General features: G+C 43.2%; 1 protein-coding gene across 1 annotated transcript; it reads right to left on the bottom strand.

Moving 5' to 3' along the window:
- Positions 1–37084: 37084 nt before the first annotated feature.
- On the bottom strand, positions 37085–41395 carry AP1S3 (adaptor-related protein complex 1, sigma 3 subunit). Its single transcript, XM_009709746.1, has 5 exons — positions 41260–41395; positions 40980–41160; positions 39634–39742; positions 38538–38675; positions 37085–37563 (listed from the first exon to the last, which is right to left on the bottom strand). Exons 1-5 carry the CDS (start codon positions 41393–41395, stop codon positions 37528–37530), a joined length of 600 nt encoding a protein of 199 aa, XP_009708048.1. The 3' UTR covers positions 37085–37527.
- Positions 41396–54306: the final 12911 nt, after the last annotated feature.

Raw genomic sequence — 54306 nt, 5'->3', positions numbered from 1 at the left:
GTGGGGCAGGCAGGGGCTGGAGGGGGGTGTGAGCCAACCTGAGAGGAAGACGATGAGCCAAGGCAGCACGGCGCAAAGGTCAGTGTGTGCACATCTGGGTACCCAACTGTGCCCATGCCTTTCGCAGGAGCTGGCCTTTCCACAGCTACAGTCTGCGTGGATTTTTTGGGTTTTGGGGGGTTTTTTGTTGTGTTTTTTTTTCTTTTTTTTAATCCATGGAGCAAGCCACTGTAGCACGGTTCTGGCTTTATGACAGGCTAGCGACAATTCACGGCACCTGTGGGCTCTTCATCAGGCATGGGAGGCCCAGGAGCTCCAGACCAACTAGAGCATCCTGCTGAGGGCTGGGTGCTCCCAGGGCAGGGGTGGTGGGGGGAAGCGGGGAACGACACCCCTCAATTGTATGCCTGAGATATAGATGGAAAAACTGAAGCACATTGGGGAAAGAAGGCAGAAGGATTCCCCCCATGGTGGCTCCTTGCCCTGGGCTCACGGGCAGTGGCGCAGGAGGGGGCAAGCACCCCACTACCCCACTCCTGCGGGGCTCTGCCTCTGCGGTGTCTGAGGCGTGGGACCGGAGCCAGGCTGCTGTGTTCCCGGCTTCGACCCTGCTCCCCTGGGTGTGGATGCAGACAGACAGGGACTACCCACCTGTGGCACCACTGCCAGGCACTGCTGGCAATGCCCTTGCACTTCTAACTCCATTCTCAGCACTCGCTGTGCAAAAAGGCCAGCGCTTGCCCACCCAGCTCACTAGGGTGAGTAAAGACCACTGTGCCGTAAATCAGAAAGCATGAAATGTAACACGTTGCTTCAGCTGCTGCTCTGGGTTTTAGCTCATTCATTCTGCTTCCTTTCTAGTCCAGAAAGGTTGTTTTACTTTGGCTCTTAAATAAGGATTCATTTTCCCCAAAAATAAATCTTTCCTGACAATTTTGACCTTTTACAGCACAAAATGCAAAAAACTAGGATGAATGTACCTTCCCAACCAACAAATGCTACAAAATTAAATTGTTCTAACAGCAGCAAGGTAGAAATAATTGCAGCCATGAACACAGACAAAAGGACTATCCTTGCTGCATTTGGTGTAGTTGAAATGGAGACCTGGAAGCCTCTCGTTTCACCTCACATAGAGTTAGGAGTAAAATATAGGACCGTACTCAAACTCTTCAGCGGCCGCTTTATTCAGGCCCCAGATACCATCCAAAATGCTCACTTTCATCACTGGACCCAGGAAGAAAAGAGCCAAAAGAAAGGTTATGTTAGGACCCATGATAGCATCCCCGAAGAAGGAAAACATCTGCTGCAGTAAGCAGAAGGCAAGGTCCAGGTTCCCCTGGAGCAGCTGAACACCACATCCCCCTTCAGCAAGGCTCTGAGCGCCCACAAAACATAGAGCCGCAGACACTGTTATCGCTAATACACCTCAGTCCATGCAGAAAATAGTCATCGTGATCAAAACAAAAAACAACAACAACAACAACAAAAAAACAGGAAGAAAAATGCTCAATTCAGATTTTTCAGGAATTTTCTTGTGCCTCTGCAGGTATTTCCAACACACTCTTGTGCATTCTGCCACCAAACGCCTAACATTTATCTAGCAAATTCTTTCCCATGAAATCATCCTGCTGCCCGCCATCCATCTATCCCTGATCTATGCTATCTATCCACAGCATCACTGCGTGTTTCAGACAGCCCAGATTAATTGGCACATCAGCACGATTCCTTCCTCTGCTCCTTAACCACTCACTTGAGATTTACAGCGTGTGAAGTCAGGCAGACACTTGGCTTAGGTCTCTGCCGTGCCTATTTTGGGTTCAGTGGATAAAATTTACCAAAGGGTATCCACAATTCAGCTGTCAATTTTACTCCACATCAAAAAGCGTTGCTTGGACTTTGTGCTTATGATTGATTGCATCCGCACAGACCTGTAGGGAGGGACTTAGTGAATGTACTTTTTTTTTTTTGTCATATTGAGTGTATGGCATTCTTTTCCTCAGAATGAGTCATGCAACAGAAAATTTGATCTGTTCTGTCATTAGAAGTTCCATGGCATTTTATACAAGAGTAAGATCACATCACAGCATCTCTGAATTTTAGGAAATTGCATTAGAACTAGCTCAATATCAACTGTTTAACCAGAGGAGCTTAGTAATCTTGTTTTTCTGAGCGTGTTTTGACCATGCTGCATCCTTTCGTGGATCCTGGGAACAGAGCAGCAATAAATGAATGCAATGGTTTCTCTGAACAGCTTGCCCTGTCACATGCTCTACCTTACATAGTTATGCATCATGAGAAGCTAAAAGTTAATCAATCAACCCTGCATCTTGTACGCTATCTTAAGAGTAAGTAAAGCTTCAAAGAGATTTTATTTCGTTTCATACAAGAAAGAGGGCATGGGGGTGGGTGGGGGAACTTCACTGCAGCAAACAGAGGCAAGAGGACTCCAGCCCACTGTGTTGTGTCATACCCAGCTAGAAGATCATCATCCCTAAAGTTAATGGAGAAAGGTCAGACAACTTGCCTTCAGGAGGCAGCAAGGTCTGACATGGGGCTTGGTGTCGTTGCGCCCAGTCCCCAGGACAGCACCAGCACTGGTGGGGTGATGGTGGCAAGAACCACCAACATTGACAGAGTGCCGTCTCCTGGTGAGACCTGCCTCCCACCACACGTGCCCAGCTCATGTGAGAGGATGAAACCATGATCTTGATGGTACCAATCCCAGCAGTAATGCGGAGCAGCAGGCAGCACATTTGGCTGTTGCGGCTCTTTTCTAAACACCAAAATAGTTTGCAGTTTGTGCAGTTCACGTCAGCTCTAGCTCTCTCCTCCTCTAATTGATGTCACCAAAGATCAGTACTGCTTAAAAATAAAGCGGGGTTGTGTCAATATTGATTATTTCCTCCCCCCCTTCCTCTGTTTCCAGTGGCAACTAAAAATAATTTACAATTCATTACAGACATGGCATTTCTTGCAGAATAAGTGCCATTGTCACATTTAAAATTCAGTCCATATCTGACTTGAATATCTGCATTTATTCTGTAAGTAATGAGAAGGGGGAGGTTTTCTTTCCTCAGAAAAAGTTCATCTGCCATCATAGATACAGAGTCTTTTAAATTATTTTAATTTTAAAGTACTTGAACTCTGCTTGTGTCCAACATTAGACTTGTTATTTTGTGCTCATTTTGCATGCTTGAAAGATCAAACATATTTGTATGCAAATATTCTTGGCCTCCCTAAATTTAGTACATAATAAATGGCTCAAATTTCATTACCAAAGCTGTAAGGGAAGGGAAAAATACACCATTGTAAGGAAAAGTAAGGGCTTTGCAGTTTGTAACCACAGTCCTTTAAAAGCATGGATGTCAAGGCAAGCGTCTGGTGGCTGTAGATCACTGGGCTTTATTCCTCACTGCGATGAGATTAAGTAGGTTCAATGCCAGCCTGACTAACACATCTCCCTGAAGGTTTGCCACTTGCTCCTTTGGGATGTTTCAAGAATAGGTATTGCTAACAACAACAATAAAAACCACCAAATCCTGACTTCTACCCAACATTTACACATTCAGGATTTCAGGCTGCCTGCATGTACAAAAAATTGACTAGAAAGAGGAGCCTTAGGGCACGACTTGACTGCTACCTTTGCAACACGGACATACCAACAGCCTTGCAAGTGTCGCTATTTCAGCGCAAGCCTGTCGTGCCACGGGTGGGCTTTCCCTTACCCACCCTGCGCCGCCAGAGACCCGGGCCCTCCATAGGCCTGAGGCTTCCTTGACGGCGGGAAGGCACCCGGCCTGAGGAGGTGGCCAAGATGGCTTGGCAGCCTCGCTGAGGGCACCTCACAGGCTCTCCCTCCATGCACGGCCACCAGCTCGCCTACAGGAGCCACCCTGGCCCAGCTGCCCAGCCAGCGGCACAGCCGCTTACGGCGAACTAGAACGGGTCGTGGTTTGTAATGGAAAACATTGCTCTGTGCCTACAGCGGCTCAGCAGCTCAGCCTTCCCGCGCCAGGGCTGGGGGTACCCTGAGGCTCAGCTGTGCCATGCCATGCCTGCTTGCGAGTCCTGCCCCAGGGCTTTGTCACCCCTGGAAGTGCCTCTGGCTGGAGGAGCCCAGACCTGCTGCCTCGCTGTTCCTCCCCACCCGATGACCTACACCTACCATAGGATGCCTCAAGCTTGGGTTGATCGAGGTCCACCACATCACACAGACCCTCTGCTCATGGCAGGTGGATGGGTGCCATCAGCTCAGCTAGGGCTGGAGAGGAGGAGAGAAGCTTCCCCTTTAAGGACCGTGGAAAAACAGCAGATGAATCAATTTAAAGAGTTTACTGTTTTCCTTGTTCCAGCGCAGCCTCCAGTTTGAGTGCCATGAACAGGAATAGCAAAACACCAACAGATTAAGGAATATAATTCTTCTCATATAACCACCAAATTATTTTTATCTCCGGGCCTCCCCCACATACATACTCACATATTTTCTTCTGTGGAATTTCAAGGCTCTTCACAAGCCTGTGACATTTGCTTACCAACATTTTGTGTAAAAATATCAATATCTGCTCTGCATAGCTGTTCTGAATGCTACATTTACCAGTCAGTAAAGATCAAGAGCCTCCTGGGAGCTGGCTGGATCAAACTGTCATGATTTCAGCAGTGCTTTGCGTCAGACGGCAGAATTTAAAGTCTAAACACAAATAGTTTAGGGAGGAAGACAATGCAAAGCCCTGAGTCATTCCCTGCTGAGGGTGAGGAGAACAGATTAATAGACAGCAAACATGAATGAAACCGAACGGCTCATTTTAGTCATGCGGCTGCTTCTGAAACCCAAAATAGGATTTATTTTTAGTTGTTGAGCGTGAAAAGAGGGTTTCTTTGCACCTTGCCAAGGAGAAGTCGAGAAAAGAGTTTTAATTAGCATGGGGCAGGCTCCCCTTTCCTTGACACCCAGAGGAGCTCAGCAGCGGGGCTCGCTGTGCCAGGGAAGTTGGGCTGCTCACAAGCTGCTTTAATGATGCGTCATACACGAGACTTCGCACGGCCCGGCAACTTTTAGCGTCATTCAGATACAGAAGATGCAGCCCATCCTCCAGTCCCAGCCAACTCCCCTTTGCCAAAGCTAAGTGAAAAAAAAAAAAATTAATGATGACTGCTTATAACCAGGTCGTATCTTTTTGAGGAGCTGCGCTGCTCCCCGCTGCTGGCTCATGGGCAAAGGAGACACAGCAACCATGGCTTGGCAGTTGGAGAAACTGCACAGGTTCACCTAAAACCATTGGAGATTACTTAACCAAAACCTCCAAGCCCTTGGAGAAGCTGTGGCAACCACCAGCAAGAGCAGACAGGAAAACCGGTTTGCCTCTTCTTTCCTGGGTGAGTGCTGCCTGCCCGTCTCAAGCTCCTTGGCTGGTGTGAAGGTCCAGCCCGGGGTATTGGCCACCTTGGGGTATTTGGGTCAGCCAAGATTGACCTTCAGGGATTATTTTTTTTCATGAAAGAACACAAAGGTTTTACTCGGGAGTGAAAAAAAAGTTGGCACAACAGCAATCTGTACACACATTTATGTAATTTTTCATTTTAAATAAACAGATAGAAGTGATTTCACAGCTGTGCATAAGGTTAGTTACATTATTTAGTCCTCTGCTAAATCATTTCAGCCATTCTGCTCTGCAGAAACTTCATGATCTTGGGGCTAAGCCATTTCTATCCCTTACTTACATTAAAGCCTCATTAATTTTCACATTAATCACTCATAAACATGAAAAAGCTCAGTGATTCTGGATCTCCCTGTCTCTGGCAGAAAACCTCCATTTTGTTATCTGCTCCCTTGTCTGACAACACAGGATAGGACTCAGAGTAACAAAATTGCCACTCCAAAATTAACGCTCCTGTTCTTAATCTTGTTTTTTTGGAGAATCCAATCATTCTCAAAGCATGAACTAGCATGCTTGCATTACTTCATGTGGGCAAATGTTCTTCCATCCTCAAGCCATTAGGGCAACGGGTGCTTTAGCAATGCAGCATGGGAGAATCCATCTGCTAGAGCTAGCAGGGCAAGAAGCCACGCTCTGTTTCCTTCCCATATAACTTTATCACAATTTTCTCTTGTATTGTCTTTGCCAGTGTCATTAGTTTCAGTGGTGCCATTACGGCCTTTTTTGTGGCCATAGGTTTGTCCTTCTTTGCTTAGTAAGTATGTGCCTACACAGGTTCCAACCCTATTGTTACAGTAATTTATGATCTGGGTCAAAACTAAATTTAGCGTTTAGTCACGAATGTGACAAATAGAGAAAAAAAGAGACTCAGTGGAAGGCAAGGCACAGAGCCAATGTTACAGAATTTCTTCCTGGAGACAACTTCTACCCAGAAGGCGGCAAACAGTTTGGTTTGGTAGCTCGTGTGGACAAGGCAGGTCCACTTCATGTCATGCCCTTTTCTTAAAATGTATACTAAACTAAAAGTTAATTCAACATAAACATGAGCAATTGCAGCAAAAACAAGAGCACAAATTCATATTGTCCCATGTGGTTACAGCTATTAACATTTGCCACATCAGTGTTAAAGCAGAGTGCTTATATTTTTAGGGTTGAACTGTACTGACTTTGAATTTCAAGATATACAGCCAGGGAGAGTTGGCTGGCTTCAACGGCAGCTTTGCTAGTTTAGTGACTGTAGGATCAAGGCAAGTCCAGAACCTCAGTGCAAAAGGCAGGAGAGATACAGGGTTAATCATTTACCCCCCAGCCTTGCATCAGCCTCGCTGCCTCAAGCAGCCTGGCCGTGGTCAGAGCTGCCCGGCAGCTGGTACAGCTGAGCAGAGCTCCAGCGCAGCCCATTCATTGACTGGCAGAGTCACTCCCCAGACGGTGGGGGTTTAATGCCATCGCCCAGGTGTGCAGGAGGCATATTCTGAATAGCAAGGGAGAGAGGGAAACCAAGCCAGGCGGTCTGGGAGCAGCAAGCTGCCACCCTGCACAGGTGCACATGGACAAGCCACCGCGCCCCATCCAACGTGGGATGGGGTGGGAGCCTGCAGGTGGGTACAGGTGGGGACATGGCACAACGTGTCCATCCACTGAAAAGATTATGAGCGCTGTTGACATCCGTAATTTGCTTTTTCTTATCACTCAAGCCTGAAAACGTCTCTTGGACTAGGAAAAAAGTGCTAGGCAGGCTGCTCCCTTCTCTAGCAAAAGTCAAAATGCAAGCAGTGACATTGTTTCCCCAAACAGGCAGCAATCTACGTGACAACTAGTAACACCTCTGCAAGCTGAGAAGACCCTTTGCTTGGACCTCCAAACTGTTTTAGATAGCAGTCTTGCATCTCTCTCAGCTATGAGATCCTTGACTGGCAAGTAAAATTCATACAATCAGGAGAAAATGCTGCGATTTTCCCCTAAGGCAAATACTTTCTGTCTGATACACCTTGCTCTAAGTGCCTGAGAAAGGCTGAGTGCCCTTCCCCACCCCGAGGCTCCTGCTTGGCATGATAAACTTTCCACCAGACTTGTACCTCAACTTTATTTTGAGGCAGCCCTGCTGCTGCAAACCATCACCCCGCGGCCAGCCCACCAGCACCAGGTCTGCACATACAGAAAAGCTCAGCCCAGGAGCTGCTCACAAATGCAAGCTGCATCCCCCAAGGACTCAGTGGCCATCTTCCAAAAAATGACAGGTTATCCTGTCATCTGTATCTACTGCATTCGGTGTGATGCTGGATCCCATAGAAGTGTCCTGGTTCGCACAAAATAAATTCTTTGGAATTCAAGGCAAAAGCAATTCATTGCAGCTGTTTAAAATCAGGTCGCAAAGTACCGCAATGAATTACTGTCAGCCTTACCTAAAGCACGGCTTGCAGATGCTCCTGCGTAGACATGGGGTCAACAGGGAGTCGTTTGGCTGGCTGTGGGTCTCCACTAGTGTATCTTGAAGCTGAATCATAGGTCCAGATACTACATCTGGCACTGGAGATCTCGTCTGAAGAACTAAATGGATTACTTGTCCATGCAAGGAGGTTTTCACCATCTGTTGCAGATGTAATATTGATGAGGTTCTCAATTTTACATAACAGTTTCATGATATTATTATATGAAAAACAAACAAACAAAACCAAACACAACCCTGCTGGGTTGATGTTGCTTGCTTTTAATCACAAAGTCATGACCGTATATGTTTGTTGAAGTGGTATCTTCTCAGCTTCTCCTGAAGTGCTGTTGCCTGTTGCAGCGGATGTACATTGTGCTCCACACAGCATCCGACTGCTGCTTGGCATCTCTCAGACTACAGCTGCAGAAACCGTCCCAGCTCAGTGGCTGTTTGTACAGGCTTCCACCAGCTGGTTTTCACCCTGGCACACAAAGGTCCTTTTTTGCTCCTCATCTTCTCTTCTGCAAGGACCCAGCAGTGGCTGGTGGGTACAAGGCTTGGTCCTGTGTAGATGCAGCCCTCCCTGAGCTCCTGTGGAAGGATTTCCCTTCTCACTGCTAGGCACTGTGAAGGACGTCAGTTCCCGACTTACTGTATTTTTTGTAGAATGGAGGTATTCTGTACAGAACAGGAAGAAATGGGAAGGAAGAACTGTAACAGGTGAGGAGGCACAGCAAAAATTGGGAAGGGAAAGAAACAGTTCAGTTGTCAGTGCTGCGGCTGCCAGCCCAGCCGAGAAGAGGAATGCTCCTCTGGAGAGCGCGGCCAGAGCCTCGAACTGCGAGGACCAGATGGTGCAGGAGCTGAGGCAGGAATACCGAGTCTTTCTTTCAGGGTCTGTGCCAAAGGGGTGGGACCAAAGGGTAATCAGGCTGATGAACAGGGATAGTAAATGTGTGAAATGAGGCTTACAATATAAGAGAAATCTTAGGAAAAATAAGTTGAAGTGAGAAGCATAACAGAGCAAATCCCAGCACAATTAACCTGCAGGGAAGCAGAAATACAGAACCTGCTCCCAGAAGTAAGCCCATACATGCAACTGCAGTTACGTTCCCTGATTTTTACCCACCAAGTACATATATGAATTACAGCTATTTATTTGCTTTAAAAAAGCAGTAAAACAAGAGAATTTGAAGTATATACTTCAGTTGTAATAAGACCAAATAACTACAGTATATGCACAAAATTAAAGACATACCTAAGTGCTTGGTGCAGCAGTCAGTGTTTGCTGAATGAGAGCCCTTAACCACGATTTTTAATTACTATTGACAATTCTTAATTCTAAGTTTATGTTGTTACTTCTCACAGCTGCTCAAGCAGCCAGGGCTCAGAGACCATGTATTGATGGTCAGCAGCACCCAGACAGCGTTAACTTGGAAACTCAAAAGAACTGCAGAGGCTTTTCTGTGTCAGTGGCATCAGACAAAACCAAACCAAACCCCCCTTTTATAATCATTACAACCAAGTCCAACCACTCCTTTTACCAAGCAATGACACTTTAAGAGAGAAGATCCCAAGAAACAAACAAACAATGATTTTCAGGCAAACAGGTCATAAAACAAGCCTGCAAAATTGATTGCTACATTGATCATTGAAAGCAATATCTACAAAGGTGCCCATAATCCACTGATAAATGCAGTATCTTCCCATGGCTATATTGCCTATTATCTGAAGGCTACTCTGACCTACGAAGTAGCTGTTGAATTCATACTTTGCATTGTGCTGATCTAAGTCCTAAATTCATAAAGCAACATGAATTTTAATAATGCTGAGCAAGTCTTGCCTGACATATCAGCTGCATTAGCTTAAAAAAGATGGATCATCAAATACCATAGTATATACCCACATGTGCAGAAAATTGTAACACACCCCAAAGGGGTTGTTTTATCAGTTTTTTTTAGACAGAAAAGCAAAGCAAAGCAAAGCAATTCAGCTATGTAGTTTTCTAAAGTCCCTGAATCCTTGGATAGTGCAGACGAACGTTCTGAGATGACTCTGTCTCTCAGTGAGATCTCAAAGTACCTCTAGTGTTGGAAATCATTCCTCTCCAAAACTTATTTTCAAGTGTCTTGTGAATGTAGAGCTGTCTTGCAAAGTAGTTGCCATTCCTACACATTCCTTTCTGCTTTATTTAGAGGCTACCAACAGCCCTTAAAAAATCTGGAACAGCTGTGTTATAAAATCAAATCCAGTTCTAAAATAGCATCCTAGAAAGAACCAGGAGTCCTTGTTTTGCTTGGTTATAGCAAGTATATCAATTCCATTGTGCAGATAGAGTAGGGAGACATGACTGTAATTAGGAACAAGTACAGCAAAACTGGGTGTTAAAACAGGGTGTTAAATTAACATTTCACAGTCCACCTTAATGCTGATGCTTCCTAACATATGTTTTCTCTGCAATCTTAACTCTCCATCATGTTTTTGTAGTATTTTCTACTGTGTCTAACAGAATGAAACCCTGGTTGGGACCAGCAGAATCTGCTGTGAATTATTTATATTCCAGTATTGCTGTTTGCACAAGGATTAAGCTATTACACTAGTCTGTGGGAACATACATCGTCCTTTAGTCTCATTTTCTTCTGACTTGGTTCAGATTAAAGAATAGAACCTATATATGTAAATAGGAATCTGTCCCACGGTTTCTTTCATCCTGATTCGCAGCACTTAACAGCATCCTACTACAATATGGCATAAGTCTTCCTACAGAACAACTTGCGGAGAAGAAAGGAGAAGAGTGGCTTTCATTGCACTTTTCTTACCAACCTTTCCATGACTTTCCTGTAGACTTTCTTGTGAGCAGCCCAGGGAATAAGTCAAACTCTTGGTGGCCTAGCTGCTGATTAACGGTAACTCTGGGACCATCCTATTAATATTATAAGAACAAAAGTTCTGTAAGATATTTTCCAATATATTTTACCTTGAGGCATTTTGAATAGTTGCCTTCACAGAGAAGTCATATCACAGCTAGGAGAAGATTTCCTTGACCGATTGTTTGCTATTCTCTAGTGCAATCCTGAAATATTTTAAGGAGGTTTGCTTATGACTTAAGAAAGGGAAAAATAAGTAAATAAGAAAAAAGGAAAGATCAGAATCAAAGATCTTGGTATTGATGCAGTCAGCTGACATACAGGACCTCTTGCACTATTTTAAAACCTAGACTAAAGGTGTACAAGACAAAGGCAGAAAGACAGCTAACTGGCAAGACTGATGAGTGAAACAGAAGTTTCTAAAACTTAAGTGTTCACTTGTGTACTGACGTATTGGCAGCAGAGCGGCAGTCAGACAGCCAAAGAGTTTTCATCTAGCATAGGTATGTTAGCATGCAGTGCCTGACTACAGTTTGATTTGAAGCTAAGCAAGGCAGGCTCATTCTCTCCAGCAAGTCAGACTGATGCATTCTCCCAAGAATCATGCCTTACAGAAAAATAATCATGAAATATTAATCATTTCCTATTTAGAGCTACAACTGTCACAAATGATGTAGCTCTCTCACGTACAACCTCTTGCTGAAAAACTGCATAGGGAACGCAATGAACATCGACTGCTTCCCAGGCAGAGACAAAGACGGGGCTGTACGAGCGTGGGGGCTGCCCATGGGAGCAGGGACAGTGCCCGAGCCCCCCGGCACAGGTCTGCCGTGGCACCAGCAAACCCATACCTGCTCAGCCATTAACCACTACCACACTGCTTGTCAGTTCAACCCCGTCTTCCTGCACCAGCATGTCCTGCACTCACAATCAAGAAAATGCTGCCAAAAAGTACTTGCAAAGCTTTGTCTGAAGACAAGCAATTGATTGCCCTACAGACTAGGCAACACTCCCATTCCTTGCTGGCAATAGACAAACATCAACAAGAACGCAGTACAGAAGAGGAAAGCACAGCAAATCTGTTTGCATGAGGGTTTACGCTCGGAGCATGCATACAGCCTGATTGAAAGATCATCTTGAAAACTCCATGTGAGTTTGGGAGCTATTCGTTCAGGGATCAGACTCAATGCCCCGTGACTTGCAAGGCCTGTCATTCAGCTGAAATAGCAAATAATGAGAAATAATTTCTCTGAATAGCTGATAGGCAATCCAGAGCATGAAACCTATTTGCATAAAACAGTCATTGTCATTTCGCACACGCAGATCTCCAGCAGCCAAAACCTCACAGTAGATCATTCAGGGACTGAGGGAAAGAAATTAAATCAGTTGTTTGCTACAAATAACTCATCCAGGTGCATCTGACACGGCACTGCCTCATTACTGGATATTGTCAATGCTCCAACCTGTGACCTATAGCCGGGATCCCAGGACATAAAACCCTGTGCAACATCTTAGGATACATGCTTCGCTATTACATGCTGCTGCAAATAGGTCAGGAAAATCAAAACTGTTCACATGGGACAGAAGGGAAAAAGCACTCCCAAACTAAAGGCAATGTTTATCAGATGGAATTAGGTGATCCAGATCACAAGAAGCGCCCTGAATGTCTGTAATTGGGACACTTTTGGTTTCAATGACCATCTTTGCCTACTATCAAATATGCTTCCAGTCATGTATTTCTTGAGTGTCTTCTGATCTTTCTCAATAACAATTATATCTTTTATCTGTGAACAGAATCCCCTTCTCACAATACAGCATTTGTTATATATGTACTTTTGCAGGAACTATGCGATTCTGTAGCACTTTCTCTCTCGATAGTATGGAAACTAGTTTTTAGGCAGAATGAAAACATTCAACTATTACCACTGTTACCATCACCAGGAACTTCTTGGAGACAGAGGGGGAAGCCATTTTAATGGAGCTGGCTTCAGTATCCGTAAAAAGGAACCTAACTTTCAGTTTGAGTAATGGTTGCAAAACACTATCTTCAGCCATTGCATTGCAATACCATCCAAGTTTATTGGGCTGGAAAACCTTGAAATACTTGCTAGGACAACTAGCAGTTGCTCTCTAATGTTTGAGGGCTAAGCATAGAGTTGTTCTCCATCAACACTCACCCATGTCCCAGCCAAGGATGGAGACTTTGAAGAAACTAAGAAGTGGTTATAGTCTTTCTGCCTGTACATAGCGTCTGTGAGTGTAAGGTCCAACAGTCTTGAATATCTACAACCATCCTTCCCCAGTTATCTCCATCTCAGTGGAGAGAAACGCTGCTAAGAGTTGCTTTTGCTAGCTCTCTGCTGACACTTGACAGTCTACAAGAAGAAGAGCTTAGACAGGAAGCAGCTCTTCCTTTGTAACACAAACTACAGCAATACGCTTACGCAGTCACTGCAAATAAAACCGATGATGAAGATTTCCAGACACAATGACTGTTTGCTATTTCCAAAGTGAGATTATGACAGGGCTCCAGGTTCTGCTCCTTGTTTTGCTGGCTGTGAGGGTGCAGCAGCAGCTGCCATGTTACCCGACTGGCTGCAGAGGCTGCGTGGGCACCCAGAGATATCTCCAGCTGGGTGGAAAGCTGGCACCCCGTCACTATTGCACTGTATCTGAAGGCACATCCACCCAAAGTCGCGGATGTAGCAAAGAATTATGCTTCTCTTTGCAGAAATTGTCGCATTTTGCTTGGGCATGGGGTTTGTTCCTAATAAGAGAGAGCTGTGCTTTCAGCATAAGGGATGCTTAACACGTGAGTCCAAATAGCAAGTCTGAGGGCAAGGCTGGCTACGTGGGTTAGCAGGGCAACTGAGAGCTTGTCTTCCCTCATCTGCCATGGATTCCCTGCAGGGACTTCAGCAGCTCACTTCGCCTCTCTGCTCCCGGTTTCTTTCTCTGCAGAACAGACAAGCTTCCCTGCCCATCCCAGCATTAAGCATTTAAGACTTGGAGGCCCCTTTAGTATAAAAAAAGTCATAAAATTTTCAGTATGTTTTGAAGGGGGGTAGGAGGGGAAACAACCCACAGGATAGAAAACTGCTCAAAATAAACCACAAAAAATGAGAAACGTGACAGAATAGCCCCCTGTACTGTGCCTGAAAAGAGTTTTCTATGGTTTTGTACAGAAGTTACCTGCAAAAATTTCTGTGTTCTATAGCATTGTGGAATTAAGGTTCGTCCTAGCTCTGAAGCACAATGAATTTAAAGCAATTTGAAATACGGCAGTTTACAGTCTAACTAAAGAACTTCTGATAATCTCGTATCACAGGCTTTACATTTTAAGCTATACCATTAAACTCAAATGGTGAGAACAAAAAGGGCAGGTTCAGCTGTTCAGAGCAGTGAATCTTTTTCTCCTGATGTGCCACACAGTTAAAGGCATTAACGCTGTAACGAATATTGGGAAATCTGTCACTAGATGTCATCTGGGGGGAAAGAAACTCACTGTTGACAGCACTGAAAGAAACAGCCTCACCTGGAATCACATATTAATTCATCCCGGTGAATGCTTCAGCATGCAGCCCTTCCGCTTCAGACATGGCCGGCAGGCTGCTTTCTGCACTAATTAAAGGATGTTAAAATGAGATCAGCCACTCCTTATTGCCTGTCTCACATGTTGTGTTTGCAACTGCGTTCGAGCACAGCTAGGGGTGGCTAAATATTAACCAAGAACAAGTGAAAAAAAAAAATCAATAATTTCTAGATTAGTTGCCTTTTATTTCCCCATTCTAGTGACTAGAATTTCATGTCTCATTTTTGAATTCACAATTCACATGGCTGAAGCACTCCTAGACCTAATGAATATCTGCACATCTGGATTTTTCCCCTTCATTAAAGAATTTATGGGAAATGGAGAATTTGACCCCTGTGGGCAGGTATGGTTGTGTATTTGCCGAGCAGCAGACCCAGCGCAGTGGTAACGCAGCTCTGTGGATGCTGGACCAGAGCTGCCCCAGGCCCACCCCACCTGGGGTGCACAGACACAGGTCCCAGCACACTCTCAGGTGCTAATATTCTCTTCACTCATCACCAGGGTATTTCAGCTTTCTCTCCTCAGCATTTCTCCTTCCCTGGTGCTGCAGGGAAGGGAGGCAGAGAAGAGGACAGTACTTTACAAATAGCCGTGGCCTCACCGACAGTCTAAGCCCCAGGAACCTGAAGTGCTCAAAGGGGATGTCTGCGGGGGACCCAGAACTGATCCTAGTCTGCCCTAGCCCACAGAAGCATCTTAGCCCCTGGTCCACCCTTCACCCCGAAACCCACGTACCCCCCAAGATGCACCGTTTGCTGTTACGTTTCAGCATCAAAGTAAGTTGCAACCTTTCCAAAGCGCAGATGCTCCTACAGAGACAAAACCACACAGCTCCTCAAAATCACGGGGCCTTCAGCTACACACAAAATCTGAATCAGCAAGGCACTAACAATCCCAAGCATTTCCCCAATGGCAAACAGATTCACCCACGCATATTACTTTGCTGTGGTCCTACTGCCCACAAAAATCCTGACTTAAGGTTGTTTCTCTTAAAAGCATATTATCAAGTTCCAGCATCTCAGTTCTGCAAAAACTCCCCCAGTTGTCCCGTCAGTATGGAGTGATGCCAATGATCCGATTCCCAACTGGAGTGAGCAGGCAAGGAGAATGGAGTGGAGAGGCAGACGTTACCATCTCTCAGCACGGCTCAGCAGAGGGCTTGGGGCACTGGTGCTTGAGCCCTGTCCCTCCTCAGCCCCAGGAACAGCCCTGTACTTGTTTCTCCTCTGGAGCACACAGGGGACTGATGGACTTTTTTGTACATGAGCATTCACGTTACGGGTTCCCAGGCTCGTCTCTGCCCAGAAACGAAACTGGAAGCACAAGCGCAGGATTACTTGCTCATAACCAAACCACCACAACTCACAGGATTAACGCATGCCAGGAGGGGTACAAAGCTGGGCTATAATACATGCTGTCCCCCCTGCGGGACACACCAGCTAGCACAGCGCAAGAGAAGCGGGTATTTCTTCTGATATGCACCAACAGAAATAGTATTTCAGACAAGTCGAATCCATCCATTCTAGTGAAATGCCAAAACACCCCAGTTTGCAAGCTCCATCTCCTTGCTGACAGCAGGGAATGAAAACAGCTCAGATATTGGTGGCACAAGTTTCTTTTTGCTGCTGGTGAGTTAAGAAAGCATGTTCGAAAAGCAGTAAATAATCTGCCTAACGATTCAGAAGTATCTGCATTGGTTTGTGCCTCTGTCACAGTATTAATCTCCCTTGAGATCTTTCAGTGGCATGAAGACTCGTATGAAAAGCAGTAGTGCAAAACACCACGGGACACACAGTCAGCTTGTTTATCACACGGGCTGCTCTCTGGAGCTGAAAGTCTTAAATGCATCAGGAGAAGACATTTGGGAAACAAGATCTCCAGTAGCATCTGTATTTGCCTGATAGGAGCAGACATAATACTACTGAATAAGGACAGATTAAGAAATGCAGGGCCTGCATTCGGGTATGTCGTAGGAAAGGTTGTGTTCACAGCAAGTTGTCATCTGGATTGGTTCTGACGCCTTACAAGTCCCTGTTAAGGTCACAGAGTTAACCCACCTGCAAACAAGAGAACGCAATCTCAACACGACCCAATACAAAATATTTCTAGCTCAGACAGTTTTCTCTGTTGAGGACAGCAGAGACACAAAGATGCTTGGGATGCTGCTGCCGACAGATCCATGTGCATGCAGCAGCTCTCCTCCCCAGCCAGCAGCCCCGACCTACTCCCAAGCTACCAGAACTGAGGGCCAATAGTTACAGAAACTAATTGCTGCTGCTGGAACACTGCGAGGGGGAGAGGTGAAACCCAGAGCGTTTCTTGCTCCAGGGGAATTCTTGCTTTTATTACCAGCTAATTTCACAAAGAGAGGCCATTGCAATTTAAAATCCCCTATCTATGCCTTAACCTCTGTTCCCATGTGAGGTTTTTTTTCCATCGCTGCAACTGAAAACCACGTTGCTCTGTCACTGTTATTAAGCGGCATACTGAAGACTAGAAAGCCACCCTTGTGGAAATAACGCTACACAAGACACCACTAAAACCAGAGGGCTGGGCTCATCTCACCCAGCACTCGCTGTAGGCTGGAGGGCAATGGTCTTTCCAGGCTGCTTGCAAAAGATGGCAAACCAGGGCAGTTCACCCCGCCCAAGGGTACGTTTAAAAGAGCTGTGATGAATGACCCATCAGAATTGCTCCTCTTGCTCTGAATGTGGATGGCTAGACTGACTCCACATCCAATTTTAAGACAGCTCAAGCTGGATGAGGCGAATGCCATCCAAAGTGATTGCATTTGAAAAATATATCAACCCAAGTGCTAGAATATACTAGTAACACCGTATGGAAAATTTCTGCACCGTCGTATCTGCAAAAGGGTGACAGCCAGGTAAAACCAAACACACCCACCACACCCACATATTCCTGCTTATCCTGAATTTCAGACACCTTTCAAAGAAGAAAACTGAAATTTTGCAGCCCGTCAACCTCACAGGTTAATTCTATATTTAATTAAAAGGAGCATTTTTCAGACTGAAATGGCCTTTATTTTCCCATGTTGCACTGGAAGGAGATGAGAGATGAGGAATTTCCCTAATTACCATTGCTACCAAACTCTGCTTTAAGGCACCCTGTGCAAGAGCAATGTCAATACATGGACTCAGTGTTTAAACCTAGCAGAAGTTTTAGAAATACTTGAATTCATATGAAGAAATGTTAGCAGTAACATTAAACACCTTCGCCTCTAAATTATTTTTAATCACTTCTTACTCCATCTTTACTGTAATGGTACCATCCTTCCTTTGCAATAATTGCATGTCATACTATGGAAGGATGACTTTTGATTAAGTGATTTCCTTCAGTAACTAACGGTAAGATTAAGATGGTCCTGCATTTAACATTAATGATGAATAAATCAATACATCTAGTAGCTAAAGATATTAGAGTAGCTTCTTCATATTCAATTATTGTCCACAAAGATGCCTCAGGAGGGCTTCCATACAAATATTGGGCAGTGCTGGGAAAGGGTTAATCATCTTTCACGAGTCGCTAAGCAACGAGATTCTGCTCTTATGGCATGTTTTGCCAGCCAGAGCTGTGGCAGTGATGCAACCTTTCTGCATCTTACCCAGAAAGTTTCTGAAAACTTGTCTGCAAGAACAGCAAACTACGAGGCTGCTCACAGACTTAAATTTAGCTCCTGATAGCTATTAGTTTTCAAATTGCTTTGGTACATTTAATTTTCTGTTCCAAAACATACATTGTATTTTAATATGACCTAAATGGTGGAAAAGAGGACTAACTAAAATGCAGATATAGAACTAAAATCAAACAGAGAAGCCCCAGTATTCAGTGATATCCAATGCCCCACTACTAAATCCTTTCATGAAGTGTTTCAAATGCAACCAATAAAAGCAAACTTAAGAGTGCAGAAATTCAGAAGTCAGGTTCAGACATCAGTGATGGTCCCAGAGGGAAAGGAGAGCTGCAAGGAGGGTACAGACAACTCCAGGCAGCTGCACTGGAGATACAACCCAAAGCACACCAAGACTGCATCAATCATCAGAGGTTACTCATAAGTCAATCTCAGTTATTTGTGCTTATCTGACTGTACATAGCTCATAAACATCTTAATCAGGAGAGAAGGATGCATCCTGTGATGAGCAAAGCCAAACAACAGGGATTGAAATACCCATGAGCTCTGGGGAAATACATTTCTAACCTTTGAAAGTTAATTTTCAGGGACTGGCTTCTGCAAAGACTTGGGAAACACTTGAACTCGCACGTGAACTTCAAGATCGTTTTGGACAGAGCACATGTAAGTCAAGCATATACGCCAGTCCTTGCTCAGCTCCAGCCATTGAGTCTCAGCCAATCTCTATGAAACACCACAAATAAAATCTTTGTGTTGCCAGCATTTTCTAGCAAAAACTACTAATCAGATTTTATGGAGCCAGGTTTTGCTTTGTTTCCCTGTAATTTCTTCAGTGCCTCACATAATGGGCCTACTTATGATAATATTCTGGTCTGCGTGTTTATTACGGGGGGGCTGTATCAACTTACCGGAGTAAACGAAGGTCTCAGCCCGAGCTCCTGGTTGCTGCCACTACAGCTGTGCAGTAGGTCAGGCACGAGCACCAGTACAGGGCTGGGAAGGCAGCCAGCAGCTCTGCAGAGGCTCCAACCCTCTTTTGGTCACTTTGAATGTTCACTAGATCTTAACAAAGTCAAAAAATCCCTATTCTGGACTAACAGTTGGGTTGATGAATGCTGCCAAGTATACAGAAGGGGTCAACAACTCTCATGATTAGGATTGCTTTTACTTGGGAGCAGAAAGGACATCTACGTAGAGCAGGTCTCTGAATAATGAGTTTGCCTTTTGGCAGGTTTCTCCAAGTAGGTTGGGAGGTCTCCTTTGGAACTACTGGAATACAAGTTCTGCATGAGGCAATGATACTACATCACTACGTAATTACCACCTTAGATAACCAAATCACAAGAAAAAGGATGAAAACATATGAATTTCAGGAGTTGGCTAGCCTAAATTTATTGAAAAATAATGATGCATTTAGCTTCACTACAGTCTTGTAATGTTTATGCTAGTATTTGTTCCCTGGGGTTTGTAAAGAGGTTTAAACAAGGCAGCAATTTATATCAGAATATGGGGATTTAGTGTGCTAAATTAGTTTCCATCTCTAAAGAAAAAAATCTAAATTTCTTAAAATGCGATTAATATTGATAAAGATAAAAAAGAAACACTTTGAGTGAAGAAAGGAAAAAAAAAGTCCTTAAAACAAACACAAGTGTTTGTTTCAGAAAATTCTCTATTTTGTAATGAACCGGCTTTGCTTTTAAAACGCCTTGGATCTCTTGCCACATGTGGATTGATTTACATGACGAGAGGCTGAGTGGGTTCAGCCCTAAGATCACATCAGCTTCTGGACTTACAGCTGGACCAGGGAGACTTGTGGGATGTGGTCAGCATGAGCACTTGGAAATATGACAGAAAAGACAAACTCGTGGGGAGCTGGCAGCACTTCTGGAAGCAGAACCAGCAGTTAAAAAGAAGAACACAAAGATACAGTCAGAAGGAAACCTGGGCAGAGGAAAGCTGACGGGTGGAGGTGTTCCAGATGGCTATTCCCCTCCGGCACAGATGCACCAGCACAAAGGCATGTAAACTACAGCTAGGTGCAGCGGGGGGCGGGGGGGGGGGCCCAAGTCAAGGTCCTTGCTTGACTGTACACTTGAACTTGGTACTTGACTTACCAGACTGACGGTACTTAAAATCCAGATCCGAGTTCTGGTCTGCTCTGGAAACAAGCCCAAGCTACGGAAGACAATTTCAGCTCTAGCTCATATGTGAGCCCCTTTTAAGTCCTTGCATTTGTGGTTCAGTCCTTTTCTAGCGAAGACCTACCTGCCAAAGAAAACCTGTACATTTTTAAGCCAGGCTTTCAAATACACTTGCCAAATCTCTATTTCAACATAGTTCGTGGTGTTTTGGAGGGGGCAACAAACTCCCTCCTTCCACATCTAGAGTTAGATAAAACACCAAGTGCCGAGGAATCCATTCTGACTCTTTCAGGTAGTTTTTAGCCATAAGAATGGACAGTGACTCAGTGGCCGCGGAGAGGAAATGAGTCACGAAGCAGCATCTCTCCTTACTGAGCCGGAGCGTCCTGCGCTGAGCCAGGGCCTCTGAACGCCACAGTGATTGGATTATACTTCTGCTGTATTCTCTGAAAAGAGCTCATGGGAGCGAGCTGGAGGGGAGAGCTCCGAATGCCACCCTTGGAAAGGCAGGGCTCTCCGCACACTGCCAGGGCCATGCTTTTGCAAAGGGGTAAATAGCCTGCATCAGTGACGTTCACTGCTGGTGCCAGCTGCTTTCTTAAATGTATAGAAAATAGAACTGGAATGGGCCTCTGGAGGTCATATGGTCCTCCTCTCTCCTGCACAATATTATTTTAAATAATTCATTAATACCATCTAAATTATTTCTTTGGGACCAGAAAAAGCATGCAGATATCCTGAAAACCACAGAAAATCTCAAGTAATGCTGTCTTCCATAAGGTATGTAGGTCACCCCCCTAGCCCCCTGCCCAAGCATGTTGTAATACAGACAGACAAGAATTTGGGGCACAATCATTCCCTATATTCTGAAAAAAATCAAGCAAAACTGACAACAGCATATATTTAGTTGGGAACAGTAAGTTAGTCTTTCTGTGTCCAATTAATCCAGCTGTACTCTCTCTAGCCTCATTACCCATGCTTCACAGTCAATCCCGTGTTTTAGCATCCAGATCAGATCTGGTTTAGTTCACATTTCCACAGAACCCAATAAAACCTCACTCCACTGGCGGAGATAGCTAAGAATATATCAAGCTCTTCTTGTGCAGTTGCTTCCAGTCATCGTCCATGGAAAACCGTCCCCAGGAAGGACCGGGATAAACTGTCACCTGCCAGCTTAGCTTAGTTTAAAGGATGACTGTTGAAGATAAAAAAAAACTAGTAACTTACAGTGTTGACTGATTTTTTTGAAAAAAATTGGTCATTTTTTCAGCAGCTCTAAATTCTCCTAACCCTGTAATTTGCTACTATACTTCTAAATCCACATATAGCTGCATTTGATATTTATGTATAGTCAGGCTCCATTTAGCCAGGGAAATGCCTCTACATGGAAGGAAGCCATCTGTGCCAAAACAATCAGGTTGACCTTGTTTTCCAGTAGGCAGGGATCTAAAAGAAAGGCACGTCTCTGTCTCTCCAAGGAGACAAAGTGCCATGCTCTCAGAATGCAGAACAGCTTCACGGGGACACTCGGAATCCCTGCCACAACACACGGAAGGACAGTGCTCGCAACAGGCAAGATCAGGCTGCCAAAGCAGGGGGTGCAACAGGTATTTCCATCTTTATGAGCATCGACTCAAGCCGTGACCGATTCTGAGGATGCCTGCTAGCCCCTTCTGAGAAGCAGGGCGTAGTTAATAAACTGCACCAAAGGCAGAAGTACTCTTCTGCCTTTGGCACCGTACCTGTGAGAATGGCTTGTAGCTGATGTGTTGGAGTCATCTGATGTGTTGGCTTACACGGGACATAGAGCCCTTTGTACATCATGCGGTGTCGGATCAAGGATGGAAGCGTGAAAAGAAACTTATCCCTGACTTTAGAAGAAAACAAACCTATCCCTCAGGCATGGGAAAAGAGGCATCTCTTTAAAGTTTTAAACTTTTAAAATTTAACTTAGAAACTATTCTTTTTCTTATAAAAGAAACAAAGAACAGAAATCACAATCCAAGCTTTGAGTGCTCTGTCAATAATTAATAATGACACATCTAATGTAATAGGCTATGGCATTACAAGAACTCCCTAATGCTTTGCCGTGTGAGTAAGATATTGACTGCAGCCCTGCAGAGCCGGCAGGTTCGAGGAGTCGAGATGAGCTGTCCTGAGCACAAATCGAGAGGCCAGAAGAGAGGGAAGAAATCTGATTATTTGACCAGCACCCAGATGTACTTTTTCGTACCCCAGAACACTGTGATCGCTAAGGAGCATCAAAGCAGGCAAGCAGAGAGGCTTGTGCTTTGATGGGAGAGCCTGAGGGAGAGAATACCCACCCTTTAATGTCATAGGGCTGGCTTACCCCTGGACGCTGGCCTGAGACCACAATTTATGTCAAAACCCACCAGACAATTTCTGGTTACTGTTGACCTAGGCTGGTGAAAGGTTCCAGAGCTCATTGTTTAATCACAGATGGTTTTGGTCCCTTGTGTTAATCTTTCTCCAATTATTATTTTTCCAGACAAACTCACACTTTTTTGCTGGGTACAGAGAGCAAGAGATTAAATGGCTGGCTGAATCAGTTATTATTACAAAAAAAACCCCTATACTTGCTTTGCAATTAGGAGAAAAAAATGTGGCTGGAGAATAGGGAAAATTTTCAAACTTGTTTTTAAACCTGCCAGCTCTTCCCACAGAGACTGCCACCAGCCATAGAAATGTCAGAGCAAAGGCTGTCAGCGGTCCTCATCCGCGTGGTGAGGACTCCAGGAGAGAGAGATCAGAGGCTCCCAGGTGCTCAGGATTACCTGCAGACTTAGGCTTTGGTGTCCCAGATTTCTTGTTGCTGATTGCTTCTCAGTTTTGTAATACACCTCACATGGCCAATTTCTCCGGGTGGCTTTTAATAACCTCTTCAAGCTTCATTGCTTTCTTGCAGCCAGATCTTTCCAGAAATCCTTTTCTTTTTTAATATGATATTTGACTACACAATGCATCTGATTTCTCAGGGAGCAATGACTCTTCAGTAGGACCCTTTTTAATGAGCAACTGAAAGAAAGCATCTTTTGTAGAATCAACATTTGACATGAGGCCTCAGAAACAGTGTTCTTTTTAGATTTTAACTGCTTTCCCCCTTTTGATTTTGTTTTATTCGCATACTTCGTAAGTTCCTGTTTGACTTCCTCTATTTTCAATAATTCTAAACTTTTCAATAGCAACTTTGCTCTGAAAGATGACCTTCATTGTTATTATATGCCATACAAAACATGCTCCATCTGCAAGCAACGTGATTTGCTTTGCTGATACCTTTTCCCCTGCTAGTATAAATAACCACCCTAAACTGTGATATTCAAACTGGGCGCTATCCCACGTCCCAGACTCAGTAGCATGTGACACTGAAGAATTCCAATCTCACAATATCTGGAGTATTAGTAAAGCTAGGTATACTTATAATGCCATTAATTTATTAGACTCACAGCTTTCAATATTTAAGTTTCTCCAGCCCTTAAAATTAATACGAACTCAAACATAGGAATCCCAAAGGCTGTGAAGGCAGAAGTCAAACAAGAAGAGCTCCAGGAAGGATGTGTCACAAGACCAAAGTTACAAATCAGCCCTCTTTGGGCGTCCTTTTTCTTAGTGAGGAAGAAACAAACTTGGTTCATGATCTCTGATCTCTTGGGCTAGTGTATACATAGAACCTCACACTGTCAACATCTGTAAATCGAGCTCTACCACTGCCAAAATCAATGCAAACCTCATTCCATATGCAAACTTTCCATGGGTTTGCATGGACAACACTACCCTCTACAGCATGGCATTGATCTGAAAACTAGATACAACCCATTCACTTACAATTTCTTCAGTGCTTCTGTTCTGCCATGTAAAGTCCAATTTTCCCTCCCATGTCCCCAGGTAGATACCAAGTCACCCTTGTGAAAAGGGCACAGCATTACTGGTTTTCCCACCCTGCTCTCCTACTTCAGCCCAGTTTGTTCACAGTCTCTCCACAGCTAGTCGCCTGCGCTGTGTGATGACCCAGGTACACCCGCCATCTCTCATTTACTTACAGAAAGCATGCAAACCTTAACAACCCCAAACTCACCACACTGACACATCAGCTATCCTTGTCCCAGCACTTACTACTTCTCAGGCTCACCCCTGGTCCTCTTGGGAAAGAGCCTGTGCAGCCATCCTCTGAATTCCTCAGCAGGGACCTCCTGCCTTTTCCACCAACGCCAGTTCCTACAGGTCTGCACAGAAGCCTTTCCAATGTTCCTCTGGCCTTCATTTATCTCTATTTCTGCTGCTTTTCAGAAGATCAACAGCTCAGCTGCTTATTTAGCCCACCACTCTCCCCATCCTTCTGGCTCTGGTTTCCCAGCTGAGGACAGTCAGCCTGTGGCTGGCATCCCAGATTTCAACCCATTCCAATGAAACTCCCTGCTCCCCCATAAGATTTCAAATATCATCTCTGCTGGTCCTTCACTGTCCCCCCTAAATACCTAAATAGCCACCTCACTCTCCTACCCCACTAGGAGGCACGTACCTGCTCTGGGAGCGAGGCCAGCTCTTCTGAAAGGGTCCAGACTGGCCATCGTATCTGCAGACTAAGTGGGCTCTGGAAATCATCTCATTACAGAAATGGCAAGTCATCAGCTATTGCATTTCTAAGACAACTACTCCTTCTACAGTGATACTACTTGGTTTCATCTACCAACATTTCTTTCCATCTATCAACAATAGTTCAGCTCATTGAATAAGTGCATTTTACTGTGGTAAGCAGCTTTAGAATTTGGGGCTAATGTGCATATGCAGAAGTTGATATGATCAGTTAAACTTTTCTACTAGTCAATTTAAGAAGGTAAATCCACAGTAAATTGGCCACAGTGCTGAAAGAAGAAAAACATATTCCATTTTCAACAAATTATTTAAAAGTTTGCTCTTTCAGTGGTTGTAGCTAATTAGGTTCTTCCTACACATCGGTGGGATATCATAAATCCACGAAAACAATGCCCAAAGACAGAAAGGTTCTTCAGACTCAGATGGTTTCATAGCGTGGATTTTTTCCTCATTATTCCTGTATCAGCCAGAATAACAACTTTCTACTCACATCATATAGGTAATTAAAGTACATGTTTGTAAGCAATCCCACTCCCCTAACGGTCCTAGCACTTCAACTGCGTAGATGAAGATAAATCTAACATTTTGTCAAAGCCAAGCCACATCCTTCTGTTCTAAGGCGGCTTCAACTGACCGCTTAGGGGATGAGATTGCTTTGGGAGTAAAACTGCCCATCTTATGCTACCTCTGGGTAAAAGACAGCAGCTCTTGTCTAAGACACTGAAACAATCTAGAAGAGGAAGAGTTGAGCAGTGAATAATTCACCATGTAGGAATTCATCTAGTTTGGACCTTGGCTGAAATAACAGTCCTACTCATCCAAAGCAGAATCTAAGGAACTCTTTGATCATTGCATGTTGGCAACTAAAGTTTAAAGCTCATCACAACAAGGATGAGTGCAATGTATCTTGCCAAGATACTGATTCAGCGTTAACTCAAAATGATGGAGTCATCCCCAGAAGGTGTTCATGAGCAGGAGAACCATCAGTGAACAAACTTGGACAACTCTGCTTCCTTTGAGAATATCTGACTTTAGGCTATGAGATATGCCAGATCTTCAGCCTTCCAGTAAAATCTATGTCTTGCTCTATCAAGGGCATTTGCTTCCCCAAGAACTCTCTTCTAGAAGACATGGGTATGGTTGAAGTGGTTGCAGCAAGTGAGGTGTAGCTGACGGTCAGAGCTATATTACATAAGCTTTGCATGAAATTGTTAAATCATGTATATGCTTGACTGACACCAATGACTATCCAAAAGCTATTTACAGTGGTATCAATAAACCGGTGAGATCATTGTCCTCCTCCCTCACTTCCCAATACCTGGATTCTACCAGATCCAGGTAAATCAACTGCGTCTTCATAATGAAAACAGAAATTTAATTATTCACAAGCATTCCCCTTGAGCTTTCTCTGGGCTTTTTGTGAATGATTAACAGAGCAGCTGCTCCAGACAGCACTCTCAATCCCTGCTTGCTGGCCTGTTAAAAGCAGTGACTCATCAGTACATGACGTCAAACCCTCCTCTCCTCTGAAATGGCAGGAAGGAGGTTTCATTAAAAAGATAAAAAAAGGTATCAACATAACAGCCTGAACTTCCTCCCAAACACATGGGGTTTGGTCAGGGGTCATCTCTGCTGCTGCTGCTGCCTGAAGAGTTACACCGAGCGTATGCACCGATAGCTCCTTCAAAGGGTAAATTTTTCTGTTGAATACTAAAAACATAAAACGTACTTCCTCAGGCAAGTTGATTTATGAGATACTGACTCGAAAATCAAAACAAAACCCCAGCATTAGGCCTTTCAGTAAACCCTGCTTGTGCATCTCGCCAGAACGCTTCCCTGCTCAGCAGAGCTCGGCAGGGCGGAGAGCACCCTGTCTTAGCTCTCCCCACGCTCACAGAGAGGTGGGAGTAGTTCACAAGGTGTTTACACAACCCAAAGTACCTGTTAAGTAGTCCTTGAAATTGCACAAATAAAACTTCCCAGTGACACCCGATAAGGGTGCCCAAACAGACATGCAGAGAAGCATCAGCAAGTCCAGTACTGCCGAATCCACGACCCCTCCTTGCCTCCATATCTTTGCTAAGGTTGTGCTGAAATATGCAGACATGAAAAAAAAAAAAAATATCATATGTGAACACAGCCATGATTCCCTATCTTTGTGAAGAAACGTGGGCCCAGTGCCATGAAACTTAGAACCAGAAGTAATCTAGAAAGGGGCTGTTTCTCTGCAGTTAAAATTCAGATTTTTACTCCAGACGGCAAGTCCTTCTGTCACATGGACAACGGCATTTTATCCAGAAAATCTGCAAAGCAACAGAGAGGGGAACAAGCCAAGTAATTTGAGATTTAGCTTTTACATGGGATTAATTGCTAATATCTACGATATTTTATTTTCTCTGTCAGCTTCAGGCTGCAAAGCCAAGCCTCAGCCTCCTCCGAGCCCAGCTCCTGCGGCAGCGCATCCCAGACAGCAGCCGCTCGCTCCTCGGCTGCGAAGGGCCGCAGCGGGGGACAGGAGATGGATTCAGCTCCATTCCCGGCTGCCTGGAGGGCAGCATCGCTTACAGCCTGCGACTCCTGACTTCCCCCAGCGTGCTGCTGGAAGCAGAAATACTGCTGTTAGCTCCATCTCTTCACCAAAGGCAGTCGATTAGGGGGTAAAGTGGAGGTTTGGAAAGAGCGTGGCAATGCAGGGGCCATCTACACACACGGGGTTTGTGCCAGCACTGGAAAATGCTGCTTGAGTATGGCTGTGCTCCCACCTGCGCTCCTTCCCCCAATACTTGGGCAGGCCACAGATACAATATGAAAGCCCAAGGATGATTGAAATGACTGACTGTGAGAAACATTCACCTATGTAGTTTTTAAGAGAGGACAAAGTCTGTGAAGCAAAGGTCTATTTCAGTGCTTCGTGCACGGAGATCACCCCCGAGATCCTCCTGGTTAGTCCAACTTCCACAAATTTATTTAGGACAGTCATTCATATTCATGTCATTTCCCAGAAGTCTTATACATATTTTAAATGATTTCCCCGAAGTTATTTACATCTATTCCCTCCCACTTGCATCTGCGCACTATTGTCTAGGGGTCTTCTTTGGGGGTCGTGGTGTGAAGGCTCAAAAGTCTTCCTCTCAGTTAAACTTCTTATTCCGGTGCTTGTGCTCTATTGTTTCAGCTACATTGCAAACCCAAGTGGGCAGTTAATCCTCTCTTCCAGATAAGGATGGGAATGTGCCATCCAGGAAGAGGCTAATCATGGCTAAGATAAGTGGTGTCTCCGTCCCCATACTTATCTTAACCCTGTATCTGAATACATAATGCCCTGTCTCCGTCCCCATTCTTGGGTACCTGGAGACTTACATTCTTTGCAACTGCCTATGACTTAAGCAAAACTACAGTATTATTTAGCACACTGACCAAACACAAAAAGTCCAGAAAAAACAGTGTTACACACAGGCCAAGAGTTGTCATGACACAAGCCTCTGCCGAACACATTTTTCTATTAAAAAAAATAAAAATTAAAAATCAACATTATGTAATTTTGCAGAAATGGGTTTACTCTCTGACCTTTTGGCTCTGTTAGTATTCTTAGCCTTGACTTGGTCTGACTGCTTATTTTTCTGTGGGGTCTCTGTCTATCTGCAGTCCGAATCAGAAGTTGTTTTCTCACCTAGATATGCAGCAAAGAGATGGAAGGTTCACAGCAATAATGGCCCCGGGTGTCTGAGTTAACTCTGGACAACAGAGCACTCTAAAATGGAAGTCAAAATACTCTTACTGCTTATCTTTCTAGAATCGATTAGCAATCAAGTGCTAACCGACTTGAATTTTTGCACATGCCTCACAATCTCAAGTTTAGACCCTAAATACCATTTCCATTTGAAAAAGCACCCAGCTGCCATCTTACCCAGTGGCAGTAACGCACTGTGCAAAGCATCGCTGTATTGCAAAATTCATCCCAGCTAGACCCAGCGCTGTAATTACTTAAGGAGAAAGGGGGAATACAATACCAGAAATGTGGTCATTCCTGAAAGAAGGTTTTCCAAAGGACTTTGTGTTCTTGGCAGAAACAAATACAGAAAGGAGAAGAGACGGAAAGGTCGCAGAAGTGCAGGCAGCAGGAGTTAAGGGCTGAGCAGAATCCGACTCCTGGGCTCCACTGCTCTGCCTTCCCCGGTGAGAAAGACCCTTTCATTCCCTCTGTGGAAAGTCAGTTAAAAGTGAGTACAGAAGGGAAGAGACAGGAGATGAAGGGGAGTTTATGCGAGAGCAGACAGCAGGAAAAAGAAAGGAAGAAAAACAAGGTTGGAGAAAACAGGGAAGGGTTGTAAACAAGTGGTAATAAGAGTATGGGGGGCACAGCCCATGCAGAGATAGAGAGCAGAAAGAGTTGAAAGCTGTGGATAACACTACTGAAACTATTCCTTTCCAAATGGTGTAGCGACTGCATCTGGAAGGACCTCTTTTCTTACTCCTCCCTCTTGCAGAAAACCTCTCCCTCCCATATGGGGGCTCACCCTCTCTTTGCCCTGCTCCCGCGGGATGCTGGAAGCAGGAGAGGCTGCCATCACCCCTGCCACCAGCTGCCACTGAGGACTTCTCTACTGCTCTTGGCAGCCGTCCCTGACTAAGAGACCTCCTGCTTCCCCAAGCTGTGCAAAGAGGAAGCTGCATGCCAGAGTCTGGGAGGACCTCCCTCCTTCTCCTGGCCAGGATCCCCTTGGAGCAGAACTGGAGCAGCAAGCACTTTCACTCCTGTTCACTTGTGCCGCACAGTTACTGATTGGCCTCACATATACAGCATTATGCAGCTGCAGAAAGTAAAAAAATTATATATATAAAAAAAAAAATCAACCACCACATATTTGCCATCAGTACCTTCTTAGAAGCAAATCCTTGTATCTTCATTAAGAAAAAAAAGAAGGAAAACGGAGGCTCTCCTCCCTCTCTAAGAACCTCTTTGCTTTTCTGTTAGTTTTTCCTTTCACTGGAGTAATCTGCAAACATTGAGGGTCTCAGATTTCTGCCATTGTTTAGGGAAGAACTGGATGCTCCAACGTGGCTATAACATTTGGGACCACCTCATTAGCACAGGATGCACCGGCTGCTCTGCTTGTTAGCGTGTGGCATGACGAGTCTACCTACAGCAAACCTTTGTGTCTCTCAGTCCGCTTCTCCACCCCTGGTCTCCCAAAGGATTTCATCTCCCACTTCTTCTGGAAGCCAACGCAGCGGCTTGGGGCACTCTTGGGGTCCGCATATGCTGAATGGGACTAACCCAACCACCACGCTCTCTCAGAGATCAGCTGCCTATATGTGCTCTTAGCCCTTCCGACACGGTGAAACACTAACGATTTAGAGTAAAAGCATTTTGATGTATTTTTTTGAGGCCGAGTCCTACACGGATCACAGCCACATCTTATTAAACCACATGCCTGAGCTCCAGCCCAGCCCTCGCTGCTGTCGCAAAAGTCACAGCAAGTTAGACCTAAGGCTTTGGCAGGTCCTGGCTCACCCCGGCGGGGTGCTCTGCCGGTTGTGCAGGGACAAAGGACAAGTACAAGCAACTTCTGCCCAGGCCTGCCAGGCAGCAATCCGACCCGCGTTGCATTTTTGGGGTCTGTTGCAGGCTGCCCACCCCACCCTCAGAAAAGGCATGGTAACGCGAGCGCAGCTTCTCACTGGGCTGAGCCCTGGCCCCTGCCCGCAGGGACAGCTGTGCCCAGCTGTGCTCGCTTCAGCATGGCTCCAGCACATCACCGACTGCCCCAGCCCTGCTGACCCCAGCAGAGAAGCCAGGCAAGGCAGAAACCATCCCCTTTGTAATGCCTCACTTCACTGTTTGCCTTGGCTTCGAAACATACCTGGTTTCATATTTGAAGTTTCTGCACCCCCCAGCAGAGCCCTGCCTGTCGGAGCAGCTCTTCTGCTGCTTTCCAGCTGGAAAATGATGTGCAGGAACCTCCCAGCCGCAGTCATCACCTGTTAGGATTTAAACAAACTTTATTTCTCATTAGTTTTATCTTAAAGCATAACTCCAGAGTTGTAATAGTGAAGAGAACTCCCCTTTTCTACATCTGAAAAGAACCAGCTGTTTCCCCAGTGCTGAGCCAGCAAGGCAGGGGGACTAATTTAAACATCAAAAATGCAGGTAGCCCTGTTAAAGCAGTCTGAGCTCTCTTGCATGCTTGTAACAGAGGGCACCCCAAAGTACTTGCTGGATCCAGGCCTCACAGCTGTTATGAACAGAGTGTAAGAAAATAGGAGAAAGAGAAAGGAACTGTGCTTCTGGTTTTCATCAATTTAGTTGCTATTTAAATTTTTCTGACCAGCTACCAATGAGCCACAGCTGAATATGGTTCACACAACAGAATCAAAGTTAAAACCACCCAATACTCCCATACTGAAGGCACAGCTGTCCTTGTACTTCATCCCTCCTGAAGTATTACCTAGGAGTTAAGACAGCAAAACAGAGAACCCCCTAAAAGGCTGCTGCAAAGAGAAATGTAATAAAGGTAATTCTATATCTGTGCTTGATATCACAAGTAGTACTGGGCTTATGTGGCAGTAAACGAGCCGGCATTAGGAAGGGCATTTCAACTGAGAGGAGGAGTTTAGTTTCAAGGCAGACTGTTCAAGAACGTTTTGGGATCTCCATCACAGGCTGATTTGAAGAAGTTAGAAAAACGTCACTCAGACATGATTTAAGTGCAGCTGATCCTGCCTGGGACTGAAGGATGAACAAGATTTCTCGAGGTCCTAGTCTTTCCACTCTTATGTCAGGCTTAAACATAAATGCTAGAGTATACATCATGACTTAACATTTTTGACATGTTAATTATTTTCATCATCATTCAGACAGAATTGTCGTGGTAAATGTTGCAGTTTCCTCATATTAACCCAACCAGAATGAATCAGTTTTATTATTGTATTTAGAAATAATTTATAATATTTCATTGCCCTCTGCAGTACCTTTTTTGCCAGCAGAACATTCTTGTCATTGCCAACATAACGCTCTGTGAATGTCCTTGCCAGACAAGAACTGATTACCCAAGCCAGTTTTTAATCTGAGAATAAGGACCACCTTGTCACTGCCAACAGACACCAGAAAAAAATCCTCCTTTACCCCAAATGCAGCTGTCAGCTTACAAACCCAGCCAGTTCTTTGTTCTTTTTCCCAGAATATTCCTTTCTCGCCACATTGTCAGAAAGTTGTTCTTTCAGAGCTGTTACCCAGCATAATACTCACCTAGGACCACATCCCAAGCCCTCTCGAGAAATAAAAAAGAACATATTCTTTCACCTGAAACTTCTGTGAAGATGTTCCTCTGTGATTTGTCATTGTCGGCTCCGCTCAGCTAAGGCTGACTCCTCACTCTTCGCTTCCAGAAGGACCTTGAATCGTGATCTCCACAAGGCAGGGAGACTTACACAGCTCCTGCCAATTTATTCATGCAAGATCCTGGTCCAGAGAGCAGCTGAAATCCACAGCGAGCTGTAATGAATTTGTCACCCTGTGTAACTAGGGATTCTACATTCCGCATTGTTTTTTCCAACAGACACACAAAATTCACCTTTGCAGGAAAAAAACCATCAGCACTCTATTCTCCATTGCAGAATCCAGTGTGTAATGATACGTATCGGGTTTGGAGCATGAAGCTCCAGAAGAGAGAATTCAGGAATTTTAAAAGGAGATGACAGAAGGGTAAAGTAAACTTTAAGATACCTTCTGTATGTGCCCCCCCCACCCCCCGCCAGGTTTCCTTTCAGCATTAGAGAGCAGCAATCTTACCACACTGATACAGAGAGGTAACCGGATTTCTCCATATGGGTATGTACACAGAAATGTTTCCTACCTCATATACTTGGACTGTCTTTAAAATGTACAACTACAACCAAACGCAGAAATCCTCAGCTAAACTGCTAACTATCCCTTAGCTTAGTGGAGCATTCCAGACCAGCCACAAGTTTGTTTTCCATGTGTCCTTTCTACAAAAGTTGGATAAATTTTGTAGTGTACTGGGAAAGAGGAATGCAAATAAGAAGCTATTTATTTCTAGATGGCCAACGGATTAGCTTTGAACTATTTTATAGCATTCTTTGTATGAAAACATGTGGTTACAAGGGCTGTTAAGTAAGTAAATAAAAAGACAAGGTTAAGTAGACTAGACAACAGAACTTGAAATAACTATGATTTCTGATAATGTATATTGCTGGTCTTCCTTAGGGTTCACTGAACAATAATTTCAAGAATAGCTTCTTCCTTTCCCTTAGCCTGGGTCTCATTAGTCATGTTCCAAGGCAACAGGTTTCCATGACAGCAAACATTAAGTGTCTTGCAGCACAGCCCGTTACTTCTGCTTTAAACGCTAAGCTTTCACTACTATACTTCAACTTAGACCAGCTATCTTCATCAAAAAAAATCCCTGAAAAATCCTAATAGACATTTAAATCAACAGCTGTATTTTATTTGTACTATGATCTTGCTAAGGAACTTGCTGTTGAATTCAGTAGGAATGTCGTCAAATTCCACAGGATGCATTTACCTGGTCTGAGCTCACAAGTTCTTGGCAGACATCTAAAACAGAAATATGATGTAAGACGATGATGCAGACTCCATGCTCATAAAGGCATCAGATGAAGTTAACAAAAATCCCATCATAGGGATTAACTGCAGAACTGAGACCTTTGGGTTTAGTCATTTTATGCAACATCCCCCTCACGCAGGAGCTGTGCTAACAGAAATATTTTCAAACGCATTTTCAGTGGACTAGAATGTCATGGACAGGCACAGATAGGAATTTTCTCTCTCTATGAACTGTATTGAGGCTTGTTATTTTGAGGCGTCTGTTGATTGAACATCTCTGGGTATCTCTGAAAGCCTTACTCACACTGTTAAACTCTTCTAATCTTTCCTCATAAACCAATCCCTCCTGACCCCTAATGTACCGTTACTGCGTGCTGTATTACTCCAACACACCATAGTGCTAAGCAGAGGATAAAAAAATCTATTATCTATTGAAAGGACTGTAAAATAAAGGAAAAAAAATAGTAATTCATCCTTTCATAAGTACAGCATTACTCTGTCCAACAAATTCAGACACAGAACCATACCTAAACTTTGCAGTAAGTTTCCCACCTGGGTTTCTGAAAGCATAGGGGCTTTTTGTAGGAGCAGCTAAGGTGAGGTGATGAAGATTCACTTTCACTGGCTTTTCGTTAAGCAAAGACTGATAGGAGGTAACCAAAATGTCAGTTTTCCTACAGCTATTTGTAAGAGTTGACACATTTTAATGAGCCACAACACTCAAAAATGCATAATAAAAAAAGAAACAGAATTTATAAGAATTCATGAATCCTGTGAGATCCTGCCACTCTTGCCTCTCACTCAGGATGATTTGTCATACTTTTAATATTCCTTTTGACATTATTACACTTATTTTTATCCCAGTCTAATGTCTGTGTCTCTCTCTTTAATTGCCATGATATGCTCAAAGATGTCAGAACTCGTGAGCTGCAAATAGTTGCATGACAGAGAACCAGCCCTGTCACAACTGGTAAGCAGTAAGATCACGGTAAGAATCCTCCAGGCAGAGATGCTAACAGGAAAATCAAGAAGCTTTTTGATAGATGCAGCTGGCAAAAGCAAGGAAGGCAATCTAGGCTAGCTACATGAACATAATTAATGGTTATTTTAGTGAATGTAATTTTGCAAACTAGGACACATGTGCTTGAAGCTTGTCAGCAAGGTAAGAGTTTAGAAAACCACAAAACATGTTAGTGAGATTGGGAGAACTGTTAAGGAAACTGCTTTCTAATACTTTTTTGGATAATAATTTCATAAAGTAATCTCAGAAAACTTTACATTGAGCATTTGCTAGAATAGTCAGGCAAGTTGGAAAGAGAAACATCAACAGCAAACACACATTAAATGGGCAATGCTTCAGAGAGATTTGTGAATATGTACAAAGATCTATGTATCTCCTGCTTTAAGAAAAATCCAAGAACTATGAGAGAGAGACATAAATCTCCCCACGAGCTATACTCCACAGTGCACTCATCCGTGTAGAGTCCTGTTGATGGCAATGGCGTTCCACAAAGATGGAGGCACGGGCATTTTGACACAGTGACCTAAAGATAGCCTGACAATAACTGGGTTTCATTTGGGCTTTTTCCCTTTGGAGAAAGAGTTGGGTTGAGCTGAATGCCATTATAACACCACTTCGGTGAGTGACCCCTTTCTCACTGAAGGCTGTAAAAAGTATAAATACAGGTTTGATGTTTCAAACCAATCTGTTCTTAAATATGCTATACGTACAGACTGGCACTTGTAAAAGTCACATGAAGTAATGCTCACCTGCCTACTTTGTGTAGCCCATCTACGGGCAAAAGGAATCTGTAGATGTTTCTTAGAGCACAAATATAATTTAGCAGTTCTTTAGAACTGCTTCACACATACTTTCTATCCAACTTTGTAGCACAAAGTCAGTTGGCACAACAGACACACCATATTCCAATGACCTTCTGCACTAGGGCAAGGAAACCATACTAATTCCTTCACATTTCTCAAGTTGACACTGGATATGTCGATTTGGCAATGCTACTTATTTCAGATGCTATACTGATGTGGCTGGCATAACGAGCACCAGCTAATGCTTTTTTTTTTTTCCATAAGGAATTCTTCTTCATTTGAAATGAGAGAGAAAGAAGTCATACAGCTCTACTTAGAATGACTGAAAAGACAGACTTATGATACCCTTATTCATACCAAGAAATCTTCTTTTTGGAACTCCTGTTTTTATATACTCCAGAATTCAAGCAACATGGAAGTTACAAGAGTCAGAGAATCACAGCATGGCTCCAGAAAAGTGTAAAAGCGAATGAAACTACTGATGATTTCACTGAATAGAAGTCACTTATAAAAGTAAAGAGCGGAAAGAGCCTCTTTGCACATTCTGAAGTGGCTTCTTAATCAATTAAACACTACTTTAAAAAAAAAACACCTTCATTTCAAACCATGAGAAAATAATATACAACTCATACAATTTCATTAATTTACTATTAAATTGAATGTCTTCAGAGCTATTAAAAGCCCTTCAGCAATAACACTGTTTTTTCGATGCTGAAAGTACGCCTTTGACATCAATACAGAGAAAACAGATGGAGAAAGTAATTATGAAAAGAGCAGCATGACACTATGAACCAGCTTGTCACAGTTTTACTAACAGACTAGAATAACACAGGCAGAAAAGTGGGTTGACAATTAGCAAAGTTGTCATGTTGTGTCAAAGTGCTCCTACCCTCCAAAAAAACCCCTCAAAACGCCTCCCCAGGAAGATACAAACAGACTGGAAAGGAAGGAGCATGCAGGACATTTAAAGATTAGAAAAATCCATGAAGGGAAATACTGACTGTACATCCCAGAAATCAAGGAAAAATATATGCTGAGGGGAAATGCAAATCAATGCTCAGATCATTCTGGCATATTTGTCCGGTAACTTACCTAATTTTTGTATAGGATAATTTCATGATTTGACAGAGACAAAACATCTAGCTATGAGTTATGGGCTAAGATAAACAGAATTTCTCTGAGCTTTGAATTCTGTTAAAGGAGGAAATAACCTCTCTAAGGAAGCCAGTTCAATCAGTTTATAGAGTCCTAACTGCACTGGCAGAAAGACAGGCAAGCTAACACACCTGGGTCCCCACACAGAGCTACAGTGTTTTATAACACACAGTAAGATGCACAGCCCAGCTGATTCTTCTCCTCTCTACCATTTTAGCTTTTCCCTTTCTGCAGCTAACAAAGTTATAAAAGGTTGATTAAATTGCCCAACCTTCACAAAAATGGGCCACGTTCAACTGCTAGAAAGCCGATCATCCCAATAGGTGTGTGAATTTGGGACTGGAAAACTCTACTGGGAAAGGTGGTTATTTGTGGATACCAAAAGATATACGAGATGATCTTCACCCTAAAATCCCAAAGACAAATTTCTTCTCTTCAGGATATCTCCTGCTCTCAAGTTGCACGCTTCCAAAGGTCGCAGCCTTTGTCCAAGTCTAGGGGATCTAGGAAGGGTGTAGGAAAATGAAGAGAAAGACAGAAACAGGCCATCCGCATGCAGCAGCCAAAAGGATTCATTAAACCTGGGAGAAACCTACCTTGAGACAGAACAGTCTTCCAGATTAAATGGAGGTGTGGAGTGTGCTCTAGGAGCAGTTGGAATAGTCTTATTAGCAGAAAATAGAAGGAAGATAGTGAAAGAAAGGGGCTGTTCCAAAGAGAAGCATATTTCTTCTTACGCTAGATGGGTTAATCTTTTCAAAACAAGCTTGTGAAATCAGGGCCCACAACAATTTGGCTTTTAGAAAAAAATTATTATTAGAGCAGAATAATCATTACATTTAAAATAATGGACATTTGTACAAAAGTAGAGTCATACGGTCAGCAATGGACCAAAACTAGTAAAAATACCTCTTAAAGTACTGTCAGAGTAACATTTTATGATGACAAAACCTGTAGTTAAAAGACATAGTACAAAACAAGTATTTAGTCCAGCAAGGAGAAGAGAAACTCGATCAAGGGTAATAACAACCCTGAGAAACTCATATGCAGAGTAATGCATAATTGTTAAACCATATGCTACATCAGCTGACCTTCATCTTCACCATTATACAAACAAACCCCTTTAAGTTATTGTTTTTTGGTATTTCTCTGAGGATCTGGCACATTGGGAAGCAGTTTCAGGAAGTGCATTTTACAGATGCACGCAGCAGATCTCTCTCCAGGTAGCTTTAACATTAAAATGCAGGCTTGTTCATGTACTCTTCCACTGTCTGGAAAAAAATAAAAGAAAGAAACAATTGATGCATTATGGAGTGGTACAGTAATGTTCAAACATACTCTCTTGTCCTCTTTGAAGACAGTTGTAGTTTTGCATGGAATTAGATCAGATTAATTAAAATGTAGAAATAATTCTGCTTTAAAAACGTTTAACAGCGTTGTAGAATCTGATCAAACCATGACATATCACGGTTGTGGCTAAACTCATCATGTCTGGCTGGCCTTTGTACATAGCTGGCTTAGTTTCATGGGCAAATGCCAGACCACTGTGAAAAACTGTTTGACTTGCATAGTGTGTCCCTAGCTAGTTCTACCAGCATGCTGTTTCCTTCATTATTATAATGGATCCTTCACTACCTATGAAAAAAATGACGTAAATCCATCACATTCAATTGCTTTTGCTATTCCTGGCTTAACGGTACAAGGTGCATTACAAGTTAAAACAAGAGAATTCCTGCAGGGTTCTGAATAAAGGTTATGTATCTGTGCCCTGCAGAAAAACTACACAGGTGCTTATGAATGAAAGTGGAGTTTGCCAACACATACTCTTTCCAATTTTAAATGTCAATAGTAGGTCATCTGTTTCTGAGATATTAGTGAAACTGAAGAGATTTTTCTGTATTTATATATACATACGTATACATAAAAGACAATCTTAGATTATGTTCCTATATTATATAAATATCTTAGATATGTCTTAAACTATTTCTTATATTCGAGAAACTCTAGCAGTTAAACTGCAAGAGAGCAACAGCAGTATATAAAGAGCCTCCAGATGATTCCACAAGATGCAAGAGGGTTGGACTGAAAGCTTATGTAACTGATACGTGAACTGCATTGTTGTACCTACCAAAACGGAACATAAGACACATTTGGGTAATTAAGTACCAGAACTGCTTAGCTGTGTTTTAAGCTCCTGTCAAACAAGGAAGATGAGGTGTTTGCCTTTTGTCTTCCTCTGCCTTACCTCCTGCAACATGTCAGAGTCTTCTATGGCTTTCACTGCAGACCTCTTTGAAGTTTCTTGTACTTCACCACCAATTATAAACTCATCAAGAATAAAATAAGCTTTTTCAAAATTAAAGATAATATCCAGCTCGCACACCTGCCAGAACAAAAGGACACCCCACATTTAAATCACTTTTACAGCATTATAAACACTACTGGGCCAAAAGTTGTTAAGATGATCAAATGTATTCAACATACACACTCTTGTGGCAGGTAGCAGAGTGAAGAAAGATACTGCATATGCTGTAATATTGCAGTTTCTGCATATATTCTCTTCACATATATAGCCTAGACTTACAGCAAAGGTACTCCACTTATTTTATTTAATACACTACATGCATACTGGTTCTCAGAGAACAAAGCTGACTTCCTAGCCTACTAACCTATTAATAGGTCTTATATAGCACTTGTAATATGGGTTATCTATGTTCATGCACAGTTTCACAGAGCAAGACAAATTCCCTGCCCTAGTGACCTTACAGTCACCAACTGCTTTTTTGTTTTCAGGTGGTACAAACATGAGTCATAGCACAGTGATGTAAATAAGAGATGAATTAAGGTATTGGGAACAAATTTAAATATATTCATAGAAAAGATGGGTCTCTTGTAGTCTTTAAAGACTTACTGAAAGACTTATTTGGACCTTCTTCAGGTCTTTACTCAAAAAAAAAAAAATACGCACTTTATCCTCTTTGAATGTCCTTAATCATTACACAATATTATTAAACAAACAAAGACAGTGTATCTGAAGATGTCAGGAGAGAGAATTAAAGTACTGCCACCAAGGGTTTTTTAAGTAATCTTCCTCAAGCTTTCCCCTCAAATTATATTCCCAGACAGGCATACAAAGCATCGAGATTAATTTTGGGGGGGTGGGGAGAAAGGATGGAAAAACAATCTTATGATAGTTTCAGCACTATTTTATAAAATATTCTAATAGTGAATTTCAGTCTGGGTTGAGAGAGTCTACAGGGCAAGTAGTGCAGATGGAAACACAAAGCCAAACAGCTCCAGATAACTGTTCATTTATCAGACAGCCAGGAAGTGAAACCTACGTTTCCAAAGTATCTGTCCAGAAGCTCTACGTATCGATGAACGACCTCTAGCGTCAGGAGCTCATTATCCTGGTCTTCTATTGCACAACAGAAATACAAACTAGCATACCTAGGGAAACAAAGGCAAAAACGTCAGAGTGAACAGCTGGATCCTCAGTGCTCTGCTCCGCTCTTAGAAGTTATACAAATGACACTTATTGTCTATCTAAAATAATAATGTCTGTATAAAATAATCATTTTCTACCATTCTTATAGTGTCCCAGAGAATACTTTAAAAGATCACATAATTTCAACAAATTATTAATTTAGTTAGAAAAACAAACTCCACCCTTGGGAAAGTGGGATACCTCCAACACTGGTCTTAATAAAACAGTAAATCAGTAGTACTTTTAAGGTCTCCCTCACCTGCTGCAATAGCACTACAGTAAGCAGGGTTAAAAAAACTGTAGAATGAGTTACTGCTCTTTATTTTTGCCTTTATTTTTATTTTTTAATAAAGGTGGAAGGAGTTACATCTCAGCAAGCCTTCTGGTCATCAAATGACTGACAGTGTTTTACGTAGGGCCACAAAGCATGAAACTGCTTAGCCCAATCTTCATAATTAACTTGCAGTAAAACTTTACATTTAAATCAACCCAAGATGGGAGTAATGATCTACCTCAGCTTTCTGGTGATGTGGTTGGAGGTCCAGCTTGTCACAGCATCTGGTCAGATGTTTACATCCATCACTTCACAGCATGGAACTCAATTTTTACTAAATGGAAGATGCTGCTGAATTTGTACAGTGTGCTGTACCTTAAGACTACTTTTGTTTGCTACAACTTTACAGGAATTAACGGGCAGTTAATGCTAAGCATCACGTAACTGGGGACCAGTGATTTGTTTGGAAAAGGAAATGGGAATTAACACTTTCCAGAGCAACAAATATTTCAGACAAAACTTGACAAAATGTTGAAAGTGCCTCAGAACAGTTCCTGCAACCTCCCGAAGAGCCTGATAAAGCCCAGCACATGTCTCAGCAGGCTACCTTGGGGAATGAGAAGGAGCAGTGAAGCCTAAAGCCTTCTAACAGAATTTCAACCACTAATACTTATTAGGTTACTCCTATTTTTCTCATTTGACAGATTGTACAAGTATTTTTCATCCCACAATTTACCCTGCCAATTTATCCAGGGACACTGTGCTGTTACGCACAGTTAGATTACCAATTGCAGGCTCCTACTAGCTTAGTCTAGCACATAGGATTTTGTTTGCTGTTTTTCTTAAAGCGAGTCTCTATTTTTCTTCTTCTAGTACGTGTTATTTATATGAACAGGAATTGTATGTTCTCATAAAATTACTCACACCTTTTGTAAACAAGCTTGAGGTCTTTCCAGTCCACAAAACTACTTGTTTTTTGATTGCGAGACAAAATAATCTGAACAATTTCTCGAATTATCTTTTTCTTCTCTTTATCAGGTAACGTCGTATACCATTTCTGAAGCCTTAATTTCCCCTGCCGACTGAACAGCAGTATAAAGTGTATCTAGAGCAAACAAAGCAACATGGTTAATGTGGGGCCACGGCCAGAGAAGAGCATTCCTCTGCCTGACGCCAGAAATCTGTGAGATGTTGGCAAAGGCATCTCCAGCCCTGGTGTGACGTTTGGATGGGGCGTCAGCGAGGTCTGGGGGAGGCTGAGCGTGGGAGCAGAGATCCCTCCCCTCTCCTGTTTCTCTCCCCGGCAGCTCTCCCCTCCCTGCGGGACCTCTCCCACAGGCATCCCCTTTGCATCCTCTCCTACCTGTTCTCCCTTACCTTATGCAAACAGCAGCTTTGCTTCCTATTCTGCCACTTCGCTGGGGAACAGGAGGAGCATCACCACTTTGCAGTGGTGAGAAGAGGGCTCCATCCCCTCCTCCAGCAAGATTAGATACCTTAGTGAAGGGAATAAAGACTTACATACAACAGGGCTAGGGAGATCAAGGATGCAGTGTGGCACAAGACTGGAAATATGAATACCTAGATAGTAACCATAATCACTAACAATCCTGGTATTGCACTATTTCAGGTCACAAACAAGGCAGTGTGTTCCTAGAGGAGACTATAAGGAGCAGAAGAAACCAACTACTTTGGAAAGGGAGCTTGACGAGTTTTACTAAAGAAATCACCAGATTATGAAACACAGATGACTGTGACGACAAAGGACAGACCTTAGTGACTGAGGATATTACATTAAATAAAGCACGATATGTACACTGTTCTAAAATCTCCGTTTTTAAGCTAATCATAATTTTACATGGTTTGACCCATGATTTTTTCATGCTTAGCATTAGCACTATTACTGACATACAGAAGCGCTAGCTTTCTAAATGCCAGTGGGCCTTTGAAAGAAAAGTATCAATTCACATTTATACAAATACTTTTATTAGTAGATTAAAGTAACTGACCATACTAAGTCTATAAGCAGTACAGTAAGTTGCCTACCCACTGCATGGAAATGGCTTTAAGAATGCAGGAAATCTATTTGAGGATGGCATCCATCTCAACGGGACATCCTTTGCTAAATGAAAACAACCCCAAAACCTAGTGGGGATAAAGATGCTTCCAATGGCTGAAGACACTGAACTGCCCTGTTCTTGACAGGCATCCCATCAATTTTCTCACCAGTACCAACGCTTGGAGGCCAGGGACTTGCAGAAAGATGCCTAATCGTAGTCACAGCCACATGCACGATGACAGGCACACTGCCACTTGCCCGTGCAGAGACAAGGCTTCCCGTGATGCTGGGAGGACCAAGGAGAAGCACAGGAGCCTCATTTTTCTCACTTGCTCCCAATCCTTGCGAACTCCCGACAGGAAAGCTGGCAGGTCCCTTGCCACATCCCCGTTCCCATTAGCCTAGCCTTACCCTTCCCTATATCTTCTCAATATACACCCTAATCCCTTCTCCCTCTTGTCTTCTATTCCAGTTTATTGCTGTACCTATACTTCCCCATCACTCTATCTCCCTAGTGAGGATTAAAGTTAATGTTCACAATTACTATTAAGATTAGAATACAGATTTCTGTAAGGACAAAATCATCCTACACTCCACCAAAGTCCAAGCAGAGAAGCACACCAGAGAAGCTTCCATGTAAAAGAAAAAAAAAAAAAGCTACTGGATTTTAAACAAAGCATTCATTCATAATTCAGAACCATTCTCTAGCTATTAAGTCACAGTTGTTGAGTAATCTGGAGATACGAGTTCTGACTGTATTGAGAAAGACTTCAAATGTGGGATCATTTTAGGGAGAGGTGGACTGTTTTATTCATATGTGCCTGCGGCAGAATCTACTGCTGGAAATATGGCTCTTGCCATCATTAGTCTAATGTGCTTGATAAAATTACAAGGATTTTGTAGCTGCCTTGTGTTGAGTCCTGTAATACTCTCCAGATGAGCTTGCTAAATAAAAACAATTATGCTGCTGGCAGTACACACGGCCTGATTACAGTGAAGATCAAAGCACCGTGTTCTTGCCTTTCTCTGTTCGTATTACCAACTGGGTTTTGACATGGTAATATTCCAGCTGCCAGGGTGACCCTTCCCAGTAGATGACGGACAGTAGTCACTGTCCATACAGCTGTCCACTGAGAGGAGCTGGGTGAATGAAAGACTCTTTTGCTTGCTGCACAGCACATTAACTCCAAAGCCTTTGTGCATTTTGAAAAGCAGAGTGTAGGTTCTGCAGATAAGAGCAGCAGGTCAGCGGGTGTCCATTTAAAAGCAATCAGGCACAGGTAGCAGCTATTTGATAAACAAATTTCTAAAAATAGGGGGAATCAGATAGGAGATGATGATCAGATTTGATTGAAAATCCAGGGAATTAGTCAATGAATCCCTATCAAAAGCTGACAGCATGTTCAGCATAACAAGATCATGCTGTTTGAGACATCCCCAGGAAAAAACACATTTGCCTGCAGCGCTTTTAGGGAAAGATAATCAAAGGGTATTCTGGTTTAGGTTCAGCTGTTGGACCCAACAGACCTTAAATCTGAGTGCCTGCAAGTAATACATATATCTCCCGGAGAGCAACCTTATGCCTCTAAAAGGTTAAACACCAACAAGCCAGGGAATTATGGTGAATATGACCATCACTTTCTGCTCATTAGTTTAGTTCAGGATGTTACACTTCACCCATAGGAAAGTGAGCTGCTCTCCCCATTTAAAATTGCTTTGAAAACTCTTTCAAAAGAGTTTCTATCAAAAATTTGGTATTTTCTTATAAAGGCACAGTTGATGTTTCACCACCACTTTCACAAGCAGAGACAACATTCTTTGCAATCAGAAAATATCCATTAATGCTCATAAATGCATCAAGATTGATACACAAGCTTCAAAAATCCTATCTTTTGGGTCTCCCATCCCACACTGTTTCCCATGCAGAATACAACTGCATACCTCATAACGCAGTTTTACTATTACAGAAATATATACAGGTAGAAAATAGATAAGAGCCTCTACTGTAGTCCATTTCTAATTTTACAGTCCGCAGCAAAATAGCGTACCCTTAAGCCTAGGTACATCCTGCTGGCCAGATGAGAGCTCCTGTAACAAAACAACATATTAGAAAGTTGCAGATACTTAGAAGAGAAAATATTGTGGTTTTTTTTCTCTTTTGACTCTTCTTCCTTTCTCTAATTTCTAAAGTTCATTCAATCTGGGGAGCTCTCTAGGAGGTAAATAATATTACATTCTCAAGAGGTTAAATGGCTTAATCCCTGTAAGCATAAGCATCCAATTGCTACAGACGTTTCATTCAGTTCAGCTTTGCTCAGCCCAGCCACACTGACATGATACAACACATTCCTCACTCTCAAAGCTCTCTTCATTACAGCTCACTGGAAAGATTCTGATGCATCAATAAACCTGGAAATGTTGAAGTACTGCACAAACACACATCTAATAGCTCATCTGTTCCTTTCTCCTTGACTGCGAAAGCATATTTGCTTTCCTATAGTGCTAATGACAAGATGGATGTTGATTAAGGAATTTTTCGTTGGTTTTCAGCAGTCAAACTACAAATAGAGGTAGATTACCCTGCAGTGTTTTACTCATCTTTAAAAGTTCTAATTCCAGACGAAAACAAAGGCAAGTGACTTGCTTCAAGCAAAATACCTTTGAAGCAGGGTGCTTGGGTTCCTTTCCTACCGTTCTAGGGCGTGCTGGTTGTGAGGAACAACCACCCGACCCAGGGGTGATGCCCGAGGGAATTTTTAGGTCCAAGTCTGAGTGGGCTGGGACCAGGAGTGCAGTCCTTATGAGAGCATCGTCTGCCTTCACATGAGGAGTCTGCAGGAGACAGTCTGGGAGCTGAGTGTAATTTTATTAGCTTGTTTTACTGAATCAGACCCAACCAACGAAGGCACTGTGCAAAATGATCTCCATAAATGCCAGTAAGTAGCCTAAATGATGGCATTTTATATTTGTAGGCCATTACTTTCTGGTTGGAAAATAGTTGTTTTTTAAATCAAGTGTTTAAACCAGATTTCTAAACTTGAACTCCATCCCCTTCTCATACATCTCTGAATCAATTCCAGCTGTAAGTGATTTTTTTCCACCTTCCTTGGGAGACCTTTTCCTCCTTTTGCTGATGGGTTGACACGACCTGATAAGCAGCTCACCCAAGCTCGTCTCCTGGACTGTTTCCTGACAAGACTGGAGGTCCCCTTTGGTGCAGCCTTCCCCAGTATTTGGCCAGTTCGCTCTCCAGACTGATCAAACACTTTACAGTTGGCTCACTGGTTTCAAACTCAGATTATTCATTGCTTTTACAGAGGTTTTAAAACTTAACCTACCTGTATTGTAACAGTTAGTGCAACTGTCAAAAGGGCTGTGGACTACACTCTATTATACACAGAACAAACCACCTTAGGGATATCAAATAAAGACGACTACACAGGAAGACAAAGCAGCTTTCCTACTCCCAGGTTCATTTCTCCAGTCTACCCTCCAGTGACATAAACATGTATCAGATGCCACATTTCCTCCTGCGAGGTGAACTCCAGGGGTCAATGCAGTGAGGCTCTCAGTCACCCCACTGTGAGAAGAACATGCGCTGGAAATGCTTCTCTTCCTCCTGTAGTTCAACCTGCATAACATCTGCCGACTGGCTTCAAACCTGTTCCGATTCATCTGGCTCCTCCAGGACCCTTGGTGGGAGAGGAAGACAGGCAAACGGCAGGACTCCAAGGAGCCCAAGGGGAGGGAAGGCAGGAGAGGAGATGGTGGCTGGAAGACTGCAAAAAGCAAGCATCCTTCTCTTTCCGGGGTTCTTGGTTTGGGCAAGGATTTGCTCAGCTAGGCAGCTCTCTCATTCCAGCAGCATAGGGTTCAGACTCTGCTTCAGCAGTAACCTTTCTGACTTCAGTTAAGAGCCCTTCCAAATCAAAGTCACTTTTACAAAACAGAAAGATTCCCAAAATTCACAAGTTAACTAAACTTTGCAAATTAGGAATTACTATCCCAAAACAGACAGTTTGGCAGGACTTGGAAACTCTAAGTTTTCCTTAAAAACTTTCTGTTTAAGCCCGCTGCTGCCAGTAGGGCAACTGGCAATATACGACATGCCAATAAAGAAAAAAACTCATGGACCACACAAAAAGGGAAGTGGGATGAAAAAAGCCACACCTTTGGCTGCTGACAAAGCCTGGGGAAAACCAGATTGATTGGTTGTACCTGGTGGAGAGGAAGCAACTTTTTATAATAAAGTTCTCTTTTAACTTATTCTGACTCCCTTTAAGTCTGCTTGATCTTCTGGCACTGTTTTAGTCTAGCTGAGTTCATATTCTGCTTATCTTTTACTATTTTTCATTCTTTACTCCAATATGAAACAATCTATTTCCCAACATAGACAGCTGTCCAGAATTTTTTTATTAGTATTTATTTTTACATCACATCTGAAAATTAATAAAAACTACTTTCATTAAATTGTTTCTTTTCAAAAGTATGAACATCAAAATTATTCCAGCCATTAGCTGTTTTTTTCCTCCAAAATATTTGACGAATAAAAAAATTCCTTTTAGTTTTTGCTTTGTTTAGTCATTCTTTTTTTGATGGAGTGAAGTAAATACTGAAATTTTTCCAAAAAAAAATGAATAGCTATACTGTGAACACACAGATGGTTTGGAATGCCAGGCTTTTAGTGTGAAATGAGAAAGACATACTGAACGGACAACTATTGACCTAATGTATTAGCAATCTAGTCACATCAGGAAGAGACAGAATAACGACACACTGAAGTATAGGTATTTTGGTATTCTGCTGCTACACGATGTCCCCTTCTGGCTACTTACCTTTAATACATACACTCTGCAGTTTTAGGGACTTCTAAAGCAATTATGTAAAATCCAAACTAGGTTACTTTATTAAAAATAATTTCCTTACTTGTTTACTCTGTTACTAAAACTTATATTCACAGCAGTGCAGAAGCTGACAGATACATTTGTTAAATACTGTAGAATCTCAGTTTTAAAATTTAAAACACGTTATTTAGTCTGCATGATGTAAGCAAATAAGAATAAAGAAAATAACTGAAAAAACAGCAACACAAAAATACCAAAGTAGCATATTGCTGTCTAACTGGCACAGAATTCTTTCTCACTTGATCTCCATTAGGAACATTTCTGAACAATTTCCCCTAAACAATACATCCAAAGTCCATGCAATAAAAGCTGTGCCAGACCATTACAGGCACATGTGACTATAGTTACACATTGATTTTATCATTTTCATGATGGAGAAGTCACCCTTTTCTTATTACTGAAGATTTTAAATTGACCAGCATACTAGCATTTAAAGGATATTTACACCATATAGTATTGATCCAGGCAAAAACCTTCTTGATAGTCTCAAGTTAAAACTATAATCAAAACAATATAGCTCAGCACAAGTTCTGAACCAAAACCATCTTGAAGCTCCTCACTTCTGATCCCTACCTAAGGATCAGAAAACAAAGCTGAAGGAAGCTGTAAGTGTCCCACAAGCTCCCTCCGGCTCTGCTCCTACTTATCGCTGCCTTTAGCGGGTCTAGTCCTCCCAACCTTGGCTCATTTCTCCTAAACCAGTAGCATTCCTTCAACAACGTCCTCCCTACGGTACAGGCAGGCTGCGGGGCATCCCACCAACAGCGAACCCAGGTTTCCAGCATCTCTCCATAGAGAAGAGACAGCACAGCTTTCCAAGATAGCTCCTAAGATGTAGATGCAGGCAATGACATCCAGTTTTTACAGAGGATATTTATTCTCAGTTTTCTTAAATCAGTGCTTTTTCACTCTTGTGAGTGGAATCACTCCAGTTTCCAGGCAATAAGCAAGGAGAGATCCAGGCAGGGAGTTTGCATAAAACCTGCCTCAAACTCTGCAATTTGAGAGCAGGCCAGCCGTGTGAACCAGAGAGATGGCACTCAGCTTCAGCCTCGGCTCCACGGACAGACAGTTGCAGGGATGCTCGCTGGCTGACCTTACGGAAAGCAGCATAATTTGAAGACATTCAGAACAATTATTAACTAGGTAATCACATCCCTTTGGCCCCCTGGGCTGGGTTCTCAGAGGTGTTTTTATTTGTTTATACATTTTTGGGAGGCAGTGGAAATCTTCATTAGGTTACTATAAGGAGGAAGAGACCAGGAGAGAGGCTGAACAAGCTGTCGAGAGCTACCCCTAATTTACTATAGCCCCAGTGTACTTCATAGTCACAAGAACCCATTTTCCCAGTCTGTTCCTTGAATACCTGGTGGAAAAACTAAGCTAAAATCTAGCCCAAGGGACTCTGGCAAAAGGTGCAGCCTCTTTTATTCTCATTTCCAGTTTGTCTTATCAGGTGTTTGCAAAGCCCTGCTGTGTGAAGGCACTGCAGTGCCCTTCCCTTGCCTCTGACCTTTCAAGGAGCAAAGTTAAAAAGCTGGGACAGGGCGGGCACACCAGAAGGTGACAAGTTTCCCGTCTCCTCAGCCAACTGAGGGATAGTGCTTCAGCCCGGAGACACCCGTGCCTGGTGGAGCATGAACACTGAAGGTCTGCAGCAGCCTCACACCAGTTCCTCCAGCTCCCAACAAAGACGCTCCTGGAAAACCAGAGCTCTCGAAGGACCAAAGATAGACGTGAGTTAGGATCACATTTGTGAGTAACTCTGAAAGAGCACGGGAGTAATTTTTTTGAAACACTGAAGCATTTCATTTACGCATTTTCAATAGAGAAATTCTCAATTTTACCCATCTAAAATGGCATTTTTTCATTACGGTAAGAAAATCGACATGGATTTAATAACCCAAACACAAAAGCAGCAACCATTGTTTACAGAAGGAAGGGCCAGAGCACAGGATCTCACAAAATGCTTTATGTGTGCCCAAAATTTAGCCTCCAGAATGAAAAAGTAGACCAAAAATTAATTTTGCTATTCATCCAGGTCTTGTGATGAGACTTGGAGAAAAGGAAGTGCCTGAGGTACTGTCCCTTCCCCATCCCCTGAGACTGGTGGCTGTTGAGTTGTGAGAGTTTCATTTAGCCATTCCCATGGCTTTTCCAGAGCTCAGAGCAGACAGGCAGATGTCCACCCAACACTTCATGTGTTCTCCTTCCAGCATGCAGCGTTGCAAGACAAAGGCACATGGTAAATGTCTGCATTTTCTTCAAATAAAAATTATTCCATTTCTCATTGCTTTGCAGTTTGTGTCTATTGCTCACCTCAGGGGACTAAGCATCGGGTGATGACCATACAGGAGTTCTTGCACTGGTTAACAAGCCATTGAGAACTGCAAGTGTCTGAGCAAAACTATCTTCAAACTCCAATGGCAACAACAGGCATTTACTGGCTGGTAAAGAGGGATTTCAATGCCCTCTGTTCTCTTCTCTGGCCTGAACAGAGGATAGCAGATGGACATCCTACACAAATTCAGCAAGTTAGGAAAAAAAAAAAAAAAGACTGGTGCATAGAGTACCCAGGGTTACACCTGTGATATTGAGAAACATAAATCCAGGACATACCAGGCCAGAAAGGCACGTCTGGCCAGCAAGGCACGTCAAGCTTGCCTTCAAACACACAAATGTAAATTTTATTTTCCCATCCTACCCCAGTGACTCTGCATGCTATACTCCTACTCACAAAGAAAATGCCATTTGTACATGACTGGATCTTGCACCTCTCTAAACTGCAACATCTGCAAAAATGCAAAAGCCTGGGGGTGGCCACTCAAGAAAGTATACACCCAAAGCAGCCAAGTAAATTCAGATGACAGCCTGTAGGAATAGGACAGTAGGGAAATTAATAGGCAGGAATGGTAATTAGTAGCTGTGCATATGTGATACAGACAGAATTCTTTTTACAGGAGCAGTAGGGTTTTAATTTAGGCATTACTGGAAAGGCTACTACTGGCTCACATAAATACCTGAAGTATATGCCGAAACATAAATCCTGTAAGTACTTTTGGGAGGAGCAGCTCTACCTGCCCTCCCTGACCCATCAGTTTCCTCAGTTTTTTCATAATTTTGTTCCTTTGCTGCTCTTGCACATAACTCATGCCTCCAGAAAGCAGAAGGTCTATGGGATGATTTATAAAGCATGGGATTTTGAAGTAATTAAAGACACTGAAAAGCAGCAAACATTTAACATGGTCCACATGCTTGGCAGCATTTTCTTGCGTCCTCATAGCCCCAGCTGCTCATTACCCCTCCAGCTGTCTTCCTGCATTCGCCTACCCCAGATGCCATGGCTTTCTCCAAAGCCCTCCAGGCACTCTACATCCTAGTAACTCCTGGCTCTGAGAAATGCCTACAATTTCCTTACTTGTGAGTGAAAATATAAAAAAATTACTTAAGCAAAGAATCAGCAGGTGATCTGTCATAACATTTCTCTTGCTATCCGGAAATGAGCTTATTACTCAGAGACAGTAAAGCATGCATCACAATTACTGCATGGCCAGCCAGTTCAGAGCGGTCTCGTGTAACAGTGACAATCTGTAATGATAGTAAGTACTTGAAAGAGAATGTCCAAAACTGGAAGAGGATCACAACAGTCAGAGATTACAGACCTCCTGAGAGGAACCCTAAAAACCCTTTTTCCTAGCAAATCCCACAAAACAGTATTCAAAATCCAACTGAATGGCAGGGAATAACAGAATATCAGATTATGGATCACCCCCTGAGCAGTACTCTGATCTGAGCACCTTCCAGAGGGGAGAGCGTAAGTAACAAGGCATGTGTAAAATCATTCTGGTAGTCCTGTCTCCAGGAACCACAGGTTTAAGGATTCAGAGCCAGAAACTGGATCCAGACAGCCCACCTGTGGAACTGCCTAACTACTAGGACACCCACAGCACCCTTGGCAGTGGATTAAAAAGATTCATCTACACCGTGTGAAAAAGTATTCCCTTTTGTTTTCTTTACATTTAATGCCTAAAAATTTCACAGGATGTACCCTCACTCTTCTTGCAGCAACCTATAGAGTTCATGGTTTCATGCATTGCTATCACTTCCCCTGTGGTCATCTCTTTCCAAGTTGAACAGTCTGTCTACTCAGGATCTTCTAAAAAGGATTCCATCCCGTTACCATTACCTAATCCCACAGTAATAGCTCACTACAAGATAAATAAACAAAGAAATACCACATGGACTGCTGCTATTTTTTCCCCCCCTCATGTAGAACGTTGCCTCAAACAAGAAGAATCATTTATTTGTAATTTTCTCTCCTTCCCTCATCTATTCCAACCTGCTGCCCTTCCTGTCTTTCAGAGGTAAACGCCTAGAGGCATAGTTCACCATCTTTGCAAGGTCAATACAAAGCTGTATCACAGAGTGGAAAAAAAGCAGTTATTCTTCAAGCTGTAGATAGTAAATTCTGTGCAGCACTGAAAACGTCTTTTGCAGATCGGTGTCTATTTTAACAATTAAGGACACTGAGATTGTTGGCAAGGTCAATATTCAGAATAGCTGAGAGTTCATTCCCAAACACCAGGCAGGTGTCAGCAGCAGCAGTCACTTCAACTAGTATTTCCACCCAAGCTTCTAGATCAGTGACTGGTATCAAATGTCTTGCTAAGTGGAAACAGGGCTTGCCAACTCCTTTTCTATTCAGGCCAAGTACATTTTTAGAGCCCCTGTGTTCAATGGGATTCTTTTGATCTTTCTCCAGGGTTTCAGACCATGCCCACAAGCACTAATTTTTCTCACTTTACTGATAAGCAGCACAGGTAGGAGGGAAGCCGGCCCTTTACTATGCAGGCATCAATTCTGCACTCAAAGCTGCACAAGCGAAGTCATATACTGTCATGAAAGTAGTACTGATAGCACTGAGGTGGCACTAGGATCAAGGTGTTGCAACACTTCCAGGCATGAAATACTACAGCAACACGTGTCCTTGGGGAAACTAATCGTTTTCTCCTCTGGCTCTCTCCTCGTTTCTTGACTTTGTTGAGAGCGCAATCCTTCAGGACATCTTTCTCTGCTGCAGCCATGTATGTCAGGGAGCAGAATTTAGCTTCTTTTCTAAAAAGCCTTTTTCTCCTAACATCTCACAAAGTAACAGCTGAGTAGAAAAGCTGTCTTTCCAGGCGGAATGTGAAGTTAGCATTGCTAAATAGACTCTTTCCTGAAACTTCCCTGGAAATCTGCAGCATATCAAACAATTGAAACAACCCTTTTGCTAAGACACAGTGCCGTTTGCACAAGCACTTTCCTTTCAGGTCTCAAAACACAGAAAAAAGGTGGCAAGCACAACCACGTCATTCCAAACTGGAGGAACTGATCTATGGGGAGTTCAAATGACCTGTTGAAAGTTCTTTGCTCGTGAGCCTGAATAAGGTTTATTCTTGTTTTGTAACCCAGTAACCCTTATTTCTTGCCATGTAACCCAGTGTAACAACCCCTTCACGGAGACTGGATGACAGACAGGGGAATTTTAAGAAAAAGAGTACCCTGACAAAAGCACCCTTTCTTCAGCACAGGTTCTACAACAGGAGAACAGGGTAAGTCTGACAGCACTAGTTAATGTAATAACACCGGCAAAGATTTGTACTAGGACCTCAGAAAAGGAAAAAAAATAATTATTAATTGTAAGAATGCACACTCACCTTATAAAATTATAACAAATCAATACAGGAGTCTCCAAATTGTCAATATGCAGCACTACCGTAAGCAGCACTCCCCTGGGACCATCGTGAGTGCTTTGAAAACTGGCATTTGTGAAGTGCATGCATCAGGGAGAGTTCTGAGATCAGCTTCCCTGAAATCAGCTCCCATTTTTACTGACCTTCAACGGCAAGATAGGACCTCTAGTTGTTTACATAAGCTTTACCAAAGGGAAGCAGATACGTGGGGCTGTCTCAGGGTGTAACCAGAAAGGTTATATCTATACAGGGAGTTAAGGTGTGGAGACTGCATTGCCATCTGTAAATTCATTACTGTGCACATTCTATTTGCAAATGTAACAACAGGTACACCTTTCTAAATACACTAGACTAACACATATTTATCATTCTAGCTGAACGACTGAAACCAAACAATGCACCTCTGCCTTTGAGGATAGAGACAAACAACAAAACGTGGCCTCTGATGAAGGAGCTGAGAGACTTCTGTTCAGTTGCGCTGCCAGTAACTGGTATTACAGATGCACACAACATGCAAACTGTGCAAGACGGCAGCTCGGGGCATGCTCACAGGACCTGCCCCAAGTCTGAATTATCAAGCAGCGAGATGGTTTCTCAATTAAAAGGCATCACTGACCATCTTACTGCTTGAGAGCCCACAGTCCTCCTTGGGGAAAATCCAGCCATTATTCTGAGGATATTGGTCATCAGCTTAACAAAAGAGAATAACCACAGCAACCTTTTCTGATCCCGGCACACCACCACCAAGCACAGCGCTGGAGAGCCAAACGGCCTCCTCCCAGGATCCTGCCTGTCAGCCCTTTAACCTGAAGGGCTGCTGCCCCCTTCCAAGCTAAAACAAGCCTCTGCTGCCGCCTCTATCCAGCCGTGGAGCCGGGTCGCACACGTAGGCTGGTTGCCAATAGACAACATACAAGGAACAGAACTAGACCCACAGGCGCTCTCACAGATGCATTACTCGATGGAAAGGCAGAGCTAAGTTCCTACAACCCCCATGAGACCAGGCTGCTGCAGAGGCACCCAAGCTGAAGGCAGGGCTGCCGCCCAAGCTCTCCACTTACCCAGCACCAGGGAATACCTGTGGGGAAAACTCTTCCCAATGTTCCCGTCACAAGAAAGCTCACTGCCCAACACTGGCCCGCTCTGACACCAGAGCCAGCCAAAAGACACAGATCCATATGAAACCACATTCGATCCTTCTCCAGGCACTGGAGCCGACTTGAACCTCAGCTCCTCAAGTTACAGGAAGACTTTACAAAACCACTCTCTACAACAGCCTTGTTTTCCTGGTTGGCTACCAAAGGCTGTCAGCATGCCCTGAGCTCACCCCAAGGGTCAGAAGACAGAAAGAAAAAGAATATAACCTTCACTTCCTCAAAACAGGTGCAAACCTTGTTCAAACCCACTTGGAAATAGCATTTCTGCCTCTCAGGGCAGCCGGCACAGCCCTAGCAGGCAGGCTGGCATGCACTTTCTAAAGAACACATTTTACCTCTATTTAAAGCCAACTCGGATTATTCCAGAATGTTTTTTTTTAAAAAACATAAATCCAATT

This window comes from Cariama cristata, unplaced genomic scaffold (assembly GCF_000690535.1).
Source record: "Cariama cristata isolate BGI_N322 unplaced genomic scaffold, ASM69053v1 scaffold3431, whole genome shotgun sequence".
Taxonomy (NCBI): domain Eukaryota; kingdom Metazoa; phylum Chordata; class Aves; order Cariamiformes; family Cariamidae; genus Cariama; species Cariama cristata.
The sequence above is the reverse complement of the archived record's forward strand: the minus strand, read 5'-3'. Positions and strand labels throughout refer to the sequence as shown.

Coding starts and splice junctions, on each gene's coding strand:
- AP1S3 (XM_009709746.1), bottom strand. CDS start 41,395: ATGCCTGTGGGAGAGGTCCCGCAGGGAGGGGAGAGCTGCCGGGGAGAG. Junction 41,161..41,259: donor AAACGTCACACCAGGGCTGG/AGATGCCTTTGC, acceptor TTTGTTTGCTCT/AGATACACTTTATACTGCTG. Junction 39,743..40,979: donor CTCAAGCTTGTTTACAAAAG/GTGTGAGTAATT, acceptor TTGTTTCCCTAG/GTATGCTAGTTTGTATTTCT.